At 40.8% G+C, this 61,467-nt stretch overlaps 1 protein-coding gene across 7 annotated transcripts; it reads right to left on the bottom strand.

The window, feature by feature from the left end:
* Window positions 1-1,150: 1,150 nt before the first annotated feature.
* Window positions 1,151-56,626, bottom strand: IDE (insulin degrading enzyme). 7 transcript variants are annotated; one of them, XM_079978593.1, is made up of 25 exons: window positions 55,584-56,626; window positions 42,383-42,567; window positions 41,213-41,420; window positions 39,882-40,051; window positions 35,899-36,021; window positions 35,051-35,163; window positions 34,517-34,679; window positions 33,516-33,608; window positions 32,047-32,138; window positions 31,395-31,475; window positions 30,252-30,355; window positions 27,904-28,006; window positions 26,656-26,778; window positions 25,537-25,619; window positions 22,003-22,147; window positions 19,334-19,444; window positions 18,462-18,582; window positions 15,404-15,495; window positions 12,561-12,672; window positions 11,360-11,527; window positions 9,391-9,663; window positions 7,041-7,102; window positions 3,408-3,480; window positions 3,031-3,098; window positions 1,151-2,032 (listed from the first exon to the last, which is right to left on the bottom strand). In XM_079978593.1, the coding sequence occupies exons 2-25, from the start codon at window positions 42,540-42,542 to the stop codon at window positions 1,937-1,939; spliced, it is 2,937 nt and encodes a 978-aa protein (XP_079834719.1). In that variant the 5' UTR covers window positions 42,543-42,567; window positions 55,584-56,626; the 3' UTR covers window positions 1,151-1,936. The 7 variants fall into 7 exon arrangements, with proteins under 7 accessions (XP_079834719.1, XP_079834721.1, XP_079834722.1 ...); XM_079978595.1 differs by lacking the exon at window positions 55,584-56,626 and adding an exon at window positions 55,231-55,325; XM_079978596.1 differs by lacking the exon at window positions 55,584-56,626 and adding an exon at window positions 55,068-55,164.
* Window positions 56,627-61,467: the final 4,841 nt, after the last annotated feature.

The raw sequence follows: 61,467 nt of genomic DNA, 5'->3' as shown, positions 1-61,467 counted from the left end.
ATAAAACATTGCACCCTTTAAAAATACAGGCAGGTTAATTCTATGTCCCAAGGTTAGCTGTTTATTTCCTACTCGGATGTTATATATTGTATCTCCAGGAAGATGCAACATACAATTTTATTCTGACAATTCACAAGGCAATCAACATTGGAACTAATAAAACAAAACAGTGGACGGGGTAGCCAAGACATTCAGATTCCAGCCTCAAACTGCAAAGCATGTAACCAGTGCTCTTATACGATTAGTGCTATGCAGGTCAGATTTCTGAAGTAGGAGGCACATTTTCTCTTAGAAAACCAAGCTGAGACTAGAAATCCTTTGGGATCATTGAAATACTTCAGACTTAGAATCCGTATAACAAACTTGAAAAAAGCCAGCATTTAAAAGACATATTACTTTGGTAAATGTATGCCTTTTCTCTCCAAAAACCAGATTAGAGAAAAGCTCAGCCCCTGGCTTCCTATGAGCTTTTAGTAGCACAACCTCCACTAAAACCAATAGGCTAGAGATGAAAAAATTATTCTATTTTATCATTCCTATTTATTTTGCATACAAATCTCTGCTTTGTGCTGTTTTCCTAGAAAGCAGTTGTCACCAACTCCCTGTATCCTGATTATTAAATTGTGCTATTATTGCATTGCAGATGCCTGAAGTGTCAAATAAAAATGATCCAGGATAAGCATTTAAACTGTGTTTAAAATACTGGCCACAAGCTTTTAAGCACAGGGAAGTTTGCCTTGGTCAGGCTCAATGTGATGTTGCCTTAGCTGGCATGCCTAAGCAAATGCTAACCTTTCATTTGTTCTGGGATTTCTTCTTCCCTGTCACTTTAAAATATCTAAGCCTGATAAAGCCTGCACCAAGAGCTGCAAAAACAGTGGTAGGTCAGATTTGTTGTATCACTTGCCTTGAAGGGCCACCCTGTTCCGGACATTCAAATGGTGAATTTGTGGAATCAGGCACATGCTGTGCTGTGTCTTTGTGACAAAGACTAAGATTTCCATTCTATGCCTTTTCACAGAAGTCTGCCCCATGTCCACAGCTTAAACACCTATTAAGGGTCACTGATAGCCTTTTCGACAAGTCACATACCCAACACGAGAGGGCAAGTTTGATGAGATATCTAAAAACAATACATGAACAACTGGAAGAAAAAGCGCCAAAACAATTTTATTTATGCAAATGAAACATTTTCCAAGTAACCCTGAGAAAACACAAGGGTTACAAGCAGAAGGTAACACTCTGGGCAAGAAAAGGGTGGCTACCCAGGTGTTTCCAGCATTTTACTAGTCTGAATATTAAAAAAAATGTCTTCAAATGTGTATAAAGATTAAAACTATGTCAATATGCCTGGTAACTCATCCGAAATATATCTGTTGACGTTTTCCCCTCATTTCCACTGATTTATATAGTACCTAAATGGTTGGCTGCTCTGAGGATCAATATGCTTAAGGTGTAATTCCATAGTCTTTTCTTTAAAAATATCAGTATGTGCATTTTAATAATGTTTCGTTCCTCCACATCCAATAAATTGCTTAATCTTAATGATTTTTAATAAGAAAAGGAAGGGCCTTTAAAATAACACCAGTTTGTTCAGTAAGCTTCTTCATATTCCATTTTGCAAACAAAACCTTTAAAAGGGCCTCACTATTGTAAAATATACCATTACCTACACAGACCTTTGAATATACCACTTGATTTTGGTTTCCAAGAGTGGCTCTACAATAAACATGACGCATGACTACAGCCTATTTGCCTAATTTGCTGTAACCCTATCACACCAGAAATGCCGAATGAACCTAGAAGGAATCAGGAACCCTCATAATGGACAGGATTGTTTGTCCTAACAACAGCTTAAGATGTTGGTTCATTATGAAAATCCACTGAAGTTATACAAGACTCTTCCACTTCCAGTTCTTCACCCAACAAAGGTTCTTCACAGTTTTGCAGCCATGAAATTGATATGTGGCTTCACCAGAGGAAAGAGTGGCAGGCTGCGTTTGAACTCTGTCATATTCTGAATCACGTCTGGCTGCAAAGAAACATTTTAGAAAAAGAAACTTTGAGAATCAAGCACATAGCCTATATGTATTCACTGAAGCAAAATTCATTTTTTAAATCAGCCAAAGGGTGACCAAGTCCTTAAGTCTCTGTTAAAAGGTAAAGGTAAAGGTAAAGGTACCCCTGCCCGTACGGGCCAGTCTTGACAGACTCTGGGGTTGTGCGCCCATCTCACTTAAGAGGCCAGGGGCCAGCGCTGTCCGGAGACACTTCCGGGTCACGTGGCCAGCGTGACATCGCTGCTCTGGCCAGAGCCAGAGCCAGAGCCAGAGCCAGAGCCGCACACGGAAACGCCGTTTACCTTCCCGCTGGTAAGCGGTCCCTATTTATCTACTTGCACCCGGAGGTGCTTTCGAACTGCTAGGTTGGCAGGCGCTGGGACCGAGCAGCGGGAGCGCACCCCGCCGCAGGGATTCGAACCGCCGACCTTTCGATCGGCAAACCCTAGGCGCTGAGGCTTTAACCCACAGTGCCACCTGCGTCCCACCTCTGTTAAAAAGCCAATAGCAAAAAATATATAACTAAGATCCAAACCTTGTTTACATAAGAACTTCTTTCAGACGCAAAATTTACAAGATAAGATTGCCTAAAAAGTGGATTCTTACAAAACTATATATCCAATATGTTATGATGACAATCTTAAGACAGGAACATCTCTTTGTGCTTGACAGGTAGGTGTGGTTTGCTTCAAATGGCCAAATACAGAAGCCTAATTGGGCCTAATTAGCTCCATGTACCAGAAGTGCCACACCCCAAATCTATACTATTCACAACACTCACAATTTTTCTAAAGGCTTGTTCACACAGTGGTTAAGCTGTCCCAAGCATAGCAGCCAGATAGGTTCCATGAATAATGCATTTCCTGGTGGTGGTTACTTCTAAACATGATAAGGCTGAGCGAGTAATAACAGTGTTGTAGCGTATATTGGGAACTCTCATTTTTTCATAAATGATTAAAAAACATCTTACCTGTGGCAGTGGTGGAGCTGGTGCCAGGTTTACATCATTTTGAGATGGAAATTCTCCCACAACAGGGCCTGTTTAAAGCAGCAACAACAACAGTTCATAAACCTCTAGGAAAATATCTACTTATATAGACAGATATTAAGCAGACCATTAAAAGCAAAGGGTTGTACTGCTTTTCGTACTGCTTGAAAATCTGCACACTTGCAAACTTTTCTCACATTTGTTATTCTCCAGGACTCCTGAGAGTGAATATACTCCCACCAATCCACTAGAGGTCATAACCATCCTTTGCAAAAGATTCTGTTTGTTCTACCAAGTGTTTTTCTGTGCAAACTTGAGCGAAGATTATTTGGAAACAAAGAAAGGCACTCAGTACTTACAGGAATCCATTTCCCGTGCTAGTACATGCACGGATACTTTGTGCCTTCTTTGAGCATCAACTGACAACATCTCCTACAGAAAGACAGAGGAAAGAGAGATGACAATCGGTTATTCCAACAAAAGCACAGGAACATCTGCACTGCAGACCAAAGTGTGCAAGAATGTCTGCCAGCCTGGAGCAGACGTGCCTGACCCAAGCAGGACACTTTATCCAAGTAGGGTGGAATGTCCAAAAAGGAAGAGAAATGTGTAGCCTATGCACACTGTGATATGCAGCCAACTGCTGCTTCTTATGCTGTCATATACAATCTCAAGTCACTCTTTTGCAAACATGAAAACACCTGTTCGGTGTTAAACAAAACTGACCTACTGGGCCCCTCCCTGATCCTGAGCAGGGCTGGCTTATCAATATTTCAGTTATGCCAGTGAGTCCACCCCATTAACTCACCCTGGCTGTTACATAGTGCTTGTGGCCTGCCCAAGAAAACCTCAAATTCTGCCAAAATCTCTTCCACATACTGTGGGAGGTAAATAAAATTAATGATGAAATAGGTGCACTTACTAGAGATGAGAGCCATTTTTGAATAATCTAGAAACACCAGCAATGCTTAAGAGCAATATTAAAATGTATGACAAGAGTAAGCAATTCAAAGTCGATCTAGCTGTCAGTTGCTCAAATCTTTTAAAAGCTTCATTTAGCTGGGGAGTAAATCAATTGCCTTCCACAAGTGTAATCAAATAATTTAACTACAATGCACTTATATCAATAATTAACATTTTCTTAATCGGCCGTAATGACAAGTCTAATGAAAACCATGATGCAATGCAGTCAAGTTCTATTAGCACTGACTTGAACACAATGAGCATTCATAATTAAAAGTAACTAAAGTGGTTCTCGAAAAAGCATCTCCATTCCAAAGTCGGGGGGGGGAGGGAGGGGAGGGACAGTTAATGGCAAGCTCCTCACACAAATATTTTTTAAAGAGAGGCTTCAATTCCAAAATATTTTTTAATTTGCTTTTTTAGATGGCAGAAAGAAGTTTGCCTCACTTCAAAGAAGCTGCCTTATAATCTGTTCACCAGAAATGCTGCACAGTGTTTCATTCCCTTTCTTGCATCCCTTCTTGCAGTGTGTGTGTGTACTCATGCAAAAGCTGGACAGATGCAGTGATGGGGGAATGAATGGACTGGGGGTGTAGATGGAGGAATATGGTGTGGGGGGGTGTGCATAAGGGGTGGATTGATAGAAGGAGCATGGCTATCATCTTGGATATCCTCATGACTGCTCCTGGTGTGGAGACACTGAAAGCACATCTTCTAACTCTTGATTACATAGTCTGCAACCATGCATTTTAACTGCACACCGAGCAGCTGTGTTTGACAGACAAGGCACGCAGGATAGGGATTCAGAGCTCTTTCCTAATACACTCTGCTGTTTGAAAACAGGGACCCAAAGGGATGTGCACTGCCTTTATATGCTGCCTCTTTCAGCTGCGTGTGCATTTAGCTTCTCCCGGTGCTTCATGCTCTGCAACCATTGGGGCATGGAAGGAAATACCCTTTTGTATGGTTTCTAGCCTGGTGTGGGGGGGGGGGAGGGTTCATTAGTGGGCTTCTACTGCTGAAGAGTCATGTGCTTCCTTGTCCACCTCCACCTTGTTCTGTTGTACTACTCCCAAAACCAATACTGGCATATATGTAACATGTATTCTGCTTAGGATATTCAAACCAAAGATCCAAAAAGCATGCATGAATTTGTCTGAGTCACTTCAAAACTGTAATGACCACACCCTTTTTAATAACCATCAGCTATTAAAGGGGGGAAATTAGTTCATCTGAACTTGAACCAACAGCCCTGGAATATGTTTAATGTATTCATTTTTACCTGCCTTGCAAGCTGCACACATTGCACCCTTGCTTGTTACTGCCACCTGGTCGTATTGCTTTCTTCCACTGGCAGTTTGGAGGGGATAAGCAAAATGTTTTGCATGTGCGCTACTGCTTTAGCAGACAGCGCTGTGCCTTTTGGCATTGTTTAGCTTTCTGTGTTTCTTGCAAGTTGTGGGCATTGTGACCTGATGGTTGCACATCTCTCTTAGCATGCACAGATTGCCTCTCTCTGTGTCCATGTGGCATGTGAGTGTTGTTGCAGTCTTGCCCCTGATTTGGGGAGGTTATTCCAGGGACACTGGAAGCATGACTGCTGTTAATATCGTAAGAGCGGCCCTATTGGATCAGACCAAAGGCCTAGCTTGTGCAGCATTCTGCTCTCACAATGGCCAAGCCAATGGATAAGGGAAGCCCACAAGGAGGACAGGAAAACAATAACACTATTATCTTTTGTATTGTTCCTGTTGCTGTTTTTCTCCTCGTCTCTTCCAAGCTGGGCTTGAGTTAGACCAGAGGTTTTCAACCTTTTTGGGTCCATGGCTCTCTTGACCAACAATATTTTTTTCTGTGGCACCCGGTGGGCCTCTGGAGCCCAGCTATGTCACCCCCTGCCTGCAGAGCTAGCAGCCCCTCACCCCTTTTCAAACACCCTCCCTTGTGGAGTGTTCCCTCAGCCTCCTCTCTTCTCCCCTCTCCTTGGGAATCCTCTGGTCTGCCACCCCTGGTCTCTGAGCTGCCCCCCCGAGAGAGGTGCCTCCTCCCACTGCCCCACAGGGGCCTGGGAAGCATCCCCTGGCCAGCCCCAGAGACACCATTCGCTTGGGGAGCTTGTAGCCAGGGCTGCTGCAACAAACAGTTGTGCAAGCCTTTGGGAGGCAGAGATGCAAGAGGGTATCAGAGGAGGGAGGGAAGGAAAGAAGGAGAGACAGAGGCCAGTGTTGTCCATGGCACCCATGACCATCATTCAAGCCACCCCAGGGTGCCACGGCCCACTGGTTGAAAACCACCGAGTTGGACTATAGGACTCCTCTACTACGTACTTGTATTGCAATAAGCAGCTGCTCAATAAGGCAATATTATTCATTTTGCAAAATCACCAATTACTGTTATACATACAGAGCTGATTGCAAGGTTCAAACAACCCTATAACTTCCTTAAATACAGCATACAAACAGTTCAGGTGCTATACGTAACAATGACAATAGTAGCTGCAGAGGTGTCCCCAAGGACAACGTGTGCTTTGTAGAATCTGGCTAAAGAACAACAACAAAAATAGTTGTTCTTCCCCACCCCCCTCTACTTTAAAAAGCTTTTAGAATATAGTGCCACAATTTTAACCCACACCAGATATATACAATTGTTCCTGTAAAGAGCTTTGGCTTGTCCAGGCAAAAGAGAGAAAAAAAACCTATCATTTACATGTCTGAACTATGCTGACAGTATGCACAGAATTAAGTTAGCAAGCATTCTGATGAGTGACTAGGGAATAATTGGGGAGCAACATTTTTACCTTGGTAAAAAGAATCTGGAATAAAATAAAAAACAGAAGAATGTACTCACAGGCTCTATTGTCATGTTCATAGCACACAGCAACATTTTAACATCTGGTATATGTAAACTCCATTTAGATAAAAGTTGTGATGCTTATCAAGTTCTCAAACTGTTATTAATATATTCCCTTAAATTTTACACAATTTTACAATCAGAAGCTAAACTAATCAGAAATATTATGATCAGCTTACCTTATAAAAGTGCATAATATCATCCTTAGTAAGAGTTTTGAGATATGCCACTTCAATGTTATCTGGACGACAAAGATTATAATTAATACAATTATGAAATATAATAATAATAATAATAATAATAATAATAATAATAATAATAATAATAATAAATTTTATTTATATCCCGCCCTCCCCAGCCGAAGCCGGGCTCAGGGCGGCTAACAACACTAAAACAGTATGACATTATAAAACATTATAAAAATGAATTAAAATCAAAATTGATGGCAACCATAAACTAAAGCTTTGTAAAGATTGCCAGAGGAGGGGGTCAGGCTGCGCCCTGACCAAATGCCAGGTGGAACAGCTCTGTCTTGCAGGCCCTGCGGAAAGATGTCAAGTCCTGCAGGGCCCTTGTCTCTTGTGACAGAGCGTTCCACCAGGTTGGAGCCGCAGCCGAAAAAGCCCTGGCTCTAGTTGAGGCCAGCCTAACCTCTCTGAGGCCTGGGACCCTCAAGGTGTTTTTATTTGAAGATCGTAAGTTCCTCTGTGGGGCATACCAGGAGAGGCGGTCCCGTATACACTTCCTTCAGATCACAACACCTCAGTATATTCTAATTATAATTATTATTTATTGAATTTATACACCGCCCTATACCTGGGATATTCCTGTCACTGAAAATATTGCTATCCTGAAGGATCAGGACATTTTCTGAAGCCTGTACATATGTGACATTCCTTGTCCTTAAATATGATTAATGGATCAGGAGTACAGTGGTGCCCCGCAAGACGAATGCCTCGCTAAACGAAAAACCCGCAAGACGAAAGGGTTTTCCGATTTTTTAGCGGCTTCGCAAGACGAATTTCCCTATGGTCTTGCTTCGCAAGATGAAAGCCCATAGGGAAATCTCCGGGGACAGCGGGGAAGCGCAGCACCTGTCCTGAAGGCTTGCGGTGGGAGGTCCGGGAACAGAGGAAAAGGCGCGCAGCGATTCTCCTCTGTTCCCGGGGCTTGCGGTGGGAGGAGGGTTTTTCCTCCCCACCGCCAACCTTCAGAACAGCCTTCTGAATGTTGGCGGTGGGGAGGAAAGCCCTCCTCCCACCACAAGCCTTCAGGACAGGTCCGGGAACAGAGGAGAAGGCGCGCAGCGATTCTCCTCTGTTCCCGGGGCTTGCGGTGGGAGGAGGGTTTTTCCTCCCCACCGCCAACCTTCAGAACAGCCTTCTGAATGTTGGCGGTGGGGAGGAAAGCCCTCCTCCCACCACAAGCCTTCAGGACAGGTCCGGGAACAGAGGAGAAGGCGCGCAGCGATTCTCCTCTGTTCCCGGGGCTTGCGGTGGAAGGAAGGTTTTCCTCCCCACCGCCAACATTCAGAAGGCTGTTCTGAAGGCTGGCGGTGGGAAGAAAAGCCCTTCTCCCGCCTCCAGCCTTCAGAAGAGTTCCCCGCAGGGCTCCCCAAGCTGTGAATGTCTGCCCCGCGCGAGAGGCGCTCTGCTTAAGAGCGCCCCTCGTGCGGGGCAGCAGGCTGCTATCCGCAGCTTGGAGAGCCCTGCGGGGAAGTCCTGCAGGGCTCCCCAAGCTGCAGATGTCTGCCCCGCGTGAGGGGCGCTCTGCTTCAGAGCGTCCCTCGCACCGGGCAGCAGGCTGCTATCCGCAGCCTAGGCAGCCCTGCAGGAACTCTTCTGAAGGCTGGCGGCGGGAGAAGGGCTTTTCTTCCCACCGCCAGCCTCCAGAAGGCTGTTCTGAAGGCTGGCGGTGGGGAGAAAAGTCCTTCTCCCCCCGCCAGCCTTCAGAAGAGGTCCGGGGACAGACTGTCCCCGGATCTGGTCTGAAGGCGGTCTCCCTAGGAACGCATTAATTGATTTTCAATGCATTCCTATGGGAAACCGTGCTTCGCAAGACGAAAAACTCGCAAGAAGAAAAAACTTGCGGAACGAATTAATTTCGTCTTGCGAGGCACCACTGTATCTGCATCAAGCATCATATGTTCTTAGACTGATGCAAAGGAAGGGATAAGGCAGCAGTGGAATTTCTAGAATGCAAATCCTTCATCACATAATTGGTTATAAGAATACATGCCAGGCAGGTTTCAAAAATGGAATGTGGTCTAGATGGGGCAAAGAAATAGGTAATACCACAGAAATAGCTAATAATAATTTAATTTTTAAATTATTTGCACCCCACCCATCTGACCGGGTGCAGCATCCCAGCATTGTGACTTTGACACTAATTAATCTTCTAAGTGTATTCCAGAACTAAATATTATTATTTTATCATGCATGGTGGGTACACTTTAGATGGTCTGAATTGTTACTTTTGTTAAGCTTTCATCCAAAAAAATTACATTTCCAGTTTGGGAGTGCTTATTACCTCTGTCAAAGTTATATTGCTGGGAAATAATTTCGCCCCAGTATTTTGCACACTCAGCAGACAGTTTCTTTGGTTTGTCAAGGCGACGAATTGCTAAAGCCTGGATGTGCTTCTGGAAGGCTTCATCAGACATGTCCTCTATACTCTTCTCCATGGTTTTTAAAAAAGCTTCAACCCTGCTCTCCAAGTAGTGTGGAGGTTTTTCTGACTGGATGATAAATCGTAGTCCTTGGATACCATTTGCCCGCCGTGGACCACTGAACACAATGTAACCTTGAAAAAACCAAATAATTCATTCTATTAGACTCACTAAATAAATAATTAAAAAAGACAGAATTTCTGCCCTTGAATTCTGGCCAAATTCTAACATGACCATTAGTGCCTTAAATGGCCTTACATCAAGTGAATAGATGATATACCGTATTTTTCGCCCCATAGGACGCACTTTTTCCCCTCCAAAAATGAAGGGGAAATCTGGGTGCGTCCTATGGGGCGAATGCAGGCTTTCGCTGAAGCTTGGAGAGCTAGAGGGGTCGGTGCGCACCGACCCCTCTCGCTCTCCAGGCTTCAGGAAGACATCCGCAGCCTGGGCAGCCCTGCAGGAGGTCCGGCAGGGATGTCTAGGCTGCGGATAGCAGCCTGCTTCCCGGAGCGTCGGGCGCCCTGAAAGCAGAGCGCCCGGCGCTTCAGGAGCACATCCACAGCCTGAGCAGCCCTACAGGATGTCCGGAAGGGCTGTCTAGGCTGCGGATAGCAGCCTGCTTCCCGGAGCGTCGGGCGCCCTGAAAGCAGAGCGCCCGTTGCTTCGGGAGCGCATCCGCAGCCTGGGCAGCCCTGCAGGAGGTCCGGCAGGGATGTCTAGGCTGCGGATAGCAACCTGCTTCCCGGAGCGTCGGGCGCCCTGAAAGCAGAGCGCCCGGCGCTTCGGAAGCACATCCGCAGCCTGGGCAGCCCTGTGGGAGTTCTCCGCAGGGCTCCCCACGCTGCGGATAGCAGCCTGCTGCCCGGCGGGCGGGACACCCTGGATCAGAGCGCCCCGTGCGCCAGGCAGACATCCGCAGCGTGGGGAGCCCTGCAGGAGTTCCCCGCAGGGTTCCCCATGCTGCGGATAGCAGCCTGCCGCCCGGCAGGCGGGACACCCTGAAGCAGAGCGCCCCGTGCGCCGGACAGACATCCGCAGCGTGGGGAGCCCTGCAGGGGTTCCCCGCAGGGCTCCCCACGCTGCGGATAGCAGCCTGCCGCCCGGCGGGCGGGGCGCCCTGAAGCAGAGCACCCCGCGCGCCGGACAGACATCCGCAGCGTGGGGAGCCCTGCGGATAGCAGCCTGCCGCCCGGCGGGTGGGGCACCCTGAAGCAGAGCGCCCCGCGTGCCGGGCAGACATCCGCAGTGTGGGGAGCCCTGCAGGAGTTCCCCGCAGGGCTCCCCACGCTGCGGATAGCAGCCTGCCGCCTGAGGCAGACATCGGCCAGCCCCACAAGCTCGGGGGACAGCAGGGAGGCGCAGCGCCGTTCCTCGACCTGGTTCGGTTTCCCCGACCTGCTTTTTTTTGGGGGGGGGAATAAAGGAAAAAAAAATTCCTTTATTTCCCCCCCAAAAAACTAGGTGCGTCCTATGGGACGGAGCGTCCTATGGGGCGAAAAATACGGTAACTACCGTAACTAATCTCAGGTTTTAGCTTTCCTGCAAGCTAATGGAGGGATCTCACATTATGCATTTTGACCATGAAGAAAACAGCATATATACTAAAATTGTATAAATCACTTTCATGATTCCCCTGTATCTCTTTGAAACAGTGATTTCATTGATTTGTCACTGAGCATGAAGGGCCCCAAACCAGCAATAAGATTCCACAGCCATCACATGGACAGCACATTACATTGAACTATAGTGGCTGAAGTATACAATCCAATTTCTGCTCACTATAACAATATTTAGGTGATCTATGGAGAGAGGCAATCTATTATTTACCTAACTGTTCTTTAGTGCGCAGAGTATTGAAGCAAGGCTCTGAGATGATTTGACAGAAGAGCTCCAAAAACATATTCTCTGAGGTGCTTTGCATATCTGTTTGATAATATATTTCAATGCCACAATTGTTATGAACCTCGTTCCTCTGTTGATAGACGAACCAACCTCCTAAAAAAACATGAAAATGATGCAAAGGGTCATTTTGAAAGATGGTCAAGCAGGGAACCATCCATCGGCAACAGAATTTGAATGAAAGGGGAAATATACTCTCTATGTGGTGTACACTAGTTTAGAGAAGAAAATATAAGTACTCTATATAAATGTAATCTGGAGCCCTAGGACTGAAACAAATTACTTTTTCTCGTCATGGTTTCTTTGTTCCATGAGCAAAGAACTTCAGCTTATATTATAATCAGATGCATAATTACCCCAAACAATGCCAGTGAGTGGTTTGGTAAACAGTAGTTCCCGTTTCCACATTAGCAACTAGCCCCCAAATGGTGCATGATCTGCCCATGATGCACCTCTACACATTGCTATCCATTTTCCTACTCTGCAGTGCTTAACTCTTTGCACGCTGTGAATAAATTCAGGATATATATTTGAAAGTCAAATACTGAGACTCGAGTGATTTCATTTGTATAGTAATTCTGCACTCTATTCAGTGAGGAAGACCTTTTCCTCCAAAACTAACACAGAGATTCACAACACAGTCCTAGATTATTGTTCCCAAAATACATATATATCATTTTGGCATTGATTCTGAAATATTTGCAGTGCAGTACTGAAAGCAAGTAACTTTCTAAAAACAAATCAAGGTACAGTGGTGCCTCGCAAGACGAAAAGAATCCGTTCCGCGAGTCTCTTCGTCTTGCGGTTTTTTCGTCTTGCGAAGCAACCCTATTAGCGGCTTAGCGGATTAGCGCTATTAGCGGCAATTAGCGGCTTAGAAAAAGGGGGGGAGCAAAAAAAATCGCAAGACTCGCAAGACGTTTTCGTCTTGCGAAGCAAGCCCATAAAGAAATTTGTCTTGCGAAGCGCCTCGAAAAACGGAAAACCCTTTCGTCTAGCGGGTTTTTCGTCTTGCGAGGCATTCGTCTTGCGGGGCACCACTGTATTTCATTCTGACTTATTACAAATGTAAGCGCCATGAACCTCAGCTTTATATGTTTTATAGCTTATGTCCAAATGGACAACTTACTGTCAGGCAGCTGTACTTCTCTATACCTTACAAGCTGACTCGGAAGCAGAGGTTTTGTATGAGCATGCTCAATGAGAGTGTCTTCAATCATTTGCATAATTCCTAATGCAGCCTGGAAGAGAAGAAATTCATCAGAGATTTTATTCATCTCCTGGCAATTGTCCATGTGGTAGCACAGAAGGATAACAGGTATTACGGAAAATGGCGAAATTAGAAAGGAAAAGGAGATGACTAATTGCAGCAGATGCAAGCATTAGGAATGCAAAGCCGAGTTAGTACATGTGACAGCTATGAAGCACACAAAACTGAAAGGCTGAATCTCTGTTTCTACATTATGTTTTAAATACTTTTAGAAAACAAGACCAACTTTTTTAAAAAATAAATAAATACACATTTTATATGCAATGCCTGTGTCCTACATCTTAGCACACAAGACTGAATTGTTTTTTCCTCCCTGCCACCCCTCTTCATTTACAGAAAATATGTCAACTCATTGCTACTTTGATGTCGACAGCCAGTATCTGCTGTATCATGGGTCAAAGGGCCCCATATTACTCTTGTCTCCTACTCTTCTGCATTTGGTTTCTGAAAGTTTAGTGAAACCACACAATTCCTTAGTTCCCCCTTCATTTCCTACTTTATGCATTGATTAAGGTCCAAGTCCATGGTCCTCTTAAGCCTGTAACTATGAGAGACGTGTCTGCATCATGGGGCTAAAACAATTCAGCTGCACAAACAGCAAAAATGCCTTTGATAAGCCAATGTTATAAAACCCTTTGACCATCTCCAGAGAGGAGTCTTACTTTCTGGAGTCGATATCAAAATCACTATGCATTAAAGTACCAAAGAAAACCTTACGATAATGAGTAACAAAGGTACAAAAAAGCCTGAAGTCACTCTAGGGAAACAAACTCATCAAGATGCATTGAAATTAAATCCAAAATAATAAAGGCTGTTAAAAGCCAACTGTGCTTATAGAGATACAAAACTCCAAAGCCTTTTTGAAAGCTACAGTCATATTCAGATATGCAACTTCAAAATGAAAACTACAAGGCTGGGTCAACTGATCTGAACTCAATAAAATCTCATTTAAAATGTGCTTTAAAATTCAAATTCAGTAAGCCAAAACCTTTTGGATTCTAACATCACAGAAAGTAACCTTGCATAGAAAAGACAACATTTAAAAATGCTAAACCAGGGTGTGGTTTGATTAAACAAATAACGTCAAGGAAAGCCACTTCCTCTTCCATGAAACCAAATATCCAGGTATGGTAGATGTCATTGTTCACTGTGCAGTTCACTATCTGGGGAGACTCAAATAGTTTTTACTAGTCCTTAATGGCTCATGCGGGAGTACTTTGAAACCTTGCCCTTTTGGTTTGCCTTAAGTCAAATTATTTTACCATTACTATGGCATTAAGGGTTATTTTAAGGTGCTCAGAAATAAGTGAGCTGGACATGTTCATTCACTGTTGCCTCTTAACATACCCGTATTTTTCGCTCTATAACACGCACCAGACCATAACACGCATGTAGTTTTTAGAGGAGGAAAACCAGAAAAAAAATATTCTAAACGAAATAGTGGATATATGATTTTTGTGGTTCATGCTGTGGCCACAGGCATGTGATCTGACAGTGAGTTTGGAGTAGCCCAATGCAAAAATCCTGAGGATCCATGTGGATCCATGCTTTGTAACCATAGGGGAGGGAAGGAAGGGGAATCATGGATCCTCTGCTCACGACTGCAGATCCCCACCACCACCCGCAGGCATTCGCTCCATAACACGCACAGACATTTCCCCTTACTTTCTAGGAGGAAAAAAGTGAGTGTTATGGTGCAAAAAATACGGTAAAATATACACAGTTTCTACAGATACAGTACCTTAAAGTTTTTTCTACAAACATGGCTGTTGGTACCTTCCTCTTACTTATTTTATCCAACCAACATACGCAATACAGACCTGTCATACTTAGCGCAAATATGTAAGACCCTAGTCTCATTTTACAGGTGGGTATGGAAGCAAACTAGCTCTATAATTTCATCAAAAGTACCATTAACATCGCTGCATTAAATTCCTTTGCTAAGATAATATTCAAACATTTCACAAAGCTGTACCAGGCAATCTTATACTATAACATTAAAGTCACAATGTCTATTATTTCCAGCTCACAGACTGCCATTTAACATTAGCCACTGACTTCATTCTCAGCTATTTTAAATACATGCTCTTGGTTCAAATTATATGCCTGTTTGAGAACTTAAGTGTGTGGATCTAGCATTCAATTTTACAGCCTTATTTCATCACTGAAGCAGACTGCACAGATACCATGAAGTATAAACTGCCTGAAAGCTCATTCCAATACATGTTGGAATGAAAGTCCCTTGAACATTCAAGTAGTTTTGCTTGATTTTAAGAAATCACTTAACAGGGTCAGTTACTTATCTGGGACAAAAAGGAAGCATCACACAGCCAGACAGTTCAATCTTGAATGTGAAAAGTAAGCTTAAAGAGACATCACAGATATGATTGTGCACCTGTACTGTCCCCAAGATATGCAAGAAGAAACAGAAACCTAAGTCTGGGATACAGCATTGTGCAGATTTCATTTCAAATAGATGTAATAGCCTTTCTGTGTTATTTTATACTCTTTTCTTTAGTTAAAGACACCCACAGAACAATATTGGACAAGCAAACCTGTAAGAGAGACTCACTGACAGAAAAGCTTATGAAGATTTAAAAAGCAAGCATGGATCAAAAGATAGAGAAACTTAACTAAACCCTTGATTTTACGTACAATTATCAGTATAAATCTGCTTCTGGTGAAAAATGTATCAAACCAACCTGTTTTGTTATATTGCCGTGGAGAAGTGCTTCAATGTGTAACCGTGACAACAGCTGAGAAATAAAGGCCTTGAGACGGGGAAGGGTGACATCTACAATAGATATTTAGACGTTTAAAATCAATCACATTTTCCATTTCAAAAAACAAGGCCTATATCATCCTAAAATGCCATGTCTTAGAAGATGCAAATAAAATTATAATAATCAACAAAAGTCAGTGGGAGTTTTCTTCACAAATATTCAGGTTTGGGAAAGTTTCCAGGACAAAATTGCAGTGCTCACTGCGTAGTTTGCCTTGCTTAGAATTCACATGTTATTTGACCCAGATTCCAACACAGAAAAGAAAAGAGAAAGGCAGACAGACAGACTATGCTGCACTGCAGTTAAGCTAAACAGACATCCAGCCTCAAAAATAGTAACAGTCATTCAGGTGGTGGCTGAAGATAAAGCTTAAGCTGTTAACTACATAAAAGAACATGTAGTTTATCATTCCCCATCATCTTGACAGCAATTATTTCTGAATGGCAGTTTCAGAGATTGGTGGTTATTTTGAAATTAATTAAACTTTTCATAGATATGTATGGTAGGATTAATGCCTTTAGCTACAGGCACATCCAAACACCCACTGAAACACATGTGAGTGTAGATGAATGTAAATGGTGAATACAAGTTTAAGTGCCACCAGAGTGGATTGTGGCAATCAACCTTAGAAACTAAACAATCAGCATAACCTAGATTTCACACCTCCACTCCCTTGTAGAAGTGTACAAAGGGAAAGATGGGAAACTTACATAGGGGTCAGGGGGTGGGGAGAGAATGTTGGAAAGAAATTTCTTCCTCCTGCCTGTCTACAGCCAGGCATATGGATCACTAGTAAATAGATGCTGTGTAAATAAGATCTCTGATATAACTGATGGTAAGGTAGAGAACATAGGAATGCTGTATTTGGGGTTGTTCTTGAGGCTGCAGCTACTGCAGAATGATTATGCTGGCTGTTACACAGGGAGGTAAGAAGCGATCATATTGCAACAAATTCTGCACTGATTGATGGTTATCTGCCTAGCCCAGTTCAAGGTATTAGTACTGGTGTACGAAACCTCTTCAACCTGGGATCCAAGTATTTAAAGGAGCGCCTCCCCTGATAACTCCCAGCCCAGTCTATGCTCCAAGACCTGTGGAGGAAGTCCTGCTTGGGTGCTGCTGGAGGGCGAGGCCCATGGGTGGTGAAGTGGAGCAGGGCCTTCTCAGTGATGGACTTCCACTTATGGAACCCCCTCTCAACTGAGATTATATTGACTAGACAGTGCTGATGTTTCAGTGTCGCTTAAAGACAGTGCCGCATGCAATGAAGTTGTCCCATTACTGCAAGGACAACAGAGGGGGACAGCAGAGGAGGGCTCTTGTCTTCATGTCCTGCTTGTGAGCATCTCCAATGGCATATAGACGGCCACTGCTGCAAACAGAACACTAAACTAGAAGGATGTTTGATTTCATCCATAAGACCATTTAGTCTACATCTGGCCCTGAAGATGGGTATGGGGACTAGGCTGGATTGGATAGTGATTTCCCCTTTGCTTCATTCTCTGTTGCTGTCATTAGAATCACTCATGAGTTTGTGTTGGCCCAGTTCTTTTGTCTGATAACAGACATGGGCTTCTAAGTGGAGCAGCGTGAGCCCTGAGTGAGCTATGTGGCTGCAAACTGGAGTGAATTAAATATCTGCTGCTTTCTTCCCGAGACCTATATCCTGCCCTGCCCCATGCAATGTTCCTGAACAAAGTGGAGCAAATTGTACAAGTCTGGCTGAGAGTATAAAACAAATATTACTGTGCTTGCCTTTGTCTTGAAAGGGACTGAGTGTTTACAGAGTTCACAGACTTAATATGACGGAGGTTCAGCTTGCCAACCTGGAAAAGCACCAACTATGCTTGGTGAGCAGTTGAGTGGCAGTGCCTGTACCTTTCTCCAATGTTCTGATTTTCCCTAGACTCAAAGAAAATTGATGAGCTAGAACAGCTGCATCTCTGGACTTTTAAAAGGTAACAGAGAAACAGGATTTGAGAGTGGAAGAAAGGAATGGCATTCAGCATGCTGGGGTTCTGAAAAGTATTTGGAAATCTCATCTGAAAACAGGAATATTCAATATACTGACCTCTAGGTGTTTTGCACTACAATTCACATCATTCCTGAACACTGACTATATTGGCTGGGGCTAATGGGAGTTAAGAGTCAAACATGGGGGGGGGCGCACAATATTGACAACCCCTCTCCTAGGACTATCAAACAGAATTTTAGAACTGCACAACTGCAACTGTAAAAAATAAGAGGCAAATTATATATCCATGGGTCATACTGCATAACCACTTCTTCCAAAGGAATATGGAATTAATTTCTTAAAGTGTTTTTATGCTGTCCAGATCCCAGAATTTAAAAGGCACCCTTTAAGGGCAGATTGTTGGAACTAAATGAAGCCCCGGTTAGGGGGATTAAGCTCTTGAAATCTGTCTGCACCAAAACTGTGGGACTTTTCTGTGAGGGACTTCAAACTTCACATCTGAGCATACTTTTGGAAGCTTACGATCTTCTTGGATTGACTAGTTATTGCTGGTGGATAATTTTAAACTAGATATATTTTAGAGAGAGATATTTTGATGATTATGCTAAGCTTCTTCACAATGGACTTATTTTAAATGCTTAAAGCTTTGTTATTTTAATATTCCCTCTGTAACAAATGTGGTTTTGGTTATCATTAAGGATTATTTAAATTCTAAATTTAGATCTTAAAAACCTAGAACATGACAATAAGGTTTTAAAAGGTTTTCTCACCACCACTAAGTCAATCTAAATTACTAAAAATCTCCATACCCTCCATAGAACAGTTGTATGAATGCATATACTATTTAAGACTGGGATGAAATTAAAATACTTTGCTCAAAGTTCAGTTGAGATAAAAAAATGCTTGACTAATAAACAACAATTATAAAAACAAAACAAGTACACATTGGATAGAAAAGATGTAATTAAAATGGGCAAAATATATAAACTGGCAGCAGCTCACCGTCTAAAGCTTCTTTTAATTCATCTTTGGTCCAGGCAACTTCTGTCATCAGTAGTCGGAGGTAATACATGGCATGCTGGTGTGGTTGTTCAGCTCGGAAATTATTAAGTGATCGCATGTACTAACAAGGTTAAATTAAAATAATGGTTAAGAAATGAAGTTTTGCGATGAACATTGCATGATTTTTTGATATTCTATATTCAAATTATATGGTCAGATAAAAGAAATAAATGCCCTTCAAGATGGGCAGGGCTCCCTCTTAACTGAGATCTCATATCATAGTTTGAAGCTGGATGGCAAATCATTATTCATCCATGATTAAAAGGTTACCCTGAGTAGCATTCGTCAACCAATACTGGGGCCAGTAAAACACACCAGGAATTTGCCTGTAATTGATGAGCAGCTGGCAGGTGGAGGAGAAGAAGCATGGGATCCTGTGGTCTGTTCCTAATCTCTGAACCAGCACTAAGGGATGGGAAATAGTATATATGTGCTGGCTAGAGGAAGAGAACTACAGAAAGACAGAGTCATAGTTGAAAAAGCCCTCACTAAATTTAATTGACTTAAATCTTATGGATGACTACTCTGAAGCCACATTATTTTCAAATGGAGCTTACTCTCAGGCAAGTGTGCAAATGACGACAGTCCAAGTGTGTCCAATCATTGCCCCCAGCAGTCTTATACCTTTCTGCAGGCATATGTACATTCCCTACACATTGTTCATAACTTGTTTGAACTTTTAGGCTCCTGTACACCCCCTCCTGCCTTCAAGGAATAAAATATTACATGTATGGGGTCTTCCCCTGCTTGATAGCATGGGCTGCTTGATATTCTGATTTATAAGGATCAAAGTCAAGTTCAAGATGGCTTACCGCCTCCTTGATAATTTCAAATCTTTTTTCATCAATCTCAAAGGTAGCCATTTTCTCAACAATCTTCTTGAGCAGGATATGCTGCTTGTCATTGTAACCTTTTACGGAAAGCTATAGGAAAAGGATATATAAGCTGTTATGTGTTTGAAATATTCTGTTTTCTAGAATTCTAGATTGTCCATCAAAGCAGCAAACAGCAACTTCTTAACACTGGGAAGCATTCTCCGTTATTTCACCGGAAATACTAAGGTTTGCCCTTTACTACATGGAAGTCTATGTGTGATAGTATTACTGCTTTACTTTTTTCCCAGGGCTTAACATCTATTACAATTACAAAGCAAAATTATAGTGGAAAACAAATATTGTTCCATGCTGCAAAGCAATGCTTCAAACATCAGGTAATAGAAAATGGAATGAAATGTTGTTGCTCTTTCCCAGGATTAAAATCAGAAAAGCAATATGCTAATTGGAATGAAAAGAGTAGTTTATCATTCTTCTTCCAAATGAAGAATAAAAGTATCCTAGGAACCCAAATCTAGAAAAGAATATAGGAAAGAAAAACTTCTGTTCCACAGTTAATAAAGCAGAAGAGTCCATTATATACTGATTTTTAAGAAGTAGGGACTTACAAATGTTTAAGACATCAAGATGACAGGTTCATAAAATCATTGCATAACTCGGTTGACCACCATACACACAAGGCTTTATCGAACGCAGTGCCAACTGGGTGCTGCTTGTGCAATGTGACTTCAGTTTCCTCTCCCTTTCCTGCCCTCCCCCCAAACATGCTGCACAGGCTTCTCCACCCTTCTGGAGCTTACTCTGAAGGTGTATAGGGAGCTAGAGGGACAGGAGAAGAAGAAAAAAGAGGATTTGCAGGTACTGATGACTAGCAGCATCTGCAAAGCTCCTTGCGCATATAAAGGATAAAACCTTTGTTTTAGCAACACCTTGCTGCCTACAAGATGCACCTACTCACCTGTCATTTGTGATGTCTGGTGACTGGTATGTGGGAGGCTCTGCCAACCTTGCAAACTAAGCCATTGAGGCAGATCCTAATAAGGATCTGGCCTATGAAGTCAAAAGGGCTCCCCAACCCCTGTGCTACATGATGAAAGAAATTAGAATGGACTTGACTCATATTGACTAGATCCCAGGTTGCAGTCTGAAAACATAACACCTTGGCAACCTTGCTGATGCTAAATAGGTCTGATCAGATGAGAGACTGCTGAACAACACTTTGTAAACCACACCGAGTTCCATGATGGAAAAAATGGCAAGCTACACATGTAAATAAGCAAAAATACTATAAAACTGTGCTGTTTTCCCCCAGCCAATTTTAGCACTGAAACCAGTACATTAAAAAGCATGCTTTTTAGCAGCCCCATGTTTCATCAGATAAAGAAAATATATGACCTATGCAGAGATTACTGGGGTCTTAAAAGTAAGTGCAATGTTTTGGGAAAGTTTAGGGAAGGAATAGTCATGTACTAGAGATCACTTTTTAATGTACTCGTTTGTTATATAAGGACCCTGTTTCACAAGTCATCTTGATCCTGAAATGCAGTCTTCTCATACCAATAATGCAGTTAGTAATATTTAGTAAATTGCATGTCTGATGAAGGTGGTTCTGGCACACAAAAGCTCATGCTGCAATAAATCTATTAGTCTTCAAGATGCCCTGCAGTACTTTGGTGGTGGCTGGGGTTTTTTATTTTTTAAGTATATATTAGGATCTAAATGACTGAAAGCCAGCAGAACTCCATGTTTAACTAAAAACATAGCAACTCTTTCAAGGTTACTAGACTATACAAATGAGTAAGAAATGCAGATCAGTAATGCATCAGCACACTTCTCAGTCATAAAAAAACCATTCCAATCATGGCCAAACCATTCAATAAATGGTTATAAAACTGCACAAGTCTCACGCCCTTATGATAGGGATGCAAAGGAGGACAAAACCAGTAGCCATTTTTTCAAGCAGCACTCAACTCTCACGCCATCTAATTTTTGCTTGTTCACCCCCCCCCCATCTTACTTACAAGTATTGCATTCATTCCTGATGCAATGGCATAGACCAAACCTGAGAGGCGTGCTGCATATGTATACTCTTTTAAATCATCCTTCAATAACCTGATTAACAGGTATGTCATGTTGCAATGGAGAGGATCAGCATAAAGGTAGCGACTAACAAAAAAGAAAAACAAAACAAAAGGATGCTTTGATACTTCAAGGAGCGACACGGTAATGGATGAAGAAACATGACTGAAGAGTATGTATATGCAGCCTCATAACTAATATTCTTGGGAATGAAACACTGGGAATTTGATTTCTCATTCGGAACTCTAGTGGAATGGAGCAGTATCTCAACTCCAATTCGGACTGTAAATTTGAGTTTTAAGTAAAAAAAAAATCTTGCAAATATTCTGGTGAATGACGTAAAATGAAGTGCAGAAATTGCTGGATGCGAATGGAAATGTTGAAGACTCCAGAATTTTCAGATTATGAGAAAGTATAGCTAGAAATCAAGGTTGAAAAAGAAACTGAAAAAAACAGGTTCTCAATTGGAAAAGCCATTGAAAAATTGCTTCCAGCAAATCAATTTTTTTCCTTCTGATTAGTGGAAGTAAATTTAAGGCTTTTAAGATTCTCCTTGATTTGGTACTTACATACATCCCATAGATGGTATTTTGGAGATCATAGTTCAAGCCAGCTAGCTCTGCTGCATATGCATACTCGTTGAGGGAGTCTTTGAGTAGCTCAAGGTACAAATAGGCCATGTTACAATGCAAGGGATCCACGTAAGCAAATGGGCTGGAAGAAAATGTTGAAAGTAAAATATCTGCTGCAATTACTTCCCAGTTCTGCTAGATCCTTCATACTGGATCTCAAGGACACAGTAAAAAAGAAAATCCTGCTTCCTGTTATGAGAATATTAAGACAGTATGTGAACACAAACACACAGCTAAAGGGGGAAAGATTGATTAAACAATTCCATACTGAGACACACACACACACACGTATTACATCTATGTTAAATCTACTGCATAAGATTACACAAAACCGTTTTTAGCTCACATTATTCTGAATTTGCTACAAAGACAAATGCTTACAAACAAGTACAAAACATATGTAAAACACTTAAAATATACAATGAGTTAAAAATCGCCACAGTGGATAAATCTAAAAGCTTGCCAAGTAGGACAGTCTCACACTTAACTTGCTTGTCATCAGGATTAAACCTCACTGAACACAGCTGCTGGTTTCACAAAATCAGGAAATAGCGCAGTGATAGGTTTGCTACCAAACCACTGGCATTTTCTATATTAGGCACAAAAATATCAAAGTTTTGTATTTAGCAATAGCACATAACACTACCCTGATATATTTTTGCAATATCCCAAGGAGGAAGAGTACGCTGCACAGACTTCTAAAGGTAAAGACAACTCAAAGACTCAAGTCATGTTTCAACAATACTGCTTCGCACCAACATATTAAGAGTGACAAACCAGATTAAGAGCAGAAGTAATTTGTGTACAGTATGGTCTAATATCTATTATGGATATATACATATAGCAGTTAAAAATATGAAATCATCAACATCGCCCAAGTAAAGTGTTCACAAAGCAACATTTCTTACTGAAGAATTCTATCATAAGTAAAATAAAAAGTACAACAATATTCAGCATGTTAAAGCAAAATAATAATTATGGGGCAGAATAATGATTCAAAGAACAAAACATTTAATTAAAACCATGCACCTCTTTTTGAAGAAAAATCAGAATGTTCTTTTAATAATGTGAAACAAGTGACCCTTTGCACGATGATTTCTGACACGCAAACCAACACTATTTATTCAGAAGTTAAGTTTCACTGGGCTCAATCAGACTTGCTCCCAGAAATGTATGTGGCCTCAATATATGTTAAAACTCACTGGACAATGTTGCATTTTCATATACATCTTATCTCAAGGCTATTATTGTAGAGACCCATCACAAGCAGAAACAACATAATCAGAAAAGGCTGAGACCTCAATTTTAAAACCTTTTCAATACAAAACTCATCAGAAGATAAAGAAGTTTGGGGGGGGGGATGACTACATTTTACTTAATATAGGAATTATCATTTCAAGATACATAACCACCCAAGTTTCTATCTATAAACTCTCTTACAAAACTAAGCAGTACTGCAGTTCACATGCTTCCTCAAAAATCAAAATGGGACCATGAAATTAGCTAGCAATTATATTAAGTGTAAAAACATAACTTACTTGGTTTTATCTTAAATTTCATTTTCAGTGCTGTAAAATGTTAAGTATGCTTCAACTTTAACAGGAAATTTGACTTCAGAACCAAGCAATTTCACCAAAGTAAGTTTTTAACTGGTCTATACAAATATCCCCAGCTCATAATGCTCAGCCTTCCTTATGAATTGAGCAGCATTACACTGAGAAATTATCAGGCTTATGAGCATATTTAGCTCATAAGCAGCTCTGGAACATATATTTTCTGTTTGAACGTTCAGCTGCTTTGGGAAAACTACACACCACATTCCAGACACGACAGAAAACGGAGGTTTTGTAGAAAGGCACCCTGGTTGTTGCTAACATTACAAGTAAGTTTATACTATAGGGATGGTGAGTTGAGGCTCACAGATTAGAAAGGTGTGCTTGGGCCCTCTTGAGATCCAGTGACATTGAATCAAGAGTGCAACAGAGTTTCCAAATTGGGGTATGTGAGAGCTATTATCTGATGGGGGGAATATTATCAGCAATATTAGCAAATCCCAATTTCAAATTGAGTAATTCATCATCACTAGATACAAAGGGAGACCTCTGCGGGTGATCAGTTGTACTGCACTGGAAATGATTTAATGATTCAAGTACAGCCAATGCAGAGATGCAACAGTATTATCTGGCCCAGAGGTCTGGTGGGAAGGAGGCAAGACCTGAAGCGTAGTTTATGCAGAACCGCAATGGTGATTATGGGTTCACAGGAATGCTAAATATATTTATTTTATTACTTGTTGCATAGTAACTGTTCTCAAAGCTCCCAAGCTGAGACAGACCAAAACAAAGATGAATTATTTTGTGTGCTAAAGAATGTTTTTAAAATCAAAAGCATTAAAGTGCAGTTCTAAAATTGTTCTGGACATTTGAAGGGAGAGGAGAATGAAGCCCTGTTCATTTATTTCCCTCCATATGACTGTACATGGAGCTGGATCCACTGGCCTCATTGATATTCCCCAACACGCGGAGACAGCAGGGGATAAAACAATGGTGGGAGGCTAGAGCAGGGTTTCCCAAACTTGGGTCTCCAGCTGTTTTTGGACTACAATTCCCACTTTTGCTTTTTTAGGATGCAACTTGAAGTGCTGCAAAGGCTCAAGAAGTGATTCTTCCACAGAATATGGTAGGACACAAAATGCATGTGTACAGTAAGGGAATTATGGCTCTACAATACTAATTCCTGCTATCATACCAGTTTCTGACAAATACAACAGTCCTACATTCTACTTCTTGGACAAATCTTACTTTTAAAAAAACCTTCCTCCAAATTCAGATGCTCCTAGCACACACAAAAATAACTTTAGGGGTTAAATAAGGATAGTAGAATGGTACCAAAATTGTATAAAAGTGGACTTGTCCAGGTCAAACAAGGCACTCATCGGGATCATAAAGCTGAGGGACTGCTCCACTGAATAGACTGAAAGCTACTTTCCTTTGAGGAATGAATCAATCAAACAAACAAACAAACAAACACCCATGGCTTGGATATAGCCATACATGTGTGGAAGCATGTTTCTGTGCATATGTTCTCTGTGCTGTGAAGCTCTATCACCAGAGGTATGTTTGGTGTAGGAGTGTGGTGAAGGAGGAGAGTCATTAACAGCTCTTGGATTAGGTTTAAAACACTCTTGTGGCACTTTAACAGTAACAAATTAAGATGCTAAAAAAACTTTGTTGCTTGTGCGGCAACAGATTAACATGGTTGCTCCTCTGGAACGTGGACAATACTTTTCAGCCAGCACAAAACCTGTGCACACTGTTGCACATCCATAATGCTGGATTGCAGCAATAAGTGGGAACCGACAATCTCAGTTATTCCACTGTAGCAGCCCCAAGCATGTCTAGAATGATAAAATGTTTTCTTGAATGACTCTGCTTAGAATGATAAATTTTAAAGACAAGAATGCGTGCATACCTGAAAAATTCAAAGTTGAGACAAGCTTTGGGTAGGAAAAATTTGTCATCTTGCTTGAACCACAGCTTGCACATAGCAGTGTCCTGAGTTTAAGAAAACATACATTTTCTATTATTAATTAATTATTATTATTATTATTATTAAATTACAAACTGTATTTTTATCATTTTAATCTGTTTATATTCTTTAAACATACAGAGCCAGGCCATCTGAGTTTGGGTGCAGTCCCACAGGGTTTAACAGAGCCCAAATTTCTCAACCCCACCCCAATTAAGCACACAGTGATGCAGACCTATTCCCTACGATGTTCCCTTGTGCTGTCTAAACACATGCTTATATGCTAACATTTCTGAGATGGAAGGAGGACCTCTAAGCCCTGTGGGACTTTTGCCGGTATGAACACTAAATCCATATGCCGTTTGATTGCACCACTGCCAGGTAAGTCTGGAAAGAAGAGACAGCTATGGCAGGGTCTGGGCTTACCTGATATTGGGATGGCCCATTAGGAGTTCATCTCCTAACTCCGCAATTTGAACTCACTTCCACCAAAAAGCCAACTGGATAGGAGCTAGGTAAAGGTAAAGGTACCCCTGCCTGTACGGGCCAGTCTTGACAGACTCTGGGGTTGTGCGCCCATCTCACTTAAGAGGCCAGGGGCCAGCGCTGTCCGGAGACACTTCCAGGTCACGTGGCCAGCGTGACATCGCTGCTCTGGCGAGCCAGAGCCGCACACGGAAACGCCGTTTACCTTCCCGCTGGTAAGCGGTCCCTATTTATCTACTTGCACCCGGAGGTGCCTTCGAACTGCTAGGTTGGCAGGCGCTGGGACCGAGCAGCGGGAGCGCACCCCGCCGCAGGGATTCGAACCGCCAACCTTTCGATCGGCAAGTCCTAGGCGCTGAGGCTTTAACCCACAGCGCCACCTGCGTCCCCTGGATAGGAGCTAGTCACCTCTTAAAATAAAGATCCAATTTTCATTCATTTTTACAATCTATTCTTACAATACTGTTCATATTTTAAGCAGCCTACTCAATGACCTTAATCTTTCAAAAGCAATTCAGGAAAGAATGGTACATATTCCCGAAATTCCACCCACAACTATTAAATACATATGCTTACCTTGATAAGAGTAGGGTACTGTGGTGCATCCTTCTCTAAAGGTACAATTTCAAAGTTAGTAGGGATAAATTCATTCTTCATTGGCAGCTTGAATTTCCCATTGAGGTCAGCATTTTGCCATTTCTACATTCAATGTGCAAACAAGAGGATAGTTTTGTTATTATCCAGTGGGTGGGTTAAAAAAAATTGTGCTGAAATTGTGCTGCTCTATGAAGGATTATTGACCTCTGATGAATCATGCTTCTTCAAAATTCATGACAAAATTAATTATTACCAATGTTTCAAATTATTTAATCTGTATGATTCCTTGCAGTTCACATAATACCATTTAAATTTGCTTTTAACTATGTTCCATAAACACTTAGAACATAGCGCTGACTGAGGGCTAGAGAGCATGCTCTAACCACTGTGTAGAACTACTAAGAAATGCTTTCTGCAATATGTATCACCATGTGAGCAGCTGGTTTTCACTCTTAGCAATATGTGAAAATATTACACAAATCCTCCAAACACAGCTGCGTGTGTGATCATAGCTATATGTTCAGCTAGGTGCTCTGCACATAGTTTCTCTCTCGCTAAAGCTTATTAATCAGGATTTTTTTTTTTGGGGGGGGTGTTTTAAGGGTCCAACATGTATAGTATTGGCTGCACCACAAAGAGATGTTCAAGGATTTGGTTCACATTTTGAAGTGAAATCTAATTCCCCCCATAACACCAGTTGAAATTAACTGACACCAATGTGACACACTTATACAAGCAACAGTATTAGTTGCTTTTGTAAACAACACAAAATAAACTTTATTGTAAGCAGTGGCGGAGCAAGCCGATCGGGCGCCTAGGGCAGCACACGTGCCCTGTGCCCAGGGGCGAGGCCAGCTGCCCGTGGGGGCGGGCCAGCCACCCACAGGGGTGGGGCGACCCAGGGCAGGACGCTCCGCGGGGCCTCCGAGGAGTCTGCCTGCCTTCTCCCACTCAGCCGCCCTACAGCTGAGGGGAAGGTGGCGGGCGGACCATTTGGGGCAGTGCGGAGTCTGCGGGCACTCAAGCCACCGCATCACTCCCAGGAGAGACGCCTGCCTTGGGTGTGCTGCAGGCCCCGCAGTGAGTGCTGCCCAGCATTTTGTCACCCCCTTCAATGGCGACACCTGGGGTGGACTGCCCCCACCGCCCCCCTTCCTCCACCCTGATTGTAAGAAGTGTGAAAATACTGGTTACATATTCAGTTTACCACCAACTTTCTCACCACACCTTAATGACTTCATCAGAAATTGCCTCTTGCTTGTACTGGGTTCCATACCATTTTTCTGTTCTATCAGTTTTTCCTTCAAAAGACTTAGAAACTATTGCAACCCTAAAAAATAAAACCAAAACATAGTAAGTAAGCAAGCATATTACCTCCCCCGCCCCCCAAAATACTATTCAAATAATTCTGCTTGGTCACTAAGTTCAAAGATTCTGTTATTAATACTGTAAATTCTATATGTCCTATTCTATTTTTCCATGTAATCCTCCTGTCAGTAAAACAAAAAGCAACATTTCTCCATATCAAAATGGCTATGTTAAACGACCCCTTGTCATAAAACATATTATATATGTGTGTGTGTGTGTGTGTGTGTGTGTGTGTATATATATGCACACACACACAGAGAGAGAGAGAGAGAGAGAGAGAGATTATACACTGAACTTGCGTATAAGAGGATGTATTTTACAGGATTTAATATATTAAGCTCAGTTTGCTTTTTGCAGCTATGCAAAATTTCACTAAAAAATTCACTAAAATAAAAGATTTCTAGCTCTCATGACAAGTATTTTAAAAAAGACGTTAACAGTAAATTTGAAAAAAATTCCCAGCAATTAAGAGCATATATAACACACCCAAGGTGCTCCTAAATTCATTTTCTACCATTTCTAAACAGAAATCTGAAGCAAAGGAAAAGACCATGCAAATGTCATCCATGGGTAAAACTACAACATACTTTTGTGATCATGCTCTCTGCAACATTTTAACAACTGTTTCCAATTAGTTTTAACAGTTTTCCAGGCTTCAAATGGTCTAGAATTTTAAAGAAATGCTTGGGGGGGGTAACTAAGGAGAAATAATGCAGAATAGCAAGAGTAATTATCATCTCTCTGGCCAATTATATGCGAGAGAAAACATTTACTATCAATCCTGTTCTAGCACCTCAGAGCCAACTCGTAGTTAATTAGAAGACTATAGGACAGTTGGATATATGGAACACTTAATCAGTCTGAATATTTAGTACAAACATAACCTTAAAAACAAAGGATAGGGCTGAATCAGAGACAGAAATAACTAGCAATTTTTTATTTTAACCTTGTCCTTGGCTGCCAAATAATATCTCAAGATGGAAGATTCTGTGCTGTAAATGAAGCACCCCACTCAGCCTTCTTTCACGCTATGTATGACTACAAGGCACAATACAATAGTATGAGGGAAGCTTTATTTCCCTTTGAAATTAGTTACTATGGTAACAATTCTGTCACTGGCAATGAGAGAACACTGCTTATCTCAGTGTTTCTAGCATACACTGGCAGAGAACCATGGCTTCAGCAAAAAAAATAAAAGTCAGTTATGTACACCAAGTATGAAAGTCTATCGTACTGAAAATAGCAGGAAGAGGTTACCTGCCACTAATAAAAACCTCTCTGTTGCCAGTGGACAACTGTGTTTCCACTCCGCTGCAACAATCTTGTTTTACAAATCATATGACAAATACAGAGCAAGTCAACACATTACTATGAATTAAGCAGCAGTCAGGGGTGTCTGCTGACATGGACCCTGTATGTGGGCCAAGTGCAAACTTGGGGTGTGCATACAATCACAGGTAAAAACCATGATGAACCACTGTGATTCTCAAGAAGAGCTGCACAAAGAAGAGTGTGTTTTCCTTAAGTAGAAGCATTGGGCTCAGTCCAGTTAATCCTACAAGCACAAGTTCCCTCTCAGTCCCTATTCTGCAGCAACTATCATCTTTATAGTTTCCCAAATAATCAATTTGTGTCATCTATGCCCCTCAACCTGCCACAACTAGAATCAGATACCTAATTCGAATCTCATTTTCAGATTCTGATTTCAAGGGCAAGCACTGACCAGTTTGCCAATGTGGCAAACTATAGTTACAATAAATAGAAAACAGAAAGAAAAGCATCACGCTAGAGGGGAAAAGCATGCCTGCTGTTCCTTTCGTTTCTTCCCCTATGGGTTGGAGGATTGTTTCAATTGAGCCCTAGTGTGAAAGCATCCAGAAGAGTCAGTGACATGGGTGTGAAGTTTCAATGAAGTCTATCAACATCGTATGATAATTCAAAAGAACTACACATTAGTTACGTAAATATGACAAAGGGTTCTATCAGTTCTTAAAATTATTATGCAGTGTTCTTCCCTCCTTCCATGCTATGCTAAATATTTTTCTTTGTATAGATTAGGAAAACTTAAATATTTCATTCAAGGAGTTTTGCACGTGTAAAGTTCTTTTGGATTTAAAAGTACAATCTACAATCCATTAGCAGTTTTAACCTGCAAAATATTTCCATCTCAATCTGTACAAAATATTGGATGTGGCAATATAGCTTACCGGACATTTTCAGGTCTTAATTTATCCAATACCATTTCTATTAAATCAGGCCTAAATTCTTCAAGTAAATATTCTGCAGCAAGAACTTCTTCTATAGGATAGTACTACAATAAAAATGTGATATTTTTAGTTTAAACCGAAGACATTATGCATAATACTAAAGTGATAAAATATAGTTACAAAGATAGTTGGCTATCACTCTAAGTAACACTTGGAGTAGACTCAGTGAAATCAATAGATCTTCTCAGAGTTATGACTAATGTTTGATGTCACCCATAGTACAGAAAGAATCACTGTCATTTAGGTACACAGCTAATAAAAAAAAGCTACCTGTACTAAATTGTTGATATTATAAGGGATAAAAAGAAGCAAATGCTGACCTCTGGAGGATGTTTTCAAAGTGAATGGAAGCAACATAAACATGTTCATGTAGCAGTATCTAAAAAACCCCCTACTTTCAGAAATTCTAACAGAAAGCTATCTTCTCTCTCTCCCCCCCCCCCCCCCAGCAAAAAGCAAAGAATTCAGTACTTATGAATTCATTCTGGAAATAAAAAAGAGTGTAGAAGCAAAGATGTCTCCAAGGTTGTTTTGCAAACTGGAACCTTTGGTGAGTCTGCCTTCGATCTAAGTCACCAAGGCTCTTTAGATGTGAAGACACTAAAACCTAACAGGTCTACAGATAAATAAGACAATACCATACGTTTAGGACCAGGCCCTAAGAATGCCTGGTACAGGAAAGATCATTTAACCAGTAAGCATGCTTGTGCATTGTAAAAGTCATACTGATTAATCAATATACAGATAATCAGTTCAGTTATGCTTGGAAGGAAACAGTGCAAATTATTCAGCTATATCCAGCACCAGTCAGGGTCCCAGTCCACACTTGGTAACTAGTCTTTCCATGGAGTTATTAAGTGAGGAGACAATTAGCTGTCACTACCACTTTATAGTGTAATTGTGTGCCATATCAACATCTTTTGGCCTGCAATACTCATCTTGGACAAAGTAATTTATCACTATACATGCATAATTTTTTTGTGCTTTACCCCAACCTAATGACATTGATGCCCAACTTTTGACACATTTCAGAAATGTTGAGAAATATTTCAGCATTAAATTCAGTCCAATTTCGTAACTTACGTGAAGAATCCCTGCAACTTTTGATGTATAACCCCGGGGTCTTTCCTTATCTTTAAACCTGAAGGCTACAGCATTTAAATCCTAAAACAAGAAATAAAATTAAGTTATTCTGCAATGCCACTCTTCATATTGTAAACGATGGGTAAGAATGGTATTTTTAAACGATAATGGGAAATGAAGCTTGGACATAAATTTTATTTGTTTTCTGAAGTTAGCAATCAATTGAATAAATGCACTAATGAATGCAGGCAAACATAAGAGAATAAGTGAAAACCGCTTTAAGTTATTACAAAGCATTTAGGGCAAAGTAAACAATGTATGTAATAAACTGCATTCAAAAGCATTAGAAACTAATTGATTGCATTCAAGAACATTAGGAACTTAACTAAGCAGATTTAAAGAAAATGGAAGTTATAATAATTTTAATCTTCTATAAGATGAATTTATGTTTATAAAGTTATGGATTATTAAATATAGCATCATTTTAGGTAGGTCATGTGTTTGTTCATAAGTTCATAAATTAATTTTAAAAACAAGAAAATTTAACAGATGCAATCGATTTCTAATTAAGGTATCTAAAATAAGAGAAGATCCGGTGTGAATCTCTAAAACTACTTGAAAGAAAACCTCAAATATGTTGCAATTATCATACCTTACATTCTTGGAAAACCCACTCTTGAGGTCCTTCTGTACGTAGTTTTTGTATATACTGAAACATGTGCAAGATAATATCCTCCACGTGTACTTTCAAGAAAAAGATAAAATATTGCATGCATAAGCAATTTCTCAGGGAAACACAAGGTGAACATTTTTAGTTTTCTTAGGGCCAAGACTAGACATGACACAAGAGATCTGCAATTAGAATCTCCTGTGTGCATGTACAAGGCTTTTAAAAAACGAATCAGCAGCCCCATGCATGCACTCTGAAGACGGGGATGTTTGAAACCCTTTTCTCCGATGCCCTTCCCCCATCTATTTGCTCCAGTGGGTGAGCCATTTAGGGCTGCTATTCTATCCCCACTTAACTGAGAGTAAGCCCCATTGAATTCAGCAGGACTTACTGCTGAACAGATATGGTTGGGACTGCATTGCCGACCATCAATCTTCCAGTTCAGCCCTTATACTTAAAACTAGCAGCTCAGTCTGACAGAGGCTAAACTAATACAAAGTTGTACAAACCGAATGTATGCAGTATTCACACATCTATTTGACTAATGTAAAAGCATATAGAGTATCAAGCAAACAACATGACATGATACCTTTAGATATACAAATAATTTCCAGAGAGATAAACTTGCTGATCAGTTATGATCATAACAGAGGCCCAATTTGCACGTAACACAAAACCAAACCATGGCTCATTGTGAGCAACCAAAGATAGAAGATTGTGGCCACTTTGCTCCTCCTCTGATCCTGCTGCTGATATGCTGCTGTGACCTTAGCATTATGTCCAAACATAATGGCTGAGCTTTATGTCTGAATCCAGGTTCATGTTTTATTTCCCCTGCACAAATTACGAGTGGCAAAACCATAGAACAAACCTTGCCCCCAGCTCATGGCTTGTTTTGAGCAAAATAAATCATAAGCCCAGGATCAGATGTAATGCTAAGGCAAACCATGTAGTAGGAGTAGCACTAGAGGAAAAGAAAACAGCCACTATCTTATCTCTGAGAACCCACATTTGCTTCCTTGTGGCAAGCCATAATTTGGCTTAGTTTTATATACAATTAGGAATCCTCCAACTAGCTTCCTGATAATTTCAACAGAATTAGATGGGCTAAGAACTTTCCTCATATTTGGGCGAACACTAGCAGTATTCAGATGCAGGAAAACAATTTTCAAATCTGTAGAATTAAGAATGAGCACATAGATCATTTGTTCAACCCTCTAAAAAAACCCACCTACAATCTTAAAATTACAAATGTTTGGCAGTGAGGTTGTTCTTATCTCTACATTTTTGCATGTGATGGGGAAGTTAGTTTGAAGCCAATTCATTTGTCCCTGACCTAGCTATTATAGTATGGATTTCCATCAGATTATTTCTCACTCTGGGAGATGTAAAAAAAGTCTACTTAGAGTAGCCCACTTAGATCAACAGAATAAAAGAAGGGATCCACTTACAAAGTCCTTCTTCTGTGAGGTCAACATTTATGATGAAAAACATGAAACCTCTAGCACCTTCTTTTTGTCCTCCAACCAGGGTATTTACCCAGCCTGTGAAATAGAATATATTTAAAACTCACACACAATAGTTTATTTTTTCTTAGTTATGTTGTTCATGTACACAAACAAAATTAGAAGGTACAGTGGTACCTCAGGTTAAGAACTTAACTCGTTTCGGAGGTCCGTTCTTAACCTGAAATCATTCTTAACCTAAGGTACCACTTTAGCTAATGGGACCTCCCGCTGCCGCCATGCTGCCACCGTGCGATTTCTGTTCACATCCTGAAGCAAAGTTCTTAACCTGAGGTACTATTTCTGGGTTAGCGGAGTCTGTAACCTGAAGCATATGTAACCCGAGGTACCACTGTATATGTCTTTGGTTAACATCTATGAAATTAAATAAATACTATGAAAGAACCAAATGACAGAAAGACATAGCATGCAGACAAAATCTAAGTGCATTGGGGGCAATCCTTTGTAAAGATCTTCTGCAATGAGCAGTTTAGAATTCAGCAGATTCCCAATGCAGCTAGGCTATGTCAGTCCAAGTCCCCATCCCCAGCTCAGTTGGCAATATGCCTGTGCCCCCTTGCCACTCCTGGTGGAGCTGGAGTTGAAGCTGGTGCAGGCCCCCAAACGGGGCATTTTGAGAGCAAGGGGGACATATGCTACACATTGGTAAACATGTCCTGAGCATCACAAACAGTCATCCTGTTGATGGAATACTGGCGAGAGGGGATATACTGCATACAAATGAGATCCCTTATAATCTTTCATATAAGAAGTACTGAGCCATTGATAGGAAAAAACAAAAAAAGCATCAGTAATATAATGCGGGATTGTTTGAAATATTACAACTGCAACTTGGATTTTGTTTACTTCACTCCTACTTTTCAGGGGCTGAGCTGTAGGGAAGCAATTGCCCCAAGGTTTCAATGTCAACTCACTGCACACCTTACCTTTAGCTTTGAGTTCTGATAGAAGACTTCCTGGACCTTCATGACCAATAAGATGGCCAAGATAATGGCCAGGGTTTGATTTATAGTACTTCTGAAGATCTGGTATTGGAAACGTGACGTAAAGATTTCTAATGTCTTTGATAGGTACCACTTGGTAAAGTTGCTGTGAAACAAACAAAAAAGCAAAATAAATCAGATTTAAACTGAACCCAGTATTTTGCCTTTACAAGGCTACTTTTCTTCTCAAATCCACCACCCACAGTTCATTACACATATGCCCATTTCATGCTTAGGCCATAACATAAAATTAATATTGCTCAACTGCATTTTCTAGCAGAACAATTAGTGAAGTTTCAGGAAGGGACCGATTACACCTACACCCACACCTTTTCCAGCCAACATACATTTGTCTTGCTGTACAAGTAATTCTGATGTGCCATGACGTTACTCAACTTATCACAGTAGTTTTCTGGTCTTGCTTAAAAACACAACATAAAACTTATTTTAAAAGAAGTCACAATGCAATAAACCCACCCTGAGATGTTCTTCCTGGAAAGGATGTTCAGGGAATTCTGGTAATGGAACGTTTTTGTTCTCTACTTCAGAGAATAGCTTCACTACCAAACTTGTTAGCTCATCTAAAGATTCTGTATGCATATATTTGGGAGGAAAAGAAAGTTACACATGGTCAAAAGTTTCACAGATGTTATCCTTGATTGCTCCTTTTAGAGAAAGCCTTGATAAGCACAGTCTTAAGAAAAGTCAGTATCTAAAATCTGAATGCATTTTACACATTCTTCAATATAAAAATTCTGTGCCCAGAATAAAACCTGTCTATGTACTGTTGATGCAGCACAATGTATTATGTGTACAGTAAGTATCTTCCTAAGGAATTAAAACTATGGAGTCTAGACTGGGAGGCAGAAAGCAGTGAGACTAAGAAAGATACGGAGATTGGAGCATGCTAGGAAATGCATGTCACTGAAGCCTGCCCTCCATGTTCTGAGTTCTGGAACATCACTGCATGTTTATATTTTAAGATTCATCTATAAGAAAATACTAGGGCTAGAAACATATACATTATATAAAAACAGACATTTTCAGAATGACAAATTATGCAGCAGACACACAATCTTTTTCTTCTACTACAAATCTGCAGAGTACATACATCCCTTCCTATAATTTTTTTTTAAGTCATCCTACAAATTAATAAGTGTAGATATTAGAAATGCTACAGATTTAAGGTAGACCTGTGGTTTAGGATTTGGAGAGTGGTTGCATTCTTTACACACCCACACCCACACAGAGTTAAGTTCCAGTGCTAATCCATTGTAAATTGATTATATATTAAAAGTAGCTCCCAAAAAGTTTGGCATTCTTACCTCGTCCTAGAACACAAACAGCCATTAAATTTGATGAATAATAAGTGGAGTGAAACTTCAATAACTCTTGTCTTACATCTATTCCTTCTTGGTTTGGTCTAGTTTCCAAAGTGAATTTGCTTCCTACAGTACATAAATAAAAAGGATGTGTTACAATAAGAGCCATGACTGGGTAAATGTGCTCAGTTCTGTAAAAACTGTTAATCCCTGCAATCACAAGAGGCGATACTGCACATATCCCTCAAACAGATTACAGCATCTGGATTGTTTTATATTACTACTACATTTATACTCTTCATTTCCTCCAATGAGCTCAGGTGGCATATAGTACATGGTTCTCCGCACCCCCTCACTTTATTCTCATAACAACAAATGATGGGCATTGTGCATGCAGATCCTATTTATATTTCTATCACATGATGGTACTTCTATCGAGTGCAAGATGTTTATCGGATTTCCTGCTTTCATGATTTCAGCAAGACCATTTGTGGCTCAGCTTGAATAGCTTGGAGTTAGGAGAATTGAAATCTAGAATTGTGTTCTCAAGGGATTGCTTCTACAAATCCTTCACTTATCTCTTTTCCTAAGACTTCCCAATCCATCTCTCTGTGACATTGTAGGGAAATCTTGAACTACTGCATATCCTGATATTTCACCATTATCATTTCAAGTCTTCCTGTTTTGATGTTATCTGCTGCTCATATGTCAACTCCTACTTGTAGATTAAATTGTATATTTTACCCTCTAAAATAATCTCCAAAACACCTCCACTCTTATCTTTATCTCATCCTTATTCCTTAGTTTCACAGTCATGGTTACTAATGCTATATATTCTATCAATCTGTTTTGCCAAATTTCCATCGTGGGCATCTCCTCTTCTTTCCGTTTTTTCGCATATACTGTTCTAGCTGCAGCGGTTGTGTACAGAAAAATACTGAGTGCCTTTTTTGGAATTGGAATATCATCACCTATTATCCCTAATAGAAAGGCCCCTGGCCTTTTGAGAAACGCGAGTTTTAGAATCTTATTTAATTCTGTGTGGATCATTTCCCAATACTCTCCAGCATATTTACATGACCACCACATATGGATCAGGGTTCCCTCCATCTCGTGGCACCTCCAGAATAAATTAGACCCTTTTTTATACATTTTCACTAATTTGCTGGGTTTTGCTTAATAAGATAACAGGCAAATCCTATTCTGATATTCATAATATAAAGGTTGTGTACAGCAGAAATACAGGTATGTTAATCATACAATTAGTGTTGTGCCTAACAACAAATGCAGTGTATATCCTCATAGTTCATGGACATGTTCAGGCCAGCGTCAGATATAGTGTTATTGAGTCAACAAAGCATGGTTTGTTGGAGTAGAAATGAGCAGTTAGCTCAAGCGCTTCCTCCTCCCACCCTTGGCCTTAGATAAGACTTTCGGGATAATTAAAATAGTTTCCCTACGATACCTGACTTAGGAAACTGTGGTTTAAGTCAGGGTGGATGTCACTCACTTGACATCAGGTGGCAACTTCAAATGGGCTGCCTGCCAGTGTCTATCTCCCAGTTCTTATTAATCAATAATAATTTTCTAAATTACTTCACTTTTTCTGGCAGTGAAAAAGGAAAATCAAGACTAGAGTTTCTAATTTCCAGTAAGCTGACTCTAACATTGCTGCTATGCAAAATAAAGCTAAAACACAGCATTCTGGGTTGATGAAATGTAGTTATGAAAACAAGCTTAATGCAAGAAATCATAAAATAAGTGAGGTGAAGATAATGTTCTAAAAATAATGAGAACAGGGATTTAAAGAATGATCAGCTCAATTCACAAATAGTAGTAATGAATATAGACAAGCACGAATAAGAAAAACCATTCAAGATACATAAACAAATGGTCTTATTCAATTTATGATGAATGCACAGTAGTTCAGGTCTCCGTACACTTTTATTGTGAATTGCCACCCTTACAGAATAATTCAACATTGCACTTTCCTGATTGCTTGCCAGACAGAATGATCCCCCCTTTCTTCCCCTCCCCATGCCCTGTTATCCTGACCCTCCAGAGCAGATTTGGGGGTTGTGGAGGGGGAGGAAAGCCCTGTTGTACTAATTGGAGTCCTTGCACTGGCTTCCGCTAGCACACTAGGTTAGTGGAATCTGACTCAACATCTGCACTTCACATGGCAGAGTATCTGGTGCTGCTATACCTCTTTAAGCTTCTGTTTTCTTTTTTTATTATTTTAAAGACTGCAACTACATTTGAAAATAAGAGTTTTTGAAATCATGTTTAAGACAAAAAGTGACCATTATCAGAAAGGGATCTTGCTACCACCATTTTAAACCTAATACGTTCACCAAAGGTAATACCGCTGTAATAAACGGACGGAATAAAACCTTAGGAGTGAGCTTGCATGCTGCTCTCACTTAACCAGACTTAAACCCTCTGCTATCACAGATTCAAAGCACATTTCAATCAGAAGGGTGGATGATCTATGCTGAAAAAGAGACAAGGGAAGTGAAACACACTGATTCATCTGAACTTTACTGTGGCATCAACCACAATATCTTTCTGGAAAATTTCTCAGGAATTGCTTTGTTTTCTCGTTTAAGAAGCAGTGCCGAGAGAGGTTTCTTCCACCAGTACAGCTATATAATACTTTTTCCACACTTATAAAGAAATATTTCTTCTAGTGTGGCAGCACTCACACTTTGAAACTCTCTACCTAAGTACTCTTTTATGATCTGCTTAAAACATTTTTGTTTACGCAAGCCCATCCATGTAGATGTTGACATGCTTTAATCGCTCTTCAGTCTACTGTTAATTTTAATTATCTTTTAAATGCTTTTAATTACAGTATTTATTCTTAAATTGCTTTTTATTGGTAATTTTAATACTTCTTGTAAACCACTTATAAGCTTTGTAATTATCAACTGGATATAAATTCTGTTAAATAAATGTGACACATTCTCAGTTGCTTTTAAAGGTGAATCAAATGCAGTAAACCACCATGTGTAAAGGCTACATCATCAAATAATTTCCATACAACATGTTTTTATTTTAACACATTCTTAAAAAAAAAACAAAAAACAGATTTTCCATCATACAATTTAAGAGAAAAAGAGAAAAAAATACATAACAGAAAAGAAACATTAAATCATTATACATTAAATCATTATACAATATCCAAAAAAGAAAAAGAACAAAAACAAAATAAAATGAACCCACCACCCTGTTTAACTTCCCTCCACCACTACTCGTCTTCTCTAGAATCCATTTTACCCTTATCATTGCATTCTGGTTGTTTTTATTTTCTCTATATACATACATATGTCACTGATAATTTATTGTTTTGATGCATTTACATTCTTAGTCTAAGCATATTAGCATGTCTTTTTTGGAGCAGTATTTTGCCATATGGTCATCAAAGCATTGCCATTCATTTTTCAGTTTTTGATTTGACTGCTGTCGTATGGATGCTGTTAGTTTAGCCAATTTTAAATATTCATTTAATTTGAGAATCCATTCCTCCTTGGTAGGTAATTCTTTAGCTTTCCATTTAGGTGCTATTACTATTCTAGCTGCGGTGGTTGCATATAAGAAAATTCTTTTTTTCAATTTCAGTATTTCTTTCCCTAATAGGCCCAGTAGGTAAGCCTCTGGTTTTTTCATTAGTGGGATTTTAAGCATTTTTTTTCAACTCCTCATGTATTTCTCCCCAGAAGTACTTAATTGGGGTGCAGCTCTGACTTTAATCTTCTCATATGCAAGGTAGGCGTGCTATCCATACCTGTTGTTAAAGCCCTCCAGGTCTAATAAATCTGCTTTTTCCAAAGTGATCCAATCTTCCAGCCATACAAGGCATTCTGCTTCATAATATATTTTTTCCAATATAAAATAATGCCTTGGAGCCTCACAGCACTGCACAGTTTAAAGGGACTCCCCAATCGAAAGCAGATCATGTGCAAATGTAATGGAAGATTAAATACCTGTTCCAAATTTACTGAAGGGGTGATTGGGATTTCCAGTAGCCTTTTCCAGCTGAAATAGTCTCCAAGCATCATTCATTAAATTCTTCTCATGCTCAGAATCAACAGCATTCACTTCTCTGTCTTTGCAGCTTTCATCAAACAGAGGGCACAAGAAAAACTGAGCAAACCTGCAAGAAAAAAAGTCAGATTTCCCAAATCAATGTTTTGACAATTACATTGTTGATAGTTTAACATATGAAATTCATGTTCAGTGTGGAGAAGCACACAATTTATTATCAGTTCAGGATAGGATTTGCCCACAATTTAATTAAAACTTTTGTTCACCTGGAGCCACTCTGTTGCTAAGTAGTCTCATCATATGTTCTAATCTAGTGCAGTTTACTATAATGACCTTTTTAGCAGACAGGACACAATCTATGAGCAAGATACCATCAGCTGCCTTTTTGCTACCTCAGATCTGCTTCTTCTTGCTGTTGTCTTATGAACTAGCCACTGAAAGTTTCCTTAGCAGAGGCCTGCTGTGTGTCTATGAAAATAGAGCTTTGGGACCTGCTCTACACAGATGTACTGAGGACCCTTCCAAAATCACCAAAGCGAACGTTACTATGCCTCTCCTTGGCCCTCAACATGAACCAAATCACTTTTTTTAAAAAAAAGTAAAAGGACAAAGACCATGACATGAGTGAGGGCTGTGCAATCTGTTAATTACTTTGTCTTTGAAAAAAAATCATGCTAAATTACCTGGGAGTAAGCCCCACCAAATTCAACTTACTTCTGAGTAGACATACCAGAGATTGCACTGTTGTTTTGCTAACTCTGAAGTAAAATCAAATATACAGCGTGCAGCAGTAGCTTGAATATCCCTATTTTCACCAAATATAAAATTCCACAGAGCCTTTGAGAGTCAGCTGATAAATATGCAACATATGCTGAGAGTGTAAGCAGAATATATTTATAGAACAAACATATGTGAGGTTCCTATGCAACACTTTCATGGCTATGTAAAGTAACAGCAAAATGCTAAACCATATGACATTTTTAAGACACTCGCCATACTGTTGATGAGTCTCTCCTCACAAAAAACCTATTTTGATATACTACCGTAAGGGCTCATTCCATATGTTTTCTTTTATCGCTGTTATTCCCAAGATGTTTAAAGTATTTCAGTAATTTAGTCTTTACAATTGTATTAAAGTCATTATTATGAAAAAGCAGAAGTAATAAATACACTAAATAATGTTATCATCTGGTAGGACTCCCATGTTAATTGTGCTTGCTGGAAAGACAAAACCAAACCAATATATTTAATCATTAATAGATATGCTCACCTGTCCAGGGCACCTTCCAAGTGTTCATGTGATACATCAAAATAAAAGTTGGTGTGTTCTCCACTGGTAAAAGCATTTGAACTTCCTGCGTGTTCACTGAGAAATTGGCTGTACTCATTTTCTTTTGGGTATTTCTCAGTTCCCAAAAAAAGCATATGTTCACAAAAATGGCTTAACCCAGCAATGTTAGGGGGATCAGATAATGACCCTATGAATAGGAGAAATGGGCAGAAATAGAGTCTTACTTTAAAAGCTGATACACAAATTCAGTATAAAGCAATCAAATCATCCAGAACAATCAACATTTTAACACTTTTCTCTGGGTCAGAGAAATCATCTTACTGATTATGATTGCAAATATTTAGGAAATTATATAGCTCCATTTCCCTTTGCAGAAAAGCTAGGCTGGAATGCATCTGCTAGTATACAGCTGCTTCATACTAACTTTAGAGAAGCTATAGGAAAGGTGTTAGCTGGAAATCAGAGGCAAGTGGTTTATGTGAGCACCCCAAGCACTTCAAACTACAAAGAAAAGATATTTGATAAAGCAGGACATACATATGTAACCATTTTGGTTTTTGGTTTTTAATCAGAACATCTAGTAACAACCATGTTCTAATTTCATGTTTGCTTAACATGCAAATACATCATTTTTAGGCCTACTATCTGACTTCTCAAACATATTACACAAGGAATAATTTTCATATGACATGCCATATGCCATTAATTTATACCAGGAAATTAAACTATTTTAATTTCCCAGCAGACACACTGGGAGCTTAAGCGCAGAAGGATATGGAGCATATAAATTGAGTTCTTCCATCATTCATCCTTGAAAAACTTAAACCTGCTTTAGAACAAGTAATTTATACAGCCAGTTTTATGACAAACCTAACTTCTGAGGCTAATCTGGCTAAGCTACAATCCTACTTCCATTTACCTGGGAGAAAGCTGCACTGAATTCAACAGGACTTACTTCTGAATACTTCCTGGGAGTTCAATGGAGTTTTGTGCACTTCCAAATAATGTCAACTTCCAAGTAAGCAAAACTAGGATTGGAGCCTCAGTGTAGAATGTAGAAGGTTGTAAACCATTCTTTTTAAAGTTATCGCATTTGAATTAGATTACAGTGCAAAACCAAGTTACAATATATTATAGATGATCATATACCTATGTGTACATCAAGTGCAGCTGAAGACTTGTCTGTAGTGGGGTCACTGATAAGCATTGCCTTGATGCCATTTGCCAGTTCTAGCCCACGATACTCTCGTTTATCTTCAGGTGATTTGATAATATCATTTGCTATTCTTTTAATAGCAAAACGATTCATTTTGTTGTGTGTTGCTTGCTGAAGCCTAAAAAAAAAGCAGTAGAAGTTAAAGTGATATCTCAGTTCAAATAGCCTAAGAAAGAAAAGGGGGAGACGCATCTGCAACTCAAGAACACTCAACTCTAGAAGGTCCAGATCAAAAACTTATTGTCCACAGTCCAACACTGTAAGGCATACTTAAGTTCACTGAAATCAATAGACTAAAGCTATATTACTTCCTTCAAATGTAGAACAGCTCTGAGTGCTTTCAATAACAAGTTGGCCTAATAATGGTCACAGTGAATCCAGTTTATTAATATCTATTTTATAATATTTCAAAGCCTATACTTTATTTCCTTTTTATCTGTAAGAATATAGTTGCTGTCAGCCTTCACTAACTGATAATATTGTCTATATATTGAAAAAAAGTGCAATGTAAAATCAACATATGCTTGTCTAAATAAAAGCATTCTTTCAGTTATGATGCAGTAAAGCCTAGTTTATAACATCATTTTCATCTGCCAAGAGTAGATTTAACGAGTAGCTCTTTAAATCCATGATGAATTGCTTTACAATGAATATAGAATGCTAGAGAGCCAAAATGAACTGACCAAGCAGGTTCAAAATGTCACAACCACACTCCCAATGACAAGCCAAAAACAGTTTACTTCAATGTCCGTGATTCTGTGAATTAATTCAAGCCCACATGAAAGGTGAAGTCATTCATGCTGGGCTATTTACCTGACTACACCCTTATTCGGAACTGAATAAATATAATTGCATTTCCTGTATTTGTTCATGCTACATACACCCTATTCCTGACCTGTCATTGATCTAGCTAGAAGATAGGAACAAAAGAAAAGAAGAAGCATAGAAAAATAAGAAAACCATCCCTGCACATATTCCAGGTACCAGGCATCATTGCAAGAGCTTCTTGTTCTGTCATGCCTTTGCATACAGTCTCCTGTTTCTTGGCTTTCATGTAAGGCATATAAATATATATTTAAAATATATGCCTAAAAGGAACAGCATGCCTTCTGCAACCTGCCAAATAAAAATGCATTTGTGCTGCAATTCTATCCACACTTACCCAAGAGCAAGCCAAACTGAAAACTATGAGACTTATTTCTGAGTAGAAAGACACAAGATCAGCCTGTTAACAAGGTCCCTTTTCAGTTCCTAGATCATTCTCGCCTCTTTCACCCAAGTATCTTGTACTCTGCAAACTAAAGTGCTGAATGATTTGTTCCCAGTGTCTCCTGGCAATTACACCACCAGGCTGAAACACTGAAGACAAATACAAAGTGTATTAGCTATTTGGAGCAGAACAGCATCACATTACGATTGTTCTAAATAATTCATTTGATAAAACTACAAAGCTATTCCATCATTACTGTTACTGCCACAAAAGTAAAGAAACTTCAAAAGGAAAAATAAGAGCATAGAATTTTGGGAACAGTGCTATTTACTTTTTTTTTTAAAAAAAGGTAACAGAAGAATGTGAAAAATTAAGACTTAGAGGAAGGCGAAATAAGTACTAGAGAATAGTGTGTTTAAGGAATATTACATATCTAGGCCAAAATCAGACCACATATTTAAAGACTACGTTCAGCCATCACAATCGCACACCCCAAATAGTTAGCAAGGTCTACAAAAAGCATTTTGGGTTCCACACAGTCAATTCTCATGCAACTGTGCAGAGGACATCTATCCATATGGAATAGTGGATATTTTAAAACATTTTAATAGAGAAACATAAATAAAAATAAACTTACTTGCATAAATATTTTTATGTTCTCCAATCAATCTCATACTGACCACGGCTTAAACCACATAGTAAAATTCCACTGTCTACTGACACTACCAAAGTCCATAGCCCTCACTTATATACTAAACATTTTACATTGATGTTTTATGCAAACCAGTTTCATCTCAGCTACAGCACACTGCATTTCTAAAATCAAGGTGTTCATCTTGCTCTGTATAGACTTCCTCATCCCTCATTGAGAACTGTGCTAACCTATGAAACAGCAGGTGTCAACAAGACAAGCAAAAGAAAAAAATAGTCAAAAGATACCATGCCAAAGAGCAGAGGTTGCAGACAGGCACAATTAAGAATCAAACTGAGGGGTCAGGCAGCTGTAGAAGTGAAAGCCTGTAATAGCAACAACTGCTCCAGTAACAGAGGAGTAGGATAAATTAATAAGAAATAATAGTTAAAAAGTAGGGGTTTAGTGGGGTTTAAAAAAACAGAAGGAAATAGAGCCAATATGATACACGGATGTCATATTTGAGAGTTGAATAGGTATTCAGTTCAGACAGAAGTCGGACTCTATGGAGCTTATGTTGGGATTCAGGTTCAAGTTGGGAGTTCAACAGTGCACCAGATGCCCAGCTGATTTCCTAGCTTAGATTGGGGACATGAGTTGAGACCTAGTATTGGAGTGACCAGTGGAGCATAAAAGGAACTGACTTGTGTTCCACAAGCCTCACTCTGCCACTAATGCTGTTTAACGTCTATATGAAACCGTTGGTAGATACCATCCAGGACTTTGAGGTGAGACATCATTCATATCTTGATACCACCCAGTCCAGGAATCGCTTAGTTCTGAACCAGTGACTAGAATGTCATAGCCAAGTATTGGGAGGAACCAATTGAGGAGCCACCAAGGGAAGAAGGCTCAGAGCCCAAAGAATGGTAGTGGGACAACGATGAGTAGTCAGAGGGAGAAGACTGGGAAGTTGAGATGTTGGAAGCTGAAGGGATAACAGGGCTCAGTGAGTTGGGAGAGTGTGGCAGAAAGAAGTCAAGAATCAGAGGATGAAGCTGGAGAGTAGAAGAAGGGAGGTCAAAAGGCAGAGATGAGTCAGGCTGGTGAAGAGTCATGGGTGTCTCCCTCTCCTGCTGCAACAAGTTCCCACTCCCAACTCACAGAACCAAGAGAGGGATAAAATGGGCAAAGCAGACAGACTGCACACAGGCAAAGTCTCCAATTGCTTGCAAGAAGCCCTGGAGAGGAGGAGACTTGAGACAAGGAGTACTCAGCTAAATCTGTGAAGACTGATTCTCTAACCAAGAGTTAACTTCAGCTATGTGATTTGCTGACTGGCTTGCTCTGTGACATAGAAGGTGTGGATGTGGTCAGCCAAACTAATTGTATCCAGACAAGTCGGAAGAGATGTGAGTAAATAACCCTAAAGCATTGGAGGGAGGTTATGCACATAATCATCTAATGTTGTTTGGAGCCTAGGCATAGTCTTGGACAGAATCTGCAACAATTTAAATCAATGAGATCTCACCCCACTGACCCATGTTTTTATCACCTTGAAAATCAAGTAATGCAATGTGTACTACGTTCAGCTACCCTCATAAATGACTCATGAACTACAGCTAGTACAGAATATCACTGCTTACTTCCTGATGAACATGGGGAGGTGATTAACATATAATCAATTTTGCAGGAGCTGTACTAGTTTCCTGAGAACTTCTGAGCCTAATTCAATATCATGGTACTTACCTTTAAACCAGAGAAAGCTAACCTGTGACCCTATAGTTGTTTCTGGACTACAACTTCCATCATCCCCGACTATGGGTCATGTTGACTAGGGGGCGATGGGATCATCTGGAAGGCCACAAGCTCCCTATCCCTGCTTTAAATCATGCACAGCCTGGACCCAGCATTCATCAACAGGGACCACCTCTCTCTGTATTATGGTGTAACGATAAAAGATCAAGTCCTGCTCTGTATTTCCTCAGGAAGTGAAATGAGCAGCTAAAAGCCAGCCTTTCATTTGTTATCACTCCGAGATTCTGGAATAACTTCCTAAATGGATTTTTTTAAATAAAAAAAGTCTGTCTTGATGGCATTCTGGAGGGATTTGCAAACTATTTTACATGAAGTAGACAGCAGATAAATAGGATGCTTTGGAGTGGTATGACTTTTATTATTAGGTTGTGGTTTTTTGTGCTTTTATGTTCTATCAGATTTTAAGTACTGCTTTTCATTTTAATGCAAAGTGCACTGAGCTTAGTAAAAGTAGCATACAAATGTTTTGAGGCACAGACACTGGACTGGAAGTAAGAGGAAAGGGTCCACAGAATGCGTCCAAGTCAAGTTTTTCACTCAGATAGCAACCAGAAGAGTGCATTTTGCATTTAAGCTGTGGGCCTTTCCCAATTTATACTCGAGCTAAGAAGCTGTATATAAAGTACCGGTACTGCTTTGGCTGATTGGCCTCTGAATGCTGACATTATGGAACAGTTAACAACATTTACCTTTTGATCCACAGTTAAGGATGAGTCCTAAATTAGAGTAATAAAGCCTGTAATGAACAGTATGTTGCAAAATATAGCACAAGGTAGAGCAGAAGGATTCAAATGGCTACAATGTCAGAAATTCCCACAACTGACAAATTCAGGTATGACACCCACAGAAGCCAATGTTTCCATTAAATAAAATTCACCAGCTGCACAATTCCTGCCAAATGGCAATCAGGTTAATGTAACTTCTCACCTCTTCTATAACGAAGACAGCATTCAGAGCTTTGGAGGAATTCATTAAAACTCACTACTATCATATACAAATAAAAAATAACCAAGTCCATTCCCTAACATAGTTTTTAGCCTAGTCCTCCTTATACACATTCCTTGTTGACCTTAAAAAAACTCTTAAAGACAGGGAGTGAAGATGAGGGGGCTGATATTGTGACATATTTCCTAAAGTAATAGTGACATTTAAAGGCAAATCAGCCAATAACAAGCTTTTTTTTTTTTTACATATTACTCTCAGTAATGAAAAAGAGGCATTTTTATCAATGTACAGATCTATTTAAATACATTACAGTTCAGTAGTTTTAAGTCACTTTTATATTGTTCAATGTGATACAACACAAAAAAGATCTAGCAGTGTCACCCCCATATCTCCAGAGTCAGACTTCAACCACATCTGCATCATCACTCATGTCCCAAGCAAGTGGTGTGGTGAAGTACCATCACTCACCTGACCTCTGGTCAGTTGTTGCTCTAGCCAGGAGGTGAAGCCATGTTGGTACAGTGCTCTTACTGGTGTGTTTGTACCATGCTGCCCTTGCTACTGCCTTTCCCCTCCCAATAGTCCTCCAGCTAAGCAGCAGCAACATGAGGGCAGGTACCGGTAAGTGGTGACACTACACCACCTGCTACTTACCCCAAGTAATTTAAAAATCTCTGTAACTACTAAGTTCACTGTTTAGAAGTCACTGGCTATATCTAGTAATCAAGGAAGTGAGATAGAATTGTAAGCATGGAAGGGACCTCAAGGATCATCTAGTCCAACTCCCCTGCTATGCAGAAATCACTAGTGACTCATGTTAAGTTTGTGGTCTACTAAGACCCCTAAAGCCTTTTCACATGTACTACTGGCAAGCCAAGTGTCCCCCATCTTATAATTGTGCAGCTGGTTATTGCTGCCTATGTGCAGAACCTTAGATTTGTCCCTATTGAAATTCATTTTGTTAGTTTGGCCCATTTCTCCAATCTGTTGAAGTCATCTTGAATCCCAATTCTGTCTTCTGCAGCATCACCTACCCCTCCCAGTTAGGTGTCATCTGCAAATTTGATGAGCATCCCCTCAATTCCTTCATCGAAGTCATTAAACAGACGTTAAACAACAGGCCAGACTTGTCACTTTTTTCCAGGATTAAACGCTTTAAGAATTATGATGTTTTAAAGACTTTTACATACGAAGTGTTGACAAACTCAGCTACAAATATCTCTACTCTACCTAATTCATAAATCTAAGTCAAAAGTACCTCCAGAAATGTATAAATGGCATCTCCCTGAATCCCGCTTTTGTCATGACATTTTTAAATTGATAACTGTCTGCTTTATTTTAGAATCCCGAGTTTAGTTCTTGTTCAAATGCTACATAGAAGCAGAAAAGAAAATGAATCCTAGAGTTGATAGATCTCACTGTAGGTAAGAATCTGTTTCCTTCTGCATTATACAGCAAAAGCATGACTCATCCCTACTTGCGCTTCCTATGCATCTAATTTAACACACACCTTGGCTTTCACAGTTCCTACTTTTTTTGTCCTGGCAAGGGCTCTGTGTCTTTATTAGGCCTCTGACAGGCAAATAAAACATGTAACAAATTTGCCAAGCAATGGTACATAGTCTTCAGAAAGCTACATCTGTTGAAATTCTACCTGTTATGCAGCTGTTAGAGGCACAAAAAACTCCTCATAATTATGAATATACTTTCAACAGAAGCTAAATGCACTTGCTAAGGTGGTACCTAATAATACTTCTGGGAACAAGTATTGAACTAGCATGTGACAGTCTGAGTAATCTATATTTATAGCAGCTTAAACACTGACCTGGAATAACCCAGATAATGAGATCAATTAATTTCCAGTTCAATTAAAAACAGGACTTTTCCTATGGAGATACAGTTTGGATGTATAGTGGCTTATTCTTCCCTCTCTCTCTGCCTCCTAGATATTTTTATAGAGAAACACATTACTTACATGCCATATATTAGTGACACTTCTCACAACCTCAACAGGGAAATGGGTTTCATCAAATTAGTTCCTAAGCTTGTGCAAGGCAAACCAGAGCTCATTAACAATAAGCATTCTTCTAAACAAGAATATGAACACCCCAATTCACCACTTGTATATCTTTTTGCTTTATATATCTAGATATATAAAGTGTATCTTTATACTTCCTGGGGATTCTCAATAATAACCAGTTCTGAAATAGTTAATACTGTACTATTAAAGAGGAAATGTTGTACGACAGCACACATCACGGATGCAAAGTTTGAGTTGCTTTCAACAGAACATTTTTATGATGAAAGTGGATTGCAACTGAGATCTAAACAATTGCGTGGGAAGGAGTTACAGAAAGGATACACACAAAAACACATACGACTCCCAAGCTGTTTATAAAGGCTTTTAGAATGATTTAGAGGAATGCTTCTGTCATAAGCATTTATTTTCAGTAATGATAAACTATGTTTATAATTTCTAGAAATAAAGAGGACCCATAGTGTTATACAACACAATAAACTAAAATTAAATTATGAACATAATGACATTAATTGAAAGAAGAACCCTCACAAGTGGTGTACAAAGTTCTGGCATTTCAGGTGCTGTCATTAAAGGGTAGCAACACAGGAAGTGACTCAAATGGAATAACAGGAAGGATAAATGCTATTATTCATGTATTGAGCAAGGGGTTGGGCTTAATGGCTTACAAGCCCCCCCCCCCCATTCAATCATCATATACAAAACTATTTGGTGGCAATAACAGGCATTAACATGCTTAGAAGAGGAAACAGATAAGTTTCACTGAAGTGAGAATAAGATAGAGGAAAAAATACACAACAGTTCATTTCGAAAATATGTTTTTTCATACCATGCACAGTGCAGCAACACAGAAGCAGATGCTCACAAAGCCTGAAGTTCTCTGGCAATAACTTAATGGGAAAATATCAATGAGGTGCACAGGTGTCTGCAAGAGCTGAACTGAAAGGTTAATTTACTGCAGCACGTAGGACTTTATTCGCACAATGAAGAGAAAGATTGCTATCTCATATCAAAACAAGTAGGAAGCCCAAAATGATTCAGCTACATCCCTAGCTGACTATCTTGCATCACTCAAAGGTCACTGTTTTTCTACAGAATTGTAAACTCCATCCAGCATATATAATAACCAGATATATTCACCTGATACCTCTCTTTCCTCACAAAATAAAGGGTCAAGAGCCCCTGATCTTACTGATTATTTGTCAATGCCTTCAACCTTTGATATACCTGAAGTATAATTTTTATCCCAGAAAACCAGATAAGACTCCCTGCCCTTGCTCTGGTCTGCATAATTATCTCTTCTTTTTAGTCTTTGCAGAACTTATTTACTCATTTTATTATGATTATCCCCCCACCTTAGGAAAATAATGAAACTAGCTTCCCCTTTTCCTTCATTTCTCTTGTAGTTTAAGATCACATTTCTTTCGGCCTTCCAACAGTATTCCTCTCTAATTGGCTTGTTTCCCACTGTCCTTCCATTTTCACAAGGGCCCACACAATCTAATGTTTCAGTGACAAAGGATGGAGACAGACTACTAATCATGGGAACCCTACTTAGAATTGGTCCCAATGGTAGTTTAAGTGTGGGATGAGCTGGTTGCTGGGAGGGTTCTACTCACTTACTTCATAGGGTACTTAGAAACAGATACCAGTTTGTCACATGGTTCCTATTTATATCTGGGAAATATGTCAACCAATATTTTAAATATTAAGCCACCCTGTATACTACAAAAAAAACTAGTTAAAAAACTGGACTGCACTCTTGCCAGCTGCTTTAACCAAAAAAAGTAACACAATTTTTTCCTAACCACTTTTGTTGTTTCCTGTAATCAATTCTTATCTAGAAGGTACCTTAGAAATATAAAAGAAAGCCAACCTATACCCTCTCTTTGTTATTTGCTGCTGTATGATTACCTTGTAACAGGGATGGCTAACCTCAGTTCAGGTCTGATCTGACCCCTTAAGCAAATTTTTCTGGCCCTCCCAGAACTCTGATTTTTGCTGCAGCAGCAAAAAAGAAAGAAAATGAAACAGACACAGTGCTGGAGTGGGAAGAGCCCAGTTCTCCAAAGGGAATTCAAATCACTCTCCAGTGTCATGAGATTGATCATCTGAGCAGAGAGGGAATGATAATCACCCTCAGAGTGGATCAGCTGGAGTGGGGAGGCTGTCTGCCTGTGGATATTTTATGTAAGAGTGTCTGCACACATGCAACATGCAAGTACATTAATGAGTGTGTGGCAGCCACACCTACTACGGGAATGGGGCCCCTAAGTGAATCCCCCAAGTCAAAGAAAGCTACCCTGCCTTACAGAGAGAAGACTCAATTAACATGCTACACAAATTTTCTATCAAGATACTAACCTTTTATGAAATCAGCAACCTAGGGCCTGATCTGTCAAGAAAAATGGCTCTCTTGCTTTAAGCCTCTGTGAGAAACAGTTATATATCAGTAATTGGGATGAGTTCATCAGTTTGAAGCACCTGCGTTATCTCACCCTCCTGTGTTTCAAGGTCAGTGACTGGGCCTGCTAATTGAGAATTGGCTTTTGCTGTGAGAATGCACATATGCCCAAGTTCAGGAAGCGTTTTGATTGGCTCAGGGGACTCACCCCAGTTGCTATACATTTTTACTATAAAGTTAGCCATTGCCTTCACCCCTTTGTCTCTTCTTTCCTGTTGCTTGTACCTGTTTCTTTGTAACGCCTGCAAGATCCTATTTTCTGTGCTAGGGAAGCTTTTGGGTCACTGTTTTAAAAAAGTTAGTTTCATGATTCCATTCATAATTGTCAATTGTATTTAAGATCTGCACTTTTTATGGGAATTTCACATGCTTTCCCCTTTCCTTTTGAATAACTATCTCATTTAAGATGGGTGTCTGTCTTTTGGGATAAAGCTTTGGTACTGAATCCAGTTCCTAAGTGCCCTGCTTTTAACTTCTCCTTCTCTGATATCCTAGAAGCATCCAGTAAGGGTCAACCCAGGCTGGTTGGACTTAAGGAGCAGTGGTAGTATACTACATTGCAGGGTTGGTTTTATACCCTGCTCAGTAGACAAGATCTGAAACATCAAGAACTGTGCCCAGGGATTTGAGGTAGAAGTTCTTGACATCAATGTAGCCCACAACTGTGACACACATTTCAGATTCAATGATACACTGGTACTATAAATCTAATGGGATCAAGAGAAAGTAAAAGAGCATAATTTCATACTCTGACATTGAAATGGAGATACTCTGTCAGCAAACAGGAACCACAGCCCCCAACCCAAAATGGGGGGGGAGTTAAAAAAACCTTTTTCTGGAGATGACAGAATTTCTTATTAATAAGAAAAAATAACAAAGTGAACAAAAGGCGTAACAGTGTAGGGTGGGAGCCTGGATGGATGATCTCATTGTATTAGTATTGGCAATGTCCAAACATTCATAGGGTGAATAGAAAATCCAACTACTGTCCATTGCTCCAGTAAAACGAAGCTATCTTCTGTTGTGGGATTCAGCAACTACTATTTGATCAATGAATTAAACATTGTGCCCAACTGGAAAGGTATCCTCAATTTACCTTTTAAAAAATCAGTATTGATAATGCATTAAAAAGTTCAAAGAACATTTTAGAAGTACCATTTCCTCCAGGAAGACACAGAAGGAGGGCTGAGATATCAAATCATCTGAAGAACTTTTAATGTGCAAATGTATGCAGATTAACTAAAAATTAAGATTTCTTTAAATGGGAGATAGCCCTACTTCTGATGTTGTGTACAGTACATGCATGTGGTGCACACAGAGGCAGGAAATAATAATTAAAGCATGAAATAATCTGCAGTATTGCCAACTCATTTTATGGATTGTGTTGTTGAAACCTTTGTTCTACTTCTTTAAAAAAGTTACTGATGCAGTTATGTGGGCCTAATTCCAACAGAATCAAGGGGTGCATTTATTTCCAACATATATCAGAGTATTAAGTTACCTTTGGTGAAAGCTTCTCAGTCATCCTTTCTTAACAATATGTTAGCAACAGATTTATATTTAATAAATAGATCAAATAATTTTTTATAATAGTTCTTAAGTTCAAAAATCTTGCTACTACATGACACATTCACTGGAAACCTGTACAACCTGATCTTATTTACGTATGTTTAGTGGTAGGCAACTCCCACCAAGTTCAATGGAGCTTAATTCCAAGAGCACTTTGTTGCACCTCATCGTACCATTTGACTACATTAACCTAAACCTATACATTTTCAAAGCTTTGCATGCTTTAGTTCAGCGCTGTGGTTGTTCTTCCTCATACAGACCAATCTGTCAGAAAACAGATGCCCTATATACCTGCTGTATATTGTACTTAAACTACTGTATTTAAACTAACTGTTGCCTCATTTGTATTTAAGTATGTTTTCTGAGTACAAGCCAAATCTTACTCTGTTCAATTATGGCATACCTTTTGAATTCAAAATGATTTATGGTGCAATTGTACAGCTGTCTACTAAGAAGTCTTATTTAGTTCAGTGGGGGCTTACTCCCAAGTAAGTGTGTTTAGCATTGCTGCATGTGTTCTATAAAGTAAAACAGTTGTTAAACAGTGTCAAAACCACAGTTTTGAATGGGTGGGGAGAGAAGCTTCCTTCCTGTGGAACAACTTATAAAGGTGTCTAATGCATTCCTAACTTACATAATGTTGGGCTAACATGGTTCCCGATTCTTGCTCTAAACAAAGTTGTCTGCACTGTGTTTTTAAGTCCACATGAAAGCCATGCAAGCATTAAAAGCTAATCCTCTTCAAAGGCAACGGAGATCTGATAAACCTGTTACGTACACACTTGCAGGGAAGTACTTTCCATCAGCCATGTAGGTAAACAACTAATATTGCCAACTCATGCAAAACAGTCGCACTTAAAGAACAGCAACACGATATTGCAAAACCCTCGCCTGCATGCATGTATTTTGTGCTCTCGTTTCTGACATCCACACACACTAAGAGAAAAGCATTCGTGTACCGACGGCGACACAGTATTTAAAGACGATCGCAGTTTGCGAAGAAAAAAACCCGATTCCCCAGATTTTTTTCTGCGAAAAAAACATTCTTTCGCTCGAATTTCAGCGATCGTTCGCCGCTTGCTAAGTTCTCCCCTTAGTAAACCGGTTACGACCAATGTGACGTTGAATTCCTCCCATTAAAAACATGACTCCCAGCAAAAAATACAAGGGGTGGGCGGAGGGGTAGGGAAAAGAAAACAACCACTGAGCGTTATTTGCGCCAGCTGTTTACGACTTGCTTACTCCTACTTGCACCACTACACCCGACTCAATCGCTTGGGGGCTATTTCGCAGCCGCATACGACCCCCTTTCTTGCCTACCAGAGTCACTTCGCAGAGTCGGAGAAAGAGGCCGCTACACCGCCCCTTCCCCTCAAAGCCAAGCCTCCCTCCTTAAACAGCTCAGTGCCAGAGTCCACCTTCCCTTCCCCCACGGCCTCGCATTAGCGCTGATTCACCCGCTCCCAGGTAGAGGTCCCCCTCCAAAAAAATCACACACATTTAACCGCCTGTTATACAACCAGGGCAGAAACCCAGGTGGGGGGGTGGAGAGACACATCCCACCCCACCCTCCTCCGCGCGCCTCCTCAACGGCTTACACAACGGAAAGAGGGAGCTGGGGGGCGCGCGCGCACGCACACACCCTCTCCCCCCCCCCCGTTAATACTACTACTACTACTACTACTACTACACTGGCACACAACACCCCCATTTTGGGGCAACGGCGCGCCGCGTGGCGGAGGAGGTGGGGAAGGAGACACGATACCCGGAGACGAAGAGCCGCTGTCGCAGCGAAAGCAGGCGAGGCGGAGCGAGAGGCCGGGCGAAGCAGCAGCCCCAGGAGAGCAGCACAGTCCTGCTGAGGAGAGGAATAAGCCGGGGAAACCACTGCCGCATTATATCCCGGCCCTGCCTGTTGTCGCCGGTGCTCAAGCCCGGCCTACCTCTCCGCCGCTCCTCCCTCAGCTGAAGCCGCTTCTGGCCGGCGGAGGCGCCATTTTCTCTGCCCTCGTTTACCCGGCGGAGTGTCGCTGCTGCTGCCCTCGCCCACCTCCTCCTCCCTTCAAGCCCCGCGCCGAGGCCTGGAAGCACTTCTGCTGCTCCTACCTGGCGCCGAGGGGAACCAAGTCGCCTTCCTGCGGAGGGACCGCTAAGAGAGAGGCCGAGGGCGGCGACGGCGGTTGCAGAAGCGACGCGGCGGGAAAGCGAGCAAAAGGCCGCCGAGCTGTCTGCTGCTCTCCTCGATCGCGGGGTGGAGGGATTCCCGTTATGGAGAATGATGACAGCCTGGTTTCTAAGACACTCGCCCTTTGCACGCTTTGCTTCGATAGTCGACCCCGTTTTAACTTCCGAGTTAAAAGCATGCACGTGCGAAAGGAACTAGCACATGTGTGGAACGCCCCAGCGCGCGCGCTCTCATTCTGCTTCTCCGGGAGACCCTCCTAACTATATATACTTACCTAGGGGGGGAGCGAGTCTTGCCACCATCCACTGGGTTTTGCTTCCGATTAAAATGGGTTAGGAGACATCATCGCTCGAGCCCTGCATCCTTTCGATTCCGGAAGAACAACGCAATATGCGGCAGGGGCTGTTGCCGGCGGATGGCTTGCTCGGCACGATTGTCGGCAGACAACAGCCTACTAGACGGTTGTACGTATGCGAAATCGGCTGCCCCAGTAATGAAGCAGTTGGAAGGCAGCATCACCTGTCTCCTGTGTGGGATCCTTTTTTAAACAGCCAGATCCGATGCAGCTAGGCGCGCCTATGCCTTTTGATTTCGATGGGCTATGCGCTAAGCTGCGTAGAATCGGTGTAAGGACAAAAAGGGCTTCAGAAATACCGGTAATCTGTGAAATGGCAACGGTAAAATCAAGCTAAATGATCAAGGCGCACCTGTATTTGTCACAGAGGCAAAAACTAGCCTTGGGCACAAACTTCAGCATCCTAAGAGTTTCTGTTTATTATTAAAGGAAAGTTCTAGCCCTCTAGTCTGAAATATAGGTTCCTTCCTACATTCATGTTTGCCTCTCCCTGAGATTAAAAGCAAAACAAATTATGCAAATAAGTACAAATCCTTGTTTTGAATTTACATATTCATATAACTAGTTTTGTGTGGATGAGACCAAATGTCCATCTAGGAGTCTAGTGTTACACTTCCAGCTATAACTAGCAAGCTACTTGTTGAAAACTTAAAAGCGTACCATGAAGACAACAGCCTCTTCCTGTTCTTTGTCTCCAGCACCTGGTCATAAAATTCATCCTTTTTTCACAGAATTTTATTGATCTTGGTGTAAAATTCTGGTGTTAGTGGGTTGTTGTTGTTTTTCCCTTTTAAAGCACAAATTATATGCAGGCTGGTATTTAGGCAAACTTCATAAGAGGAGCCTGCTGGATCAGGCCAATACCCCTTTCCTAGTCCATCATCCTGAAGTATAATGGGGGTAGATCGTGAAGATCTCAGGGTATTTCTGCAAGGCAGGAATCTTTGGAAGAATTATACAAGCCTATAAAATCAGGACGCAGGTGGCGCTGTGGGTTAAAGCCTCAGCGCCTAGGGCTTGCTGATCGAAAGGTCGGCGGTTCGAATCCCTGCGGCGGGGTGCGCTCCCGCTGCTCGGTCCCAGCACCTGCCAACCTAGCAGTTCGAAAGCACCTCCGGGTGCAAGTAGATAAATAGGGACCGCTTACCAGAGGGAAGGTAAACGGCGTTTCCGTGTGCGGCTCTGGCTCTAGCAGCCAGAGCAGCGATGTCACGCTGGCCACGTGACCCGGAAGTGTCTCCGGACAGCGCTGGCCCCTGGCCTCTTAAGTGAGATGGGCGCACAACCCCAGAGTCTGTCAAGACTGGCCCGTACGGGCAGGGGTACCTTTACCTTTACCTTTATAAAATCAGTACAAAAGTTCCCATTAACTTTAATTGCTGCTTTCAAGCTTGTTCTGTTTGGCTGATGATGTATAATTTTAAAAAAGACTGTTAATTTCTTCTTCCAAAGTTGTCGTACAGACGACATTTGACATATTTTAATTAGAGTAACATAATTCAGACTTCCAGGAATATTAAACACATGTGGAATCAGAGAATTGTGTAAGGAAGGATCCCGAGGGTCATCTAATCCAACCCCCTGAAATTCAAGAATCTCAACTAAAGCATTCATGACAGATGGCCATCCAGCCTCTGCTTAAAAACCTCCAAGGAAGGAGAGTCCACAACTGCCTGAGGGAGTCTGCACACATTCCACCTCTGCACACATTCCAGTTTGCCAATATCCTCCTCAAATTGTGGCACCCAAACTGGACAGAGCATTGGTGCCAAGGTCTGTGTGACATGGAGGGGGGGTGCTTGTTGTGTGCGCATGATGTCACATGTTTGACATCACACAAATCAGGAGGAGGCCGCAAGGCCCAGGGAGGTCTGCTGCCACCACAGTTAAGCCTGATAAGGCCTTCCGCCACCACAGGGAAGCAGCTCATTGCCTGACATGCATTCTGGGTCTTATTAACCCTATAAACAATAATGGCTCCCAGTGGGTTTTTAATGATGGGCAACTAGGCTGGTCGGGCCTCCTGAAGCAACAGCTGTGATGGAAAAGTTTGCTTTGCTTGGCAGGTTGGGTCAACAAGTGATTTCTTTTTCTTTTTCCCTGCCAGCAAATGGTTAGCGAACGGCAGCTTATTATTGACTGGGGGTTCCAGGAGGGGGAGATGAAAAGGAGAGGATTTGGAGAGACAGTTTTTAGTTTGAGATAGAGTAGGTTGGGAGAATAGGTAGGGAGACAGGGAGTGAGAGAAGAGAGTTTGTTCTGGGTAGAAACACCCACTCTAAGGAATATATATCACAAGCTAGAGAAAGGAGTCTCTGAGCTTATTGTGAAGGACAGTGTGTAGTGTCCTGTAAGAGTAATTAGGCCAGGAATTAACTGGGAGGCTGAGTCAGGAGAAGTAGAAGCTGTGAGAATACAGTCTGCTTAGGTCTCATTCCAGTCAGGAGGGGAGAGATTCTTCTACAAAAAGAGAAGACTCCCAAACCAGTTAAGAGGGGTATGGAGATCCCTTGAGTCTGTTACTTGGAGTACCTCAGGAGTAGGGTTGTCTAAGTGGTGTGTAACTGACAGGAAGTACCACCTTGTTTTAAGAACCGAGATATTTAGCGGGAACAGCTGTGCAACAACAGAGAGCCCTGAAGTGAAATATTACAATCTGAAGTATCCTATGTTTTACCCACTTGTGTCATAAACTTCCTTTTTTAAATAAAATCTTTATTTGATCAAATCCTGCCTGAGACTCCAAATTATTAAGTTTTCCCTCACACAAGTCCCCCACAAGATAATCTGGGGTAGTTTGTGGGAATTCGTGGAACTGGTGTTCTGTGAGGTGGGTGCACTATATTTAAGTGAGGGCGGGCCCAATGGCGCCAGGGGGAAAAGGGCCGTCACGCCATCGCATATTACCGGTAATTGGTGGCAGTGCCATGATACAAAGTTAAAACCCACACAGAAATGTACCCAGAGATACAGAACAACCAGTTTAATAAAGTACCGAGGATATTTTATTAAAAGAAGAAAAATTTTCTGTCAGAAAATGACCAGCAAGCGCCAAGCAAAAGAAACTCGGGATGACCCAGTGCAGGGAGCTGCTGCATTTGAGGAGAATCCTAATACTGAATTAGATAGAAATGATAAGGCTAAGATTAGAACTGGCTAAAGTTGAAGCAGAGAAAGAAAAACAAAGTTGAAGCAAAAAGAGAAAAGGCCAGAATCGCAGCTGACATTCAGTTAGCACAGATACAGGCTGAGAGAGAGCTGGCAGAGAGAGCAGATTAGCTCACAAGGAAAAAAGAGAAAGAGATGCCAGATTAGCTCAAGAATACAGAGAAAGGGAGGCTAAGATGCCCATGAAAAAGACATGTTTCTTTTAAAAATGGAGGAAATTAAGCTGAGAGCAGAACTGCCACAACCATTGTTGCGGGGTGAAGATTTTACCTCAACTAATATAAAGAGATTTCCAAAGTATGTCAAAGGTGATGATGTACAGGCATTCCTGTTTAGTTTTGAACAGACCTGTAAAGATTTAAATATTACTGAGGAAAACTGGATGCTGTACTTACGCCCACAGATATGTGGAATTTTGAGTGAAATATTAATTTTGTGATTTTTGAGAGAAGATGAAACCTCACATTTAAAGAAAGAGTGAAGGTGCTTGGTGTTCTGTGAGGTGGGTGCACATATATATTTAAGTGAGGGTGGGCCCAACGGCGCCAGGGGGGAAAGTGCCGTTGTGCCGTCACAACAGCTGAACCTCATAACAGGACAGTTGCACGAAAACTGTTTCGTATGTTAATGGAAGTACTTATGTTCTGCCCTTTCAATAATATCCTCCACCAGTTGCTGAAAAACCAACATTCTTGCAAAGTCCTGCTGGTTTTGAGGTTGGGGTGCTTGCTTGTTCTTTTGACATCCACTTGCCAGTAGGAACAAGGGAACTCGGGCTTGTCACAGAAAGAGCTGCAATCTATGGAATACAAATCTTAGAACTTCAGTACACACATGTGTGCTCTCTCAATCTCTTTCTTCCTTCTTTTAACAGGAGTGGCAGAAGGTGGAGTAGGTTCTGGTGGTAAACCTCTGAGGAAACTGAAGAAGTTTGACAAGGAGCACTCAGTTGTTTTAGCAGCAATAAAAAGACTCACCCCATCACATGCTACTGAAATGAAGTTGAGAGATAGGGAGTGTAACCAGAATGGGTAACCAGAAGTAGCTTTTTGAGTCAGCTCATTTAAGTTATGGTATTCAAAGTGAATCACTGGGCTCCAAATTCTTTTATTCTAAATGTGCCTCTTTTGCACATAACTCCACCTGAGTCTATCTTGAGGTTGTAATGAAAACAAACTTTTTCAGCAGGGGGCTGGTTCACTGTCCCTCAGACCTTGGGGGACGGATGGACTATATTTTGAAGGGCGGGGGGAATGAACGAATTCCTATGCCCCACAAATAACCCAGAGATGCATTTTAAATAAAAGGACACATTCTTCTCATGTAAAAACACACGGATTCCATTTAGAAGACGATTGGGCTGGATCCGGCCTCCGGGCCTTAGTTTGCCTACCCATGAAATAGATCTTGCGAGCCTGCAGGCTGCCAATACGTGTTCTACACCAACAGCCTAATGTTCAATGTGTTCCCTGTTGTTGTACCAGACCTGCTCAGTGATTCCAACAAGTTTCGCAACATATTACAGGACTAGGACACCCCGAAAGAATACAGCTTTTGTAAACATCCTCATCCAAGGCTAGTTCCTGCTTTGCTTGTTTAGAATCTGTAAACATTTCCCTCTTTTCTTGACCTCCCTAGTCCTTCAGCCAAAGGGGTGGGGGAACCTTTCCTGGCTAGTGATCCAGATTCTTATCTTTCCACCTCTGCTGAACCAAGTTTGACAGGTGGGTGGGACTGTCCTCCTGTCAGTCACCTGATGTCACTGATGTGAGGTGATATGGTGTTTTGAAGCCCCACTTGTTGACCCTCCAAGACCAGGGTAAGTTCCCACCACTCATCAGCTGTAGGCAGGGGAGAAACTAGGCTTTATTTAATCTGGGTCAGACACCCCCCATGCACATTTGTGTACACACACACAGGTTGGCAGTCCCAATGGTAATCCTCTAGAAGCTTTACCTGGGGCAAAAAACCTGACTAGGCACCCCCTCCCCATAGCTATGGCTCTGCTATAGGAGCTCACTTTAAGCTCCTGGTTGAATGCTTTGGCCTCAACCCCTAGTTGAAAAAAGGCTTCATACTTCCCCCATTTTAAAGTACAAGTATCCTGGAAGTGTGCTCAAAGCATGTAGTGTACATATTTTTGCCTTTTGTTTTTCAGATCCTTTTAGACATACTCAGTTCCCTGTGAGATATAGTCAAGGTGAAAAGTAATTAGTAAGAATGTGATTATGTCATGCCAATTATATACACACCCTCCTTTCATTAAGCCTTATACGTAATGACATATATGAGGAAATGCCTAATTGCAATCATGTCAATTACAGCACAGTGCACAAGCTTCTTGTGCTGTATGCTGTTCTTTGACCAATGGATGAATTCCTCTTAAACTGAAGTGCTACTTATTAATTTAATTCATATCCCACCCTTTTCTTTGAGGAGCTCATGGTGGTGTACATGATTCTCCCCCTTTCTCATTTAATACCCTCAACAACCCTGTGAGGTAGGCTAGGGTGAGAGGCAGTGATTGGCCCAAGGTCACCCAGTGAGTTTCATGGCCGAGTGGGGAACAGAACCCTGGCTCCAGGTCCTAGCCTGACACGCTAACCACTACACCACATTGGCAACTCAAACACAC

Source organism: Podarcis cretensis (genome assembly GCF_951804945.1).
Source record: "Podarcis cretensis genome assembly, chromosome: 5".
In the NCBI taxonomy this organism is placed as follows: Eukaryota; Metazoa; Chordata; class Lepidosauria; order Squamata; family Lacertidae; genus Podarcis; species Podarcis cretensis.
This window is presented reverse-complemented; position numbering and strand designations above follow the sequence as displayed.

Excerpts from the sequence above, each read along its gene's own strand:
- IDE (XM_079978590.1), bottom strand. The coding sequence starts at position 55,020 with ATGCGGCAGTGGTTTCCCCGGCTTATTCCTCTCCTCAGCAGGACTGTG. Across the intron at positions 30,356-31,394 it reads AAGTTGCAGGGATTCTTCAC|TACTATCCTATAGAAGAAGT; the intron begins GTAAGTTACGAA and ends TTTTTATTGTAG. Across the intron at positions 11,528-12,560 it reads AGAAGTACAGCTGCCTGACA|GAGGTTGGTTCGTCTATCAA; the intron begins GTAAGTTGTCCA and ends ATGTTTTTTTAG.